The 68,885-nt window shown below is 35.2% G+C and overlaps 2 protein-coding genes across 4 annotated transcripts; one reads left to right on the forward strand and one right to left on the reverse strand.

The window, feature by feature from the left end:
- Positions 1-2,813: 2,813 nt before the first annotated feature.
- Positions 2,814-6,524, forward strand: LOC136811278 (uncharacterized). The gene is made up of 3 exons (XM_067067893.1): positions 2,814-2,988; positions 3,760-3,808; positions 5,299-6,524. Exons 1-3 carry the CDS (start codon positions 2,899-2,901, stop codon positions 5,538-5,540), a joined length of 381 nt encoding a protein of 126 aa, XP_066923994.1. The 5' UTR covers positions 2,814-2,898; the 3' UTR covers positions 5,541-6,524.
- A 13,015-nt stretch (positions 6,525-19,539) lies between these two features.
- LOC136811279 (uncharacterized) lies at positions 19,540-52,423 on the reverse strand. 3 transcript variants are annotated; one of them, XM_067067894.1, is made up of 23 exons: positions 52,234-52,423; positions 51,578-51,823; positions 49,753-49,890; positions 49,370-49,411; positions 48,130-48,840; positions 43,897-44,067; positions 43,395-43,568; positions 38,699-38,805; positions 38,138-38,205; positions 36,852-37,006; positions 35,819-36,100; positions 34,949-35,242; positions 34,158-34,316; positions 33,670-33,798; positions 31,862-32,059; positions 30,828-30,936; positions 30,066-30,234; positions 23,963-24,060; positions 23,405-23,564; positions 22,443-22,509; positions 21,341-21,612; positions 20,365-20,527; positions 19,540-20,039 (listed from the first exon to the last, which is right to left on the reverse strand). In XM_067067894.1, exons 1-23 carry the CDS (start codon positions 52,304-52,306, stop codon positions 19,681-19,683), a joined length of 4,344 nt encoding a protein of 1,447 aa, XP_066923995.1. In that variant the 5' UTR covers positions 52,307-52,423; the 3' UTR covers positions 19,540-19,680. The 3 variants fall into 3 exon arrangements, with proteins under 3 accessions (XP_066923995.1, XP_066923996.1, XP_066923997.1); XM_067067895.1 differs by lacking the exon at positions 35,819-36,100; XM_067067896.1 differs by lacking the exon at positions 52,234-52,423 and having other exon boundaries at positions 51,576-51,606.
- Positions 52,424-68,885: the final 16,462 nt, after the last annotated feature.

The raw sequence follows: 68,885 nt of genomic DNA on the forward strand, positions 1-68,885 counted from the left end.
ACTGTATTTTTTATTCAATCATATTTAAACCAAATCTTTAGACAACTATGAGGCTAGGTATAGGATCGGCAGTGAATGGCAGCAAAAATTACGCTCGGTATCCAACTGTCCAATACAACACCGAATACAATGTGGAGATTCACCAGCGAGACAAAAGTGGAGGTGTTTACAAATATTCCATCCTTCTCAATGGAGAAGAAATTCACTCAATAGATAATACACAAGCTCAACAATTTTATGACATGAAAGTTTACATTTCCGATCCTTGGTTCCCGGCATGCAATGGTTGGATTAAACATGTCAAAATTACTAACTTTTTATAATATTTTATTTATTAAAGATCTTAAGGAACGTTTTTAGTACCTTAAAGATGGATATTTTGAGACGAATTTAATTCTAGCAGATGGTTGAAAAAGTTTTTTCGTAACAAATTTAATTGGTGGTTATAGGGTAATATTTCTTGCTAAAAATCGTTATTCTAAGACAAAAAAGTAAAATCAAATTATGAAAAGAACTTTAAAAATGCACATTTTTTCAGCGTTTTACGGTTAAAATCTCATTGTGAAACAAGACTTCGTTTTAGAGATATGAAGCTTCAAGCACGCCAAGTTGGAGATTAAAAAAAATTGAGATGGAATATTTTCAAAGCAAAAAAGCTAATTAATCAACGTTTGATTGACAGCTCTCTTTTATGCGATTTTGATGAATTTTTTTCAATTTTAATGGTTAAACCTATGCACATCGGGGATGTCCTTAATTTGGACCGAAAACACAAAATACTACTTTGTCACGCCTTTTTATTCATTAAAAATGTTCACAACTCGGATCCCAACCGTGATGAGGATAGGAAAGAGCGATCTCTCAAAGACCTTGTTCACAGTCGTAAATTTTCTTTAAAAGCCTTAACACTAATTGACCACTTATTTTTTTAGAAATACCCAATTAGTAGTAGTTTATAAAAAAAAATATAATAAAACATATTACTTGTTATCCAAATCCTTACTAAGATTAGCGTCACTCTTACGGGATTTTCCCGTCATTTTCCCGGGTTAGGCGGCATCGGATTTAAATGGGCTTTGTTCTAAAGGTACAGAAAATCAGGGAATGTAAGGGAAAGGTAATCTTATGCAAAACAAAAATAACATATTTTCAGCTTTTCGAAATATTCATATTTTGTCATAATATACGAAGCATAACCAGGTAACTTTTAACACGCTCATTTTTAGAAATTTAGGGGGGAAATGTTTGACGTCATAATTGTTTAGGAGGTATTAGTGTTATTTATAGCTTTATTCCTTCAAGAGCAATGTATCAAAATTTGCCAGTTTAACCACAATGATTTATGTATCGACTTTTGTGCTCTTACAAAAATCGTATGTATTATCTAAAACGAAAAGTTTTTCTTTGATTCCATTTATCAAAGTCACACCTTTTAAAGATCAATTTATTTGTTATATAATATCACACTTGAGGGAAAGAACATAATTGAAAAGACATAAAAAACACTTAGTAGAAACCACTCTTATCTGTTTGTTTATTCTCCTCGTGCATAAATTACGAGAAAGAAGAAAAAAATGAATGGGTGACCGGTTAATGATATGTGGCGAAGTAGTGCTATGCAAACCTTCCAACCTAATTTAGATCGCTTCCAAATCATTTGTGGTTGTAAGACTTCGTGGGAGTTGCCCTTTTTTTCAAATATTATGACTTTGATTGTAGAAAATACCGAAATTTTTGTAAGAAAACATTTTTGCACTGATTAATTCCTGATGCTTTTTTTCTTTTCTAGTTGACATTTCTGGCATTACGTTTATTCCGGTTCGTAAAATTTCCTTTTCATTTCAACTTAAACTTTAAAAACACTCTTCAAACAGTTCTTGTAAGATTTTTTTAGGAGTTGAGGGTAAAAAAATAACAGCCTGAAAGTCGATGGAGATTGATATTCCCAGGTATAAAAATGGGCCAAAATATCGTCCCCGTTGAAATAATATTCTCTAAAAAGTCGAGTTTCAGTCATTTATTTTTATCCCCACTGGCTGAAAAAATCTTAACGGGTCTGTGAGAAGGGGGTGTGGTTTCGTAGAGGCCCTGGAATTTTGATGGCACAATTGATGATGTTTGACAACTTCGTGAATTCGAGTAGCACCTTGTATAAGTTTTGGTTCCTTAATAGTTCATTAGGTGTTTATCCAAAAATACCAACTTCCTTGGTAATTAAGATGAAGAGCAATAGAATAGCCTAGAAATCTAAGCTAGTTTGATTCAGTTACTAATTTGTTGGTGTGACTGAAAGCCTTGTAAAAAATGTATGAAAAGTGAGTTCCAAGGCACAAGGAGGAGAGGTAGACCAGCGAAAAGATGGCAAGATGTTATTAGGGAAGACACTGACCATTGGCAGAACAGTACGTTTGCAATATATTGAATTGGCATGAGAAGGTCAACAAGTGGGTGAAACCTCACTCAGAGGTGTGCCAGGGTTTTTCCGAAACTTTCCCCGGACATACCCAGTGGCGTAGACAAAAAGTAGGCAAAATTTGTCTAGAAGCGGAGATTTCTTTAACAATATCATAAATTGCGCCGTGAAACATTTCTAACACTTTTGAGACTGAATTTGGAACTCTCCTGTCTATTATGAAATGTATAGTCATTTATAATGTATAAATAGTGAATGAAGTATTTTTCCTGATTTATATTTTTTTCCCGATACAATTGCAAGATGGTAAGTTGTCAAGGATAAATTGAGCACTCTTCAAATCAATCAACAAATATTTTCCTCATTCCCTCATTTAGTATTAAATTAAATTAATATTACTTTTTTTAGACGAAAAGTTATTATTCAGACAAATCTAAGTACATGGTTCGTTGAATTCTCATTCGACGGATGCAGACTAAATAGCTATGGTTTTGTTTGGAGGAAGGAAATCTCAATATTTTCTATTGGTATTGTTGAGTATTGTACGCATAAATGCTTCAAAATGTTGGCCAAAGGTAAGGAAAGTTTTTTAGAGTTTGAATAAAGACTCTATCTAGCCTTGATTGGATGACGGCGATTAAGTAGCTCGATAGTATATGCATGGTCATTATAATTACATAGTTTCTTTATAATGACTATGGTACATGGGAAATCTCAGTTTTTAGCTTTCGCGCCTGCGGACTGAAAAAAAGATTCTAGTTGTTTTGCGAATATAAAAGATTAGACTAGCAAACTAGTATGTTAATTAATCATGTCAGAGGGCGGGAACATAAAGGCGGCGGGCGTTTGCTAGAATAGGAGCTGCGTAGGAGAGCGAGCAAAAATTGGTGAGAGGTTGCTTTCAGCCCTTGCCGCCGACAAATTTTTCCTACGCTTACCTAACTCCTGCGCTCACTTCTCCCGCGTGATACCGTTCCAGCCCGACTGGCGTGCCAGTCTAATAAAAGATTCATGTGGCAATGTTTATGTTTGAAAAGAGGGTATTGCTAATCCTTTTTTGATGTTTTTTTTTCGTTTTTTATCAAACCCGGGGAGGGGATTCCTTCGATTCCAAAACGTGCAGTGCTTTTTCAAAAATGGAAAAACTTTCGGTTTTCGAGGATCCTGTTCGCACTTCCTCATCTTCTGCCAACCCTAGTACCCCCCTGGGTTATTTATCTGATAAAGATTTGCATATTCACTCAATTCAACTATGTTCGAAATTTGATTTTAGTCCATAATAAAATCCTTTCCTTCAAAAACACAAAGAAAATGGAGTGAAGAAGTTCAATTCTATTTTTTTTCAGATTCCAGAGAACAATCATGGCATACAGCCAACCACTATAGTGAATGAAGGTAAGTATTTTTTATATCAATACGTCCTTTTTCTAACAAAGAATGTTTTTAGAAAAAGTATAAAAGAATACTTTTTCAATGGTACTAAAAACCCTTGTCTAACTCTAGTCTAATTGTCTAATTTTAGCTTTCAGCAAAGATTTATTATACACTGGATATACAGGGTGTCCCTAATAAAAGTATCGAGTTTGAACATGCGATTGAGTAGAAAGTTTTAAGTGTGTATTCACAAAATTGTATTTTAAGCTCTCCCTCTTTTTTCTTTGTCATTACGTAACAATAAAAACATACCCTGCCTGTTTACAAATGCAACGAAATTACGATCATGAGAAAAACGCAACAATTAAAACATGTTTGTAAAGAATCGTATGTAAAACTATGAAAATAATAAAAATGGAATGTATGGAACAATAAAAAAGTAAAACTAGGCAGCGGTAGAAATTGATTAATTTATACGTTGTAACTACCTTTTGTAATGAGCCTATGTGATGGAGAACAACGTTCTTATATTTTAGCGATAACACACACAAACTTTTTTACTCAATTGCATGTTCAAACTCGATACTTTTATTAGGGACACCCTGTACAAGTAACAGATTTTTGCTGATTTCTCGTGTACTAGCTATGTCCGCAGTAATGATAGTATTGCTCACTCTCCTTCCCTCATTAAATGGTTTTTCGAAGCATTTTTATTGCATTTCTTATCGAAAACCACTCATCCAATTCCCAAAGGAGACTTAAAACTTTCCTGTGAGAGTCATATTCTTTCACTTAATTGCTAATTATAAGTCGTTATGACGTTTCAAGCTGTGAGAAAGATACAAAAGACGTCTTGTGTATAAGAAATTTAACGTTGACACCGGAAATTTTCAAACTTCAACCTAAAAAAAACCACCTTGCCACCACGTGCCTCCAAAGGATTTTCATACCACAGTGGAGCCAAGACACTCAATTATTATGTATGTTAATTTCAGCTCTTCTGGGAACAGCCTTGGAAAGATATTTCCAATTCAAAATTTTGTGTCACTATAAGCATTTTGGCTGGATATCTTGTCTAAAGATATTTTTCTCTCATTAGATTTCACAAATGTATCTGGCTTGGAATACTAGCCTTACTTTCAAACTCTTTTTTCTGCAAATGTACAAAAAGAAAGAGCTAGAGAACTTTTTAAAAATAAGGCAGATAAACATTTTTAAAATCAGACATCTTCGAGCCGCCATGACAGTTGTCCTTTGCGGACAAAGCTAGAACATCAATTGTTTTCTGAAACAAAGGACATACAATGATCGCTCTCCATCGTTTTATGAGTCGTTTATCCAGTGTATAATAAATCTTTGCTTTCAGATTTAATAAAAAAACGTTGGAAATTTTGAAATTGTTCAAAAAATGTTGCGTGCATAACTAGTGACACGTCCCTTTAAATCCTATTTTCCTGAATAACTCTCCCCCAGAGGACACTGTTGTAATATTTTTAACATTTTTTTTTCAGCCGAAGATCTACAGCCAAACAATTTACTTCTTTTCATTCCAATTCTATCCAATGAATGGATTGTACAATTACATTTCAAAATTCTTACCGAGCATGCTGGTGGAAGCAATTGGTGTAATATAATACATGTCACAAAGGGTCAAAACAATTTTGTTTACGGAGATCGAACACCAGCCACCTTCTTTAATAAGGTGAAAAAGTTTTTGAAAAAAATCTTTATCAACCCTTCAACGCCAAAATAAAATTTCTGCCTCATTGAAATCTTATTCATTTTCACAATTATCCAAAATCACCTATAATTTTTGTTTGAAGCACTAAATTCTAGGCAGAGAAAAAACCTTCTGCAATGTGCCAAAATTAATTCAAAAATACTTTAAAAAAAACTTTAAATTAATATTTCTTTGATTCCTTCCTTCTTCTCGCCGAATTAGTTCACGCCATTTAACTTATTTGCTTTTTACTTTCAGACGGACTGTATTTTTTATTTAATCATATTTGAAAAATCTTTAGGCAACTTCGCTACTAAGTATAGGATCGGCAGTGAATGGCAGCAAAAATTACGCTCGGTATCTAACAGTCCAATACAACACCGAATACAATGTGGAGATTCACCAGCGATACAAAAGTGGAGGTGTTTACAAATATTCCACTCTTCTCAATGGAGAAGAAATTCACTCAACAGATAATACACAAGCTCAACAATTTTATGACATGAAAGTTTACATTTCCGATCCTTGGCTTCCGGCATGCAATGGTTGGATTAAATATATCAAAATTACTAACTTTTTATAATTTTTTATGGACTTTTAGAATTTTATAGCTAAAAAGGCACATTTATTCAGCGTTTTACGGTGAAAATCTCATTGTGAAACAAGACTTAGTTTTAGCGATATGAAGCTTCAAGTACGCCAATTTGGAGATTAAAAAAAATTGAGATGGAAAACTTTCAAAGCAAAAAAGCTAATTAATTAATGTTTGATTGACAGCTCTCTTTTATGCGATTTTGATGAAATTTTTTAATTTTAATGGTTAAAACTATGCATTTTCAAAGTCTAATACATAGCTCGTTAATGAAAAGCTGGTTGAATATAATTCTTGCAGCATTTTTGTCACTTTTCAGGGTAAAAGTTCCGACAGGGTTCCAAATTTACCAAGCATTCATACCTGACAGGGTCCACTTTTCAAGCTCCAGCGGGACATCCCTACCTCGCCCGCCAGGGGAGCGCACCTCTGACATATGATTTAGTATTTAACGGTATTAGATTAAAACTTTGATATAACGATAACTACTGACGATTATATTACGTAATTATAACAATAATGTCTTCAATTTGTAAAACTATATGAAGACCAAGCCACTTAAAATCAATTGCACATTTTAAACATGCATATTTTTTCTTGTACATATGTTGTGCGCAGTTTTGTAATTTTTGCGCACTTTTGTAATTTCTGCCCTGTTTTGTAATTTTTTTGTGCACTTTTGTAATTTCTGCGCAGTTTTGTATTTTTTCTGCAATTTTGTAAATTTGAGCTGCGCACTTTTGTAATTGCCCCCCTTGCGCACTTTTGCAATTTCAGAAAAAAATCGTACATTTTTATCCAATTTTTTTTTTTTTTTTTTTTTATTTCAATCTCTTTTATCACCAAGAATTGGTATAAATATATGCGTTAAAAATTTGTTCTCTAGATATATCATATAGATTATCTACAAGTTTTCGTTTTTCATAAAAAAAAGAAATGTTAAAAAGGCACTCATGTGGGATTACCGGGTGTCTAAAGGAGAGATTGCGCTGTCAAACGGGGCCTACCCGAAGGTACTGCAGCAATCTTGCCTTCAGGACTACCACGTGGCCCCCATGAGGCCGAACGGCCTAAAAAAAATCTAGAGGAAGCACACTAAAGGAATCCCCGTTGATTTGAGACGCTCGGGGAATTGCTCCAAAAAGAATATTAGAAAAAGGACTAAAGAGAACAAAACAAAACAAAACAAAAACCGCACAGTTCGTAGTTCGAAGTGTAAGATTCTAAGTACGTAGTGATGTCAAACAAGTGATGTCGTATCAACCTTACAAATAAAAACAAAAAAAAAACAAAAAAAAAAAACAAACGATATTCTAGCATAATAATATTTCAACAATAGTAAAAAGAAAAACTCCTAACAGAGACCACCACTAAACCAGGCGCGAAGATTTAGCGGGGAAGCATTTTTTTATAAAGACGGGCGGTTTTGGATTTTTTCAAAAAATAATATAAATTTTTAAATATAGCACACCTTTAAGTACTATAGAGCGAAAACTCAACTTTCCAAAAACTATAAACACTTTATATCCAGTACATTAGAGACCATGCCAAAGTTTAATATTGGGATTTTCAAATTTCCAACATGGGGTCATGTCCCGAAATCACTTTCGATTTTGCACGGGTTTTTTGAGATTCCGGATCAAGAATAAGGAGAAGAAGACAGGTAGAAGGTTGGAGAAAGAAGTTGAAACACATGGAAATCCAATCCATTCCTATCTTGAGAAGAAGGTAAGCATAAATGTCTTTCTGATCTTATGTATATTGTCTAGATATTAATGGTCAAAACTTGGAAAAGCTTGCACTCTTCTCAGTGCCCCATTTTTAGCCTTGATGCCTGATGCTAAAAAGAAAACTAGATCATAGATGTTTTAAATCCCTGTGTACCTTTTCATACGTTGTTCCCTGTGTATCTTTTACGCTCCCTGTGTACCTTTTTGTATGCTCCCTGCGCCCCTTTTTGTACGTTCCTTCTGTGGTCCTTTTTGTACGTTCCCGTAAACTTCTTTAATATTGAATTCAATCAATTGAATAAATTTTCTTCGCTTGCTCAAAATAATGGCTCAGCATATATCCATGGCAAAAATAGCCCTAACCGTCAACCGTTGAGTCTCACCCTTTTAAAGCCTTTTTTTCTCGGGAGATTTCAGCGAAACTGCACATTTGGTATTGATTACTGTAAAGAGATTTTTGAATTGAAGTTTTGAATTTTTCTTTCCTTTCACATTCAGGTGCAAGGATTACAAATTCAACAAAGTTTGATAACCTCTACCAATACAATGTAGTGTAACTTGCTGGCAATGATGTAATGATAATGTTGCTCAATTTTATAAGAACAATGAGGCTCAAAAATGCCAAAAAAATAAGAACAACTTAAGAACAGTTGAGAGGCTGAAGTTAGAGAGTTATAGCAAAAAGAATCATTGGTTTCTAAAATCCTCTAAATAGTAAAGTAAATAGCCAGAACTTGTTTTTTACCTTAGAAAAAATAAGAACAAAATAAGAACAATTCAAAGTCAAAGGGCCAAAAAAATAAGAACAGCCGAGCCTCAGCAAAAATTTACTGGTTCTTATAAAAAAAAAGTGTATTGTTCCAAGATGTGATTTAATGATCAATGATACAAATGTCATAGAGTTTAGTTTATCAAGACTCAAATTTCACAGAAAAAGTTTGCTGGAAAGTGTTGTAAATATTTAGCAATAACTAAATGTGAGAATTTCTATTTGTGAATGGTATATTATGATGGTTTGAAATATTGATGACAAGGAAGTTTTTCATATGAAATTAAGGTGTACAACATATTTCGATACATCCCAAATTCATTGCCATATTTTCATATTGGTCCCTTAGACAGTCTCAAGATATTTTGGCACTTTCTTACTCGGATGAGTCTTAGAATAATCAACTTGTATATCTAATATTTTATTTCCTTAATATTAAGGTAAAAACCAATGTTAGTTAAATAAAGTACATTTATTTTTGTGTTAAAATGATTATCATTTGCATGCAATTTTTTAACAAGTTTATAGACTTAGGGAGTGATCAGAAAGTATCTACTAGGGGGGGGGGGTGGAGGATTCTAGGGGGGGGCTCCAAAATTTTTTCGAGGGTTTAGGGGGGGGTTTCAAATCTTTTGGGCAACTCAAGAGAAAATGAAGGAAGTCTAATTTCATAGTTTTACGTTTCAAGATTTCAAAAAGTTTGTCAAAAAGACAACTCAGAATTTATTTTATTGGATATATGTACATGTCATACTAACATTATTTGGGCATCATTGCCTTGCCCTTTTGGTTTGTAGCATTGAGCTAGATGAGGGAAGTAGATTAGTAGCTTTCGCAGCTCATCAGAGTGGTTTGAAAAAGTACTTTTTAGAAAGAAATTTGTCTTTTAGCTAAAATGGTGGTGAAAAACATTTTCTCCCGTCGGCGCAAACCATGGTTGTGCCTCCTTAGTCTCTACTAATATCTTATAAATTACATACACAGAGCTTTGACAGACCCTGGAAAACCTGAAAAATATAGGTTTATAGGGAAATTTCAAACTCAGAGAATTTTATTTTTCAGACTCCTTTTAACAACAGAATAGCTTGTATTTTAGGGTCTCGAGTACCTGATCTTCAAAATTTTCTCCCTTCGGGGCCAACCATGGTGGCCCCTCAGGATATTTTGAGTAATTGAGATGCCTCTGTAATGTAGGGAGATTGTGTATCAGGGAAAATAAGCCGTAATTTTCTCCCAAAACTTAGGGAAACTCAGAGAAAATAACTCGTTGATTCTTATTTTAACCCTGGACCAGTTTAGGAGATCACACTACCATTTTGATTGACATTTACACCACGGGTTCTTTTCCTTTGTTTACTTCAGAGAAATTCCGTCGTAACCATGGAAATCGACGGAAAAAATCCCGTGGTGCAAACGTCAATCAAAATGGTAAATCTCCTAAAGGACTATACTCAACTTTACAGGGCTAAACTATCTCCCTTACCTAATTTTGACATAAAAAACTGTCATACAAACAAATAATACTCTTTGTACCGCATCTGTAAGAAAATTTTTTTTTGCGTAAAAATTTTTCTAGTAGGGGGGGGGCGAAAGGGGGGGGGGGTGCGAAAAAATATTGGGCCTTATGAGGGGGGTTCGAAATTTTTTTCCAGGCTAGGGGAGGGGGTGCGAAAGTTTTTTGGGATTTTTCAAAATATCCTCCACTCCGCCCCCTAGTAGATACTTTCTGACCACTCCCTTATATCATCTGTGAACATGTCTATGTCTTTGAAATAACGACAATTGTTATGGTTATATTTTGTTTTGCATCGGATATTGCTTAATAAAAGGCTTTAATGAATCTAAGTTACTAAGTTGAGGCTTTATCTGTGGGGTTCGACTGCGACTGCGACTACGACTTACAATCCACGCTCTGGGCTATTGGAGGAAATATTTAACCACATCTTTGTGGCTCTTGTTTTTTCATAGAATTATCTTACTTTTTCAGTACCAAAATTTTATTTTTCGTTTTGAGCCAGAATACTATTCAACATTTTTGAAAAGTTGAAAAGTGAGAAACACATAAAAAAAAGAAATTTTTACTACTGGTTGAAAAATTATGACATTAAACTTTTTTTTCTAAGTTTGAATCCGATTTTCCGACAGGTCCTTTGGCCCTCTAGGCTTCTTGTTTACTTTTATAAGGGGTTTGTCTCGTTTAGTTTTCAAATTGAACAGAAAAAACACACAAACAAAACAAAACCCGAAAGTAATTTTTCATAAAATTCGGCATTGTTTTTTGAGCTTATTACTTATTTTAAAAATTTTTATTTGATCGCCCAGTTCGGGGTGAATTATCTGAAATAAATATGTGCTATGTGGAGATACGATCGTTCTTTTTTATGTTACTTTCAATGAGGTCAATTTGAACAAGTTCTTTATTGAAGTGGTAAACGTTGTTTTTTTATAAGAACATCCAAAAATTTTGAAGCCTTCAGATGATCTTAAACTTTTTGAGTTTTAAGCTTAAAAATTTTCTTAACATGTTCTTATTTTCACCATTTTTTGATAATTTTTGCCCATTTTTCTAAGAACCCAGCTGTTTTAGAGTCGGTAAAGCCTTAAAATGTTCTTAGTTTGTTCTTAACATTTCGGCCATCGAAGTCTTATGTTCTTATAAAGTTTGCTCTTATAAAGAAACGTGTGGTAGAATTACAAATTTTGAGGAATTTCATTTAGATAGGGTTGGCAACACTTTTTTTTAAGAACCAATAAATTTTTAATGAGGCTCGGCTGTTTTTATTTTCTTGCTACTTTGAATTGTTCTTATCTTGCCTGGGGGTGGGGGTACTACCCTTGTCGACTGATGGGGGTGCTGCAAATTTTTTTTCCGTGAACGGACGGAAGTATCTTCGACGGTCAGAAGTATCTTCGACGGTTAGAAGTATCATCTTTTGACGGCCCCTTTTCCCTTTCCTATCTTTCACCTTATCTGTTTTTTCTACTTTCTGAGACTTAGTTTCTCATTTCTGACTGAGTTTTCATACCTGTCAATCATTTGTCCATCAATTTCGACCTGTCTAATTTTCGCACCGAGTGGGATTCGAACCATCACCAAATAAAGACCTTCAGATTCGGAAGCCAGCGCTCTATCCGTTGAGCCATCGCCGCACAGCAAATTCACACAATTCATAACATATTATACCAAACTGGCAAAAGACGGGGGTAATGTTATTATAATATGGGTAAAAGTACCCCTTTTTTTAACTGACTGAAATTCGAGCCGTTACTAGCAACCCTGCGGGACCCAAGGCGCCGAGTATGCACCCGGCACAGTGACAAGCCGTTACTAGCAACCGTGACCCTACCTAATTGATTGGTAATGACCCAATACCCCCTAAACCACGGAATGACGGATAGGAAAAATTAAAAATGATACTTCCGACTGTCAAAAGATGATACTTCTGACCGTCGAAGATACTTCCGTCCGTTCACGGAAAAAAAATTAGCGGGGGTGCTCCGCTGAGGTTCGAAAAAATGACCTTACGTGGGACTCGAAATTTGCGAAAAAAATGACCCTGAATGGGACTGAAATTCCAAAATGTTCTCAAATTTTCTACTTTTCCCCTAAATTTTCCCTACGAGGGATTGATTTTTCTATTTTGGTGTTTTTTGTGACCCTACCTGGGACTCGTGGAGGTTAAAAAAAGGTACCCTGACCAGCGCATCCCCGTAACCCATCTTGCCCTAGTACTCCCCCCCCCCTGGGTCATCTTGTTCTTATTTATAGGACGAAATTGAAGTATTAGAGGATTTACCCAATTTTTACTACTTTACTCCTAAATTGCTTAAAATTCATAGTGATTCTAGAGACTCCACATTATTCTTAAACTGTTTCTATTATTGGCAATTGGCAACCACATTAACGCTCTATATGCATTTTTAATATACCTTTGGAACAATTAAACTAATAAGAAGAAAATTACTAGAATGATTCATACAAAATTGATTATCAGGAAAAATATAACAGAGTGAATTTCTCATGATTGAGCAGATGTTGATGATTGATTGAAACAGTTTTCATTTTAATACAAATTTGGGTTTTCAGAAGTGTAGATTTTTGACATTTTATGGTGCAGTATCATAGTATAGGATAGAAGAGTTGTAAAGTGGAGTACTCGAACACGTACGGGGAACATAAATTTGTTCGAGTTTAAGAAATTTCAAGTTATGGAGTAAGGTTAGGTTTATAAGGTATTATTTAACTGAAGGGTCGAGAAAACTTGTTCGAGTTATAGGTCGGAGTTGCAAAAACTCGATAATCAGCCATACCTGGCACTGCGTACCTATAAAGGTATACCGTGAGCTTGGGTAACTTGCATCAGTGGAGGCTAACATGCATACACGCTTTTTTTTATAAGAATACACTTTATAAGAATGTCCATGATGAAAATGGCCAAAAAACTAAGAATATTCTAAGAATATCACCATCATGGAATTTTGCTATTAAAGCTAAGAAAGCCATTTTAAGAGCATTTTCAATTATAAATTGTCAATTACCCCCAAGTTAGGCTCACTCCTTTTACAAAGGTGCAACTTTATGCTTGAGACGTATGTACTAATAATGTTAAATCTAGTATGAATTATGATCCTAACCTAAGAATGTGCCGTAAGAATATGGATGATTTTCCCAAAAATGTTAAGAATATCCATGATGAAATGGATTTACACCTTTCTTATAAAAAAAAGAAGCGTGTAGCCTTCAAATGAATGACCTGGCTGGTCATCAAAATACAAACTTAAATCAAAACAAAAATGGTAGAGTAGAGCTGCGAGCAGAGCTGCGTAGTTGTATTTTAATGACCAGCCAGGTCATTCATTTGAGGGCTATGCGTGTTAACCTCCACTGATGCAAGTTACCCGATCCCACGGTAAAAGATACAAATTTTCCTTGATCTTGTTTGAAATATTTTTTGGGGTAAGTTTGATGTATACATAACCTTTCATCATTTAAACGTGAAGATTTTAAATTGACATCGTCATAAAATGCAATTTCATACTTTTTTGAGAGCTCTAATACTTTATGCCATATAACGTTAGATGAACGTTGAAACAATGATGTGTGCCAGCTAGTAATGAAAATTTCAAGGTAAAAATTCTCAAACTCCCTTCTTACAGGCCTGGTAGGCCATTCAGTGGAGTTAAAAATAACGAACTTGGGCTAGGGCAAAATGGGTTACGGGGATGCGCCGCTGGTCAGGGAACCTTTTTCAACCTCCACCAGGCCCAGGTAGGGTCACAAAAACACTAAAATAGAAAAATCAGTCCCTCATAGGTGCCTTTTTTTGGAAAATTTGGAATTTCAACTTTTTGAAATTTTACTCCCATTCAGGGTCACTTTTTTCGGAAATTTCGGCAAAATCTTTGAAAAAACGATTCCCACGTAAGGTCTATTTTTCGAACCTCAGCAGAGCACCCCATGTCGGTTGGCAAGGGTAGTACCCCCTCCCCGGGGTAATTTATACCACTCCCCAGCCGAGGGGACCAACATTTTAGTTAGAATTTTTGGGTACTTCCATATTTCCATTGTTTCAGAGAAATTTATCAATCTCATTTTAAAAAGTTCTCTAGCCTTTTCATTTTCTACCTTTGCATAGAAAAAACTTTGAAAGTAAGGCTAGAATACACTATGAGAATATCAAGCTGGATAAATTTGCAAAATCTGATATGAGAAAAACATTAGACAAGAAAAATCTAGCAAAATGCTTTTAGCGACACGAAATTTCTAATTGGAAATATCTTTTCCAAAATTGTTACAAGAAGAGCTAAAAGTATAATTATAATATACATTTTGAGGGTCTTGGTGTCATTGTGGTATGAATTCTTTTGGAGGCACGTGGTTGGTGGCAAGGTGTTTTTTTATGGTTTAAGCTTAAAAATTTCCAGTCTCAACATTCAATTTGTTATACACAAGACATCTTTTACATCTTTCTCACAACTTGAAACGTCATAGGGATATATAATTGGCAATCAAATACACCCCCTTCTCACAGACCCACTAGGGGCTCTTCAGGGAAGAAGACTGAACTATAATATCATTACTGCGGACATAGCTAGAACTAGCCTGGAGATCCATGCTATGATTACTTATTTTATATACTGATGGCGAAATATATAGCATGGTAAGGGATGAGAGTTTGAATTTCCCAGATCCTAATGACGGTTAAAAACACAGCCGCAATCAAATTCTGTTATTTTTTCACTGGTCACGCACTTTCTTAGAGAAAATGCAACTTTCGAAATTTGGTCTTTATTTTAGTAAGTGAGGACAGTACTTAGTTCGAATTTCCCACTGTAAATCTTTTGAGGCAGAAATCTGCCTAACAGGTCATACCCGTCCTGTATACATCACATTATAAAAATACAGGACGGGTCTCCTGTCTAAGCTAGAACATGAAAAATCAGCATATCCAGTGAGTGTATAATAAATTCTTGAGTTAAGGACATAAAGGCTTAAAACTCAAAAAGTCAAGAACATCCGAAAACGTGTATGTACTTCGTTCATACTGTAACTTATTGTACTCTCATTTCTTGTAATAAGAAGAGAAAGAGCTAAACTAGACTAAAAAACAAACACATGCTTAGGTTGAACAAAGCATTTTTGAGATTATAAAAACGTTATCTAAATACCGATGTACTACACTTTCATATCATATGTTGTGCGAGAGAAAAGCGAGAAAAGTCAGGAGGGAGAAAAATTACATAAAAAGTAAAATATCAATGCAGGAATGCAGGTTTTATTGTACTGTTTTTGCATTTTTCATTGGAGAAATTATGTGAAAAGTAATTTAATTACTCGTGGATGAACCTAATTTAAGAAAGGGTTTTAGTTTGAGCACTTGCCTGTTTTTGGCTGGGTAACTAGGTTTTTAGGGTAACTTGTGGCTTGAAAATTTGATTAAATTACTCTTAAAATGTTCTTTTCTCCATTTTGTGACCATTTTTATCCATTTTCCTAAAAAATCGAGTTTTCAAATCAACAAAGCCTTAAACTGTTCTTAACTTGTTGTTAGCATTTCGGCCATCGAAGCCCTATACTGTATTCTTATATAGTTTGTTCTCATAAAAAAACATGGATGATGGATTTGGTGGGATTCTTTCAAACACTGGGAAAATATGAAAATATGGTCGACAATTTTTTTTAGGCACTCTGAGTAAAAATTACCCTTAAATCTCATCGCAGTAGCATCGGGAATTCAGATAAAACCTCACTTCTTTCGGAAATTAAACCGAAAAACTACCCTCCGAAACTATATCAACAGTTCCTGATCACGCCATCACACCAAAAAATATTTCACCTCGCGCTCTAACGCATCGCATCGAAAGAATTATCTTATCAATCACGCCCATCGCGCTTTTTGAAATGAAGTGGTAGTCACGCAATCTTGTAATCACGAAAACCGTTGATGGTTCCTAAGTAGTTTAAACTTTCAAGCCTCCCAGAGAATAAAAACATTTTGTTGCTCCTAACTGAATCATGTGGTTTAACTCCTGTTCTATAAATTTACTATAATGTTTTTTAATGTATTTGAGACCATCGGATATTATATTTCATTTGAACATGAATACTGATAATTTCTCATGTTACAATGTGTTATCTAATTTTTGCAAATGGAAATTCTCTTTTCAAACTTTTACTTTGCTTTTAAAAGAAAAGATACATTTCGTTAGGGGAGTATTAGATTGATGATATTTTTCTATGATTGTAGTCTGTTTGAATATAATCAGCTTTATGAAAATACTGCTTGGCTTGCTAACTTGAAACATTTTTGTCCCGTCGGTATTTACGATACGTTGGGGAAAAGGAAAAACTCGATAAGCCAAATTTATCTGGTTGCTGGTCGTGGTCACCAGTTGGTCGCAGTCGCTGGTTGGTCGACATTTCTGGTCGATGCTCAGAAACTCCCCTAATATCATTATTTTCATTTTACTCTGCGAGGAGGTGTTTCGATAGGCTGTGGACATCTTTGGAAACTTTTAAAAGTTGTGTACTTATGATAAGTGTATAAAGGAAAACTTTGAGTAATGCCCTGTGATTCGCTTACTTTTCAGAAAAATGAATACTCTTTAAACTGAAAAGTGTGGTGAAATCGTGTAAGTTGAACCATAGCATAACCTTGGGACCCCTCCCCACTGGAAATATATATATCTTCCCGGGGAAAATTATCCACCAATTTTTGTCCTTACTGAAAATAATGAAATAAACCAATCCTCACTGTGAAATATTATGCTATTGTTCCAATCCCTACTGAATTTTCTGACTTGAAAACAAAAGAATTACAATCCCCAGCCATAAAGATTATAAGAATATCATTTCCAATCGAGTTTCAATCCGATATTTTTACCCCACTGGCTGAAAAAATCCTACCCGGGTCTGTGAGAAGGAGGTGTGCCGCAATTTTTGCCTTTCTTTGTTAAATGATTAATACCACGCTTTTACTCGAAATTTTTATGTGTTTGTTTCACAACATTTATTTCTGATTGGTTCGAAGTTATTGACACTACTCCACGGTGTGGAGTTATCGGCTGTAAGTTGTAAAGCAAGTAACATAGTCATAACATAGTCGGAATAAAGTCATGGAGCTTTTTCGAGTAATTACATGTTTTGACTGCATTGATATAATTTTGCAGCCCGTGTACTCTTTATTGCTATCCCGTACCCAGAGCAATTTGCACCACCTTTTGATTTCACTGATTGAACTCTTACATCTTATACCTGAAAGCTATCAGAATCAAAAAATGCGAATTATTACAAACTTGGGACACGTTTTCTCTTGTACAATCATTCGTAGTAGCTTTAATGTTTATATTTCATATATATTTAGATACCAAAAACAAGAAAATGGCTGTGCAAATGACTCATGGTGTTATCTTTTTACTAGCAATCTTTACCATACTCAATATTTATATGGTCATGCAACGATACAACAACAATCATCAAAACGAAAACAACTTAGAATCGACAAAACGTTCCATAATCAAAGACTCCACAGATTTGCAACAAAACATTTTACAAATAAACGACATACAAAAGCGCCTTCAGCGCTTAGAAACCAAATCTGATTTTGACAGATCTCTCAAGGAGATTAACAACAAAACAGAGACTTTAATAGAGCGTCTAGTGAAAACTATTTGGCGCCCGACGAATGAAAACAAAAACACAACTTATGGAACACATCGAAATCTTAACATAGATGATGGTGATTTAGAATGGCTAGACAGAGATGGCGCCAAAGATCTTGCCAATTATGGTGACGGGTCTTGTCCAATCAACCGGAACCGGGAAGCATGGCAGAAAATGTTACGGTATTGGATTACACTAGCTAAAAAATACAACATCCGTTATTTCCTAACTGCTGGGTCACTGCTAGGAGCATGGCGCGACGAGGAGGTTATTCCTTATGACCAGGACATGGATATTCGGATTCATATTGATGATTTTGATAAATTCTATCCATTACGTCAACGTAAATTCGTTTGGGAATCCTACGATGATTGGGACATGCATTTTTATTTTGTCAGAGATTGGCGACTCCCGTACGACCTTCGTCGTCGGTATTCGTGTAAAGGAAAACTCGTTCCCGACTATGAAGGACAATGCTCGTTTGTTGATCCTAATGCTCGGTTAATATACAGGAATTGGCATTTGGATTTATACGCTTACACTACTTATACAGATGTCGTAAAGTTTATACCCCATTCTGCTGATTGGGAATATCGGAAAGATGAAATCTTTCCTTTAACCAGATGTAATTTTATGGGAATTGAAACTCGATGTCCACAAAAACCAGTTGCAATATTTAAAAACCTTTATAATGCACCTTTTAAACCATCTAAGATATGTGCTAATAAAACTTTTGTTAAAGTGTGATTTTAAAGGATATTCTAGCATTTAGATTTTTGATAAATTCTTTAATATGACCTTTATTTAATTTAGTAGATATTTGAGTTTTAGGGAAACAACTTTTGAAATTTGAAAAACTTTTTTTGACGTTTATGTTTAGAGATCGATGTCTTTCATTGAATCTTTTCTACTTTTCTTACTTATGATTGGATTGGTACACGGCCTTTAAAGGCATTATCTGATGATTTCTTTTATATCTGGGTTATAGATACCTTTTATGGTCCTAAGAAACACCTCCAAAGTTTTTGACCCAGTTATTTCCCAAAGCTGAGAGATATTCGACTTTAAATTTTCAAGTATTTACTTAAAAACAATAGAAATTCAACGTAAAGACTCATTTTTAGAGATTTCAAACTCAAATATATCAGCTTTGGGAAAAAATTGGGTCAAAAGATTTAGAGGTGTCTCTCTGGACCATAAAAGGTATCTCTAAGCCAAATATAAAAAATCATCTGATAATCCCTTTAACAAAGACAGCTACTAATTGTATTCGGTGAATGCGTGATGAATGAATATGGGATTTGTCGACACAGTGTTTCTTCATACGTAGCATAAAATAGCATCAGTTAATTTTCCTGAGAAAATAGATAAGAAATTGTTTTGACAAATTTCTTTCAAAAAGGTATGAATCTGTGTTGGAAAAACTTTGCTTTGTCAAGATTTTCTTCCTAAACATTTCCCTTTTCTTTGAATAAATTTTCTCATTTAGGCGAGGCCAATTTAATTCGTTGTTTTACGGGCCAAGCTACACAAAAAATAGGGTCGGTCGGTCGGCGAAAAAAAATAAAATTAGATCTTCACCGATAGAAATATCCTAAAAAGGCAACAAAAACTACTACATCTTGACAAAATGAAAAAAAATAAAAAATAAAAAGGCACGAAAAGGTCGAATTCATAGATAAAATGAAAAACTGAAGATAAAATTTTCAAAACCTTGGAAAAACTACCAAAATTTTGAAGATTTGGGAGTCTGTAAAGCAATGAAAATGAAAATGTATTACCAAAATGAATTTTATTTTGATTTAGATTTTGGGACTTTCAGGGTCGGTCGGACCCGTAAACAACTAATCAAATTGGTCTGACCTTAACTCAAAAAAAATTTGCTTATTGGAAAATACAAAGAATTATTTTTGCAATCATCAATATTCTTTACAACCATCGACATCTGTAGTCAAAGTCAACATCGAATCTTGTCGCTCCTCATTAGAGCAACATGGAGGTGCGTTCGAAACTACAAATACTCTACGTTGGAGTGTCGCTGTAACAGATCCCAGCTCTCCATCGCGGTGTTTTAAAATTCTTCTACGGCGTTCATCTTTATGCTCGTATTTGTATATTTTCCTAGCTAGCCAATTAGATTTCGTTTTCATTTTTCTCAGATAATAGTTAACACAAATGCTTTTATTGTTCTGCTCGTATGTGTTCATTGATTGGATGATTCCTTGTTGGAATGACGTCACAAGATTGTTCATTTCTTGATAGCGATGCTTGGTGTCCACTGAAGATGGAAAAAAGTAGAAAATAAACGATGAGAAAAACGAGTTGTTACAAGGTGTCTACAACAATTATATTCAAAAATATTTACGCGACCAAATCATTGTTATGGTTATATGGATGCACTTTTTTTTCCATTTAGTTTTAAAATAGGGATGAAAACAAAGTCATTTTTTTCAATGGAGCTGAAATTGTAGGGTATTTTTTCGTTGGGGACGAAATTTTTTGCCCAAAATTTTCAGTGAGGCTGGGGTCCCACAGGGTCTTAGTCAAATTTATCTGTTAGGCTGCTCATAACACTAGAAGTAATTGCTACATCACTCACTCACCTAATTGAGATATTTTTCTCTTCTTCTTAACGATGACAAAATATTGGAAGAACAAACCGCCCACTGTTGCACAAAGGATTAAACTTCCCATAATACGTAAGGAGGTCTGGTAAACAGTCGTGTTTGAATCAAAAATGGATTTTGGTTGTTGCTGTTCTTGTTTCTAGATGAAACATTCATGAAAAATGAAATAAGAAACCTTAATCTGACTGTAAAACCTTCAAGTGACATTGGAAGGAATAGGATGATCCCGCCAATAGATATCATAGATACCTTATATAAAACACTAAATGGAGCTTCTCTGTATTTCTCAAGCAACAGTAGGTGAAGCAAAATAATGCGCCATTTTTGTAGATCTTTGTAGTAGGTCACAGAAGTTCATAGTTCGGTACCGGCAATTTGTTCAACCAAGGAAAAAAAACTGAATGACGTGAAGCGACGAGGTGAAATATAGGCTTGATCGATCAAATTGCCGACGCCGAACTATGGTCTACTTATCAAAAATGGGGGATTATTTTGATTCAAATAGGAACAGAGTAGCCCTATCTAGTGTTTTATATAAGATATCTGTGATGGAGATGCGTGCGGTATGGGTCATATCCCTGGCCTACCTATCCACAAATTCTGTACTCGAAATAATGTTGAGCGGAGACAACAAAGGCTATAACTTCTGATAGAAATATAATCAAATAGGAGTTTTGTGCTTGTTGAAAAGATATTTAGGATTGGAGCATTGTTATCATTTTAAGGAGTTTATGTTTTCAAATTTCCCGCCCCAGCTGACCCATAACGTTGTTTTAACGTTCAAATAACGTTATTTGGACGTCATGAATGTCAAATGGACGTTGTTTTGACGTTGTGTGCCGTCTGGGGAAGAATATAACTTACTGTTAAGAGATTCTTCATTTAGAGATTCCAGTGCGAAAGCTATAACAGAAAACTGATTTGACCTTGAGGTTGTATGTGATGAATATACCTTGCTTTTAGATGTGTGCTGTGCTACATAGTTCAAAATGTCTTGTTGGTTGGCTGCAATATAGTCACGTGCCTCTGTCGCCATATTGGACATTTGTCCTGCAAATACAAACCCATAGGATCGCGGATAGTAAAGGACATCGGATACTCTGAACAGCGGATGATGAAAGATAGAGTTGTTGTGTCCAGCTGAATATGCGTCCACTAGGATGCCTTCGACTTGATGAGAGAGTAACGCTTGGCGAAGCTCTTCCGCAGAAGTATAATTCCTTTCTAAAGAAGTGAAAATAAAATTTCTATAAATAAAATCATTCATGAAGTAGTATTTATACGGTAGCATACCGAACGTTGATTAGGCTCAAAATTAGTGCCGGTGGCAAACATCGGGTGTTTTTTGGGTGCTTCCATTTAAAACATTACGTCATGTAGACTGGCACGCCAGTTGGGCTGGAACGGTATCACGCGGGAAAAGTGAGCCCAGGAGTTAGGTAAGCGTAGAAAGAAATTTTATCGGTGGCAAGGGCTGAAAGTCATTGTTAATCAACAGCCTCTCACCAACTTTTAATCATTCTCCTACGCAGCTCCTCTTCTAGCAAACGCCCACCACCTATATGTTCCCGCCCTCTGACATGATTAATTAACAGACTAGTTTTCTAGTCTTTACGTCATGAAGATGACGAATTTAACGATTAAATTTTTTTTCTACTGGCTATATTGACCCATAATTGCAAATGCCTGTCTTTATTTGATCTGCAGAGGAATTAAAGAAAATGCTGTAACTTTTGAATTTTAATTCAAGTAGTGGCTCAATGCTTGTTGGAAAGATAGTCAAGAGTGAAATATTATCAAAAATGAGTAAAATAAGAAAATCCATAAATTTTAAGCCTTCGAATGTTCACAACTTAAATCAAATTAAATTTTAAGCCTAAAGATTTTTTTTAAATGCTCTTATTTTCAACATTTTATGAAAATTTTTGTGGGATTTCTTAAGAAATTTAGAGTCCGTGAAGTCTTAAATTGTTCTTATAACTTGTATCTAATATTTTGGCCATTGAAAACCTTATATCCTTATATAGTTGGATATTATATAACACGTATATAACCTGTGTTCATTTTTCCATTCCTTAGCAAACCGATATGTTCTTCAAATGAGCCATTTATTGCACCGAGCTGAAAAAAAAACATTAGATTACAAGCTCTTTTTGACACACTCCACCAAGCTATTCACGATATTCATGACGCAATGTTTTCTACAGTTACACCCCGATTTTTGCCAGTAGTGGTAAATTTAAGCTAAAGAGAACAGATTGCCGTAGAATAAATTTCGTCATGGATATAATGAATAAAGCATCAACCCACTTGAGATTATGATAAGTATACACATTTTCGACCATTGTCCGTTTTACCACCCTAAAACCATCTCAGTCTTTTCACTCCTACAGGTAGTAGAAAAAGGTTTAAAAAAAGGATTGAATCGAGTTTAGTGGGATGATTAAGTAATAAAGTGGAACGCACAATACCGCGCGACAACGGTCGAAAAGGTGTTTTAAGCTTAATTGATATTTAGAGATGGTTTTTGTAGTTTCTCATGTTAAAACTTTAAGACGAACACCGATGACAACAGAATATCACATCGTTTGCACCAAGCAACACCAGAGGAAACATTTCTACCATTTATAAAAAAAAAAAAGAAAAAAGAATCAAAACCAAATGATATCACCGCTAAGGGTAGCGGTGTCGAGGCTAAAAGTTACCTATGTTAGCTAACATTCTGCCTGCGTAGTAATCATTGAGTTCAGAGGAATCGTCACATTATTCCCAAACAAGAAAAATTGGAGCCCTAAGCTTTTTGTCGCTTTAGATTTTTTTGACGTTTATCTAACGCTATATGGACGTTGTGAATATTATATAAACGTTGAAACAACGCTATATGCCAGATGGGAGTAGATCTGATTTTACAACAAGATGTCAAGGCTTGTTTGTATCTGCGAAATACATTACAGTAGCCTCACGAGTTTAGATATCTGTTGGTCATCGAAATATATAATTTCATTCAAATCATCACCTTAGTCCCATAAATTTTGATGTTTGTCGCTTTCTCTTCGGTTGCCGTCAAATTCGCAACGATTGCACCAACCAGAAGTGAGTTCATCACCATGGCAACAACAATATAGAGGACAGCAACCAATCGAGAATGAAAGTGAACTGGCTTGAAATCACCGTATCTGTAAATATAACAAATCTTAAGTTTTATCTTATTTAATCTTCTACATAAAACTACGAAAACTGATCCAGGCTGTTTATTAACTCGAAAAAATAGTGGGATTGGCCTTTAAACATTTTGGTCAATTTTCAGGTTAAGCCTGGGTCTTCTTGGCATATTAGCTCATTTCTGAAGAATTCTTTGACCACCCCTAGTATTATAACATATTCATGCTCATTGGATCAAGGGATATCGTTTGCCGTGAAAAAAAATCAGCTACTTATGAACCTAACCTGATTGTTTATAAAAAAGAAATTAATTATTGCGATCGTTATTTAGCTGGTACCAAGATCTATATGTAGCCAAATGAAAACTCTCATCTCAAGAATTTTTTTTGGTATAAAAATTTAAGAATCTTACCCGTGAGTTCCTTGAGTAATAAAAGCCCAATACCATCCTTCTTGTAGACCTTGGATAATTTTCGAAGAAAAATCACCATCTCGATTTATCTGACCGTCCTGCCAAAAGAACAATGTAAGTTTGAAAACAAGGAGAATTTTGAGTTTGAAAACAATTTTAATATGGGAAGCATCTTTGCGTGGAGGGGGGAGGACTTTTGAGACCCCCTTAAAATACACCCCTTCTCACAGACTCGGTAGGACTTTTTCAGCCAGTGGGGATGAGAATAATGGACTGAAACTCAATGAGGATTGATATTCCCATATTTTTTGTTCTCAAGTCAGAAAATTCAGTGGGGATGCTGGCATCAAGTACCATTTTGAGAATCTTTGAATCCACAACCTTGCGAACCGAAGCCACATGCTCTACCATTGCACCATGGTTCGCTTTATAATGATTCACCATGGTACTTATTCAAGTGGAATAGGCTAGAGAGGATTCCTCCATTCCTAATTTTCAATTTCGCTTTCAAAAGATTCCATGGCATGGAAACACCAAAACGATGAAATATATTTGAAATTTCATTAAATTCGTAAAAAAAAAAAAAATTAATCAAGCTTTTTTGTTTGCCCTTTTATAAAAAGGGACAGAATCCAGTGATATGAATTAGTTGCGTGCTTAACCTTTCAAAGCCGCTAACATTTTTGAAAAAGGCCAAAAAGTTCATCATTTTTTTCTGGAAATTTGTTCTTTCAAAGGTAATTTCTCGACCAGGACAAACGATTCAAGTACCAACTTTGGTATCGTTGGAAAGCTCTCTTTCTCAGTTACAAAAAATAGCAGTTTTTTTTCTCTGAATCTCAAGTGGTCAGGAGTTATGACCAAAAGACTGTGTATCGGTAAAATGACCTTTTCAAAACGTATATATACGTCTTTCGCCTCCTAAGGGTTAAGCAAAGCTAGAAAATAAACTTTTTAATATCATTAATATCAGCCACTCTATCAAAAAGCTATTATTATCTCCCGGGTAATAGAGTTTACGCCGAAATTTATTGAGAATTCTGGTTGTTTCCTCCTTTTTGCAAATTTAAAGTTCGGGCGAAAAAGTCGCTGGGCTATCTGTTTAATGTAATCGAATATTTCAATTTGGGAGGGTTTGGTAGACTTCCAGGCTATATTCTGAGCCTTAATTGGACTATTTTTGAGCTTTTCGATCCTCAGATCCTAAGGTCCTAAAACTCTACCATTTCAATCTAAGTTAGAGTGCCTCCAAATTGTTTATGACAATAAGTTCATGGGAATTTCCCTTTTTCCCCAAATATTATGACCATAATTGTATAAACACGCCAGCTTTTAGAAACAGAAGTGTAACAAGTAAAATAAAACGTTTTATTTAAACGTTCTGATAGAGAGTCGGCTCAATGCATTTTATCAAAAAATTTCAAGAAATCCTATCTATAATATGTCGATTTATATAAATAAAATAAATTTTAAGGCCCCAAAGATATTCATAAAGAAATACAGTTGACACTCTTTAATTCGATCTTCAAGGGGAATAATTGGATTTTCATCGAATAAGGGGGCGTCGTTTATAACAGTTTCTTGTTGACAGGGAGTTAAATTTCATCGAAGGGAGCCTATATAATAGTAGAACCTCGAATTATAGAGCATCAACTGTAATTTTAATAATCTTTCGACCCACAATTTTATTCAAAAGTTTTTTCTTCATCCTTTAACAAATCAACTTTGATCCGTGTGAAAAGTTGACCGTCAGCCCGGCGTAAAACGTTATAACGTAATGAATTCAGTCCGTCAGTTTTTAAATATTCATATGATTTCTCTAAAAAGGAAACTCGATCATCTACGTCTTCCCGCTCAGCTTCTTTATGAGTTAACATAGTATATCGAGCAATATTTGCTGATTGCCGATATATCGTCAGACCTTCCGTTCGAATTCTGTGAGACATGTTATCGTCTTCTCCGCCCCACGTCCAAAAGGCGTTCGAATAACCGTTTAAAAGTTCGAAATGATCTTTACTCATTGAAGCTACTCCCCCAAATATTTTTTTGTACGGCAGCTCGTATGCCATTGTATCAACGGCTACGGATAAATGTGATGGAGATTGACGGCAATTATACGAGATACGGTCATTCTCTGGTACAAGATCTACGTCATGAAATACGTAACAGTTGTACGGGAAGTAACGTAACGCCTCTTTGAATCCAACGTTGAATAATTTGGCACGGTTAAAAGAATGCGTGTCTGACTGTTCGATTACGAATATGCGGTAGTGAATCTGCTGACGACGTAAGATGGCGTGCAACTGACGTAGCAATACGGGGAGATGATGTTCCCGTTTACGGAATGGAATCAAGATTGCCGTATGATGGTCTGTACGGCAATTTGCTGGCATGAACCAGCCTCCTTTTTGAACGAATCTTAATTCGTTTTTATAAATCCAGTCTAGGTTCATGATTTGTCTTCTAACTATTAATTGTCCTTCGAGATTCTTTGGCCGACAATGATCCTGTATATCACGCTTACACCATGTTCTTTTGAAAATAGATAGTCCTTGGTCATTTGAAAATAGTTTTTCATCATTGGACTTTGTTATCCAGTCTTGAAACTGTCTTGGGCAATAAGAATCATCTTTATTATCAACGTCCATCAATTTCTGAGATCGGTCAAATTTTTTCTCATCAGGAAATGAAGTTAAATGTCTTCTGGAAGGCCTATGCGGTAATTTTACGGTCGAGAGCTTTCCAAATTTTATCGAAGACTCCGTTTTTGTTTGTTTTGTTATAATTATCGGTGCTTTTGTAGTCGTAGGTAATAGTAATAGTCTTGAAGTAATAGTCTCTTCCAGTGAATTAAATTTTGTTTTTCGCAGTACCAGTAGTGAAGATATTACAGTTGTGGAATCTCTATGGTTCGTTGTTTTCTTTGTAGTGATGGAGCTTATTGTTGGGGTCAACAAATCATTTACAGAATCACTCTCCTGGTTAATACTGACTGTGTTTAGATCTCGAGTTATAGGTTTGCTTGTTCCTCCCTCATTATAAGTTTCAATATTTTCATCGGTAGAAATTTCCTCACTCGGAGCTGTTGACGGTGGGATTGTCTCGACCGAGTCTTCACTATTCTGACGATTGAAGTCTTTGGAACTGGCATTTAGAAAATCGATGTTTTCCTCGTTAGAGGCTACGTTGCTTGATTTATCTTTTTTCTTAGTAGAATGTTCAGTATTTGATAAAGTGGGTCTTGAATTCGACAAATATTCATCGTCATCAACGCCGTCGTTTTCCTCATTTTCTATGTATTCCTTTTGTTCCGTAGCTTCTGCTCTATTGTCTTTATTCTTCATCGTAGAAGACTTTTCATCTGGAGTTTTTGCTGTTGATGTTGGTACCCCTTTTGTATTACTATCATCAACCCTTCCCTTGCTTTCTGTGTCAATTTTAGCTGGTGTGAGTTCTTTGTTCCCCATAGTTTTAACATGAAGGTTTGTAGAAGTATTTTCTTTTTTTACTAGATTATTCCTCGCAGTATCTGTTGCATCTACTAACTCCGCTGGAGAACCTGTTTCAAGCTCGCCTTTTAAAGCTGGCATCGTATGGTCCTCACTATTTTGATCATTTTCGATTTGCTTATCCTGCTCCTCTTTACCGTAAGGGTCCTCTTTGTTATTTTCATGGTCACGTGGTTCTAAAGTCAATTTCTGATTGGTCTCTTCTGAGGTTATACTTGCCTTAAGTTTGTTGTTCTGTTTCTTTTTCATGTGGTCCCAAAAATGTTCAAATCTAACATTTTTGTTGGAGCGTTTCAAACTGTTTGACGGCTTCATTGAGTTCGTTGAATATTTTAATTGTTCTTTTTTTAAATGATGATTTAGGTCGTTTGTGACGTTGTTTGCTCTTCGATTTTTGGTATATTTCTCGTTGTCATTAAAGTCTATAAACTCGCCATTAGAATCTTCCAGGTCTTTAAGACTGGGTGGTTTCCATAGTGTTTCCATGGTTGTCGGTGTTGTTGCTAGGTAACCAAACATGATGTCATTAAATAACGCACGAAATGTGAACACGCCGTAAAGACAAATGCATAATAAAATTGATCTTTTACGACAAAGCAAATTTTTCATTATTTTTTTGTGTTATAATTTCTGAAACAAAATGATACGAAAATGTCACTTTAACAGGCCCCACGTCAGCGGGGGAGAGGGTGACTGGGCCCTGACCCGACCAGATTTTTTCAAAGCAAAAAGAAAATTTACTAAGCAAGCAAAATTATGTTTAAAAACCTCAAAACAGATCTATTTAGGCGATCTAGAAGGGTCAAAATCCAAATATTTTCGCCCGTGGCCGCCAACCTTTGGCGCGTGCCATCACTTTCAAAGTGGAACCAAAGTGGTATCTCTAAGTCAAATATAAAAAATTATCTGATAATCCTGTGTTACGAGGTCCTTCAGATAAAACCAAGTTCCTTTTCCTACTCATCAACAGCTTTGCATAAGAGTACTGCATTTCAAGCTAAAAAATTTGCTTTTAACATAAATTTCAATTTGCAAATTCCCCATAATTCTTTCTTTTTGCTTCTTTTTCATCTTCTCCAATAAACCATAAATCACTTCAATATTCGAAAAAAGAATCCTTTTGAAACAGTTGCTTAAAAAGATCAGCAGTAGTATGAATTTCACTGTAGAAATAACAATTTTCATTTTGGATTTACTATTTCTATGCTTTCCCCTTCATTGGGTTTTTCTCCAAGTGGAGAAACCATGAGTTCACTTATATTCTGTCTTAGCTTCTAGGCCCGGTGGAACAACCCTCAAAGTGGGGAGACTGAAGGAAAATTCCACGAATATGCCCAGATTTCCCTTTGAATCCTATGAAATAGGCGAATTCTCGGGTGAATTACTACACTTTAATGTACAGTACTACCAACATAAATCACTATGACTTGATTTTTGAGATTTCCAAAGCCAATCTCCAGCTGAAAACTTTACTCCACGTAAAAGACCACACTATTTTCTCTGAATGAACCTTTATATTACACGAAAACACATATATTAACGTTAGTTTAGTTAACACGTCACCCTGGCTATGTTTGTTTGATATTTGAGAAGTAAAACTAACAGAAGACGGAAAGATTTGCGCCTCTTGCAAAAATAACTGTCATCTTATCAGCGAGCTGTAAACATAAACAACATTTACAGCTCGCTGATCTTATCTTTGCTTCTACCCTGTTATCACCCTATGAGTCTGCTGCCACCTCTTCTGCTCTGCATCTTCAAGTGTTTTGTAAGAATATCCACAAATTTTAAGTCTAAAAGAATCTTTCGTAACATGTATTTCAATCAATTTTCCTAAGAAGTCGAGTGTTTTTAAAAGTCTTAACTTGTTCCTAACTTGTTCTCAATATTTTGGCCATCGAAGCCAGTCGTGAGATTACCAAGCATTTACACGTTTTTTTCATAAGAACATCCAAAATATTTGAAGCCTTCTGATGTTCTCAACTTTTTGAGTTTTAAGCCTAAAAATGTTCTCCACGTGTTCTTATTTTCATAATTTTTGAGTATATTGTCCATTTTCCTAAGAAATTGGGTGTTCTAGGGTCTTCAAAACTTTAAAATGTTCTTAAATTGTTCTTAAGTTCTTGTTATTGTTCTTCTTTGACAATCGAAGCCTTATATTCTTATATAGTTTGTTCTTATAAAAAACTTGTAACTGAGTAATTAAAAATATTTTTCCAACATTGACTATTTTATGGAACCGCTCTATATATAATCGTGTACACAAACCCGTGTCAAAAACCCAAAAACCCGATGTCGGACCCCAACCGGACTGGATAAATTCATCCATAATTTTGTCCCCGGTGGGAGAATACCCTACAACTTCAACCCCACTTGGAAGTCGATTTGATTTCATTCCATTTAAAATTCAATGGAAAAAGTTGCACTCCTTAATCTCTTTGCCTAAAACACTATTACTGGCTGGGTTTTCCGAGCTAGGAACAATATAATTTATATCCCCATCAGGGCTTCGATAGAAATTTTCATTTTCACTGTGAGGAAACGTCACACTGGAGCTTTGAGAAAGTGAATGTATAAACCAATGAAGCACTTACCAATAGCCATACGAAGAAACCAGATACCAGCATGATCAAGATATCGAGTATGACCAATGGCCATAAGTTGAGTATAGAAACAATCTTGTTAACGACCACTTCATGAAGGAGCTTGTCACGTGTTATCAAAACAATACCAGGGTGTTCGATCAGTCGAATGAACGGATAGCTGAAAAAAGAAGAGGCCCTGTAACGCAACATTGCCCCCGTGTATCCCAGACTTTACTTACGTTACTGATGGACCCCCACAGAAATACTTGGCGATACAAGTATGCATTAAAAAGTCAATAATATCCAGAGAACGAGGTGGTCTATAATATTTTGTGACTTTGTAACTAAAAATAAGGATTCTATTCAGCGAATACAATAGTAGCCATGGCAATCATCCAAGATCTTAGATAAAGGCCATATTAATCATTACAATCTAATCTAACATTCAACTTTTGTGCTGTATGTGCCGCCATTAACGCCCTTTTAGGGTTTGGGAAAACAGAAAACTAAATTTTAGCCCCACTAAGGGGTTTTTAGCCCGCTAAATTATAGAATTTAGGTCAAATTATGGGTTGTAAAATTCAAAAACATTTCCCCATTTTACCTCCTCTTTTGTTCCATTTAAGATCCGAGGGTCGTTGGAAAGCCGGGCGGCACATACCCGTCAGCTAGCAACCCTACCCCCTCCCCCGGGGCTTTATACATATTGTTTTAATACAGGGTGATATGTATCAAAAGGAACAGGAAAACAGTCTCAACAAAAATGTTTACTTCATAAAAAGTTCTGCATGTGTAGAGGCAGCGATCGGGAAAATAATGTCTGTAAATTGATCGATTTGTTTTACGGTTTCTCCGACTGTTTTCTGCTGTGCAATGACACCTTGAAAGTAAAACATAAAAAAACATGTCAAATGATGTCCGTGCAATTTGATTTAAATGCAAATTCCAATGCAATTCTTTCAGTATTGTGGAAAACTGAAAATTAAGATTTTTCAAAACTACAGTACGTCAATTTTAAATGTAATATTCTCAGCTTTGGTTAGGAATAAATAGGTCATGTTTGAGTTCGCTGGAAAGCTCTTCTTAAGATCTATCTTTTAAGTGTGTCATTGTTTTGAATTAACTCAAAGTTACAGATTACTGAGAGAATCGTTTATAAATGAGAGAAACTCGGCTGGGCACCGCATAGCCCAGGGACCAATTAAAGCTTTTTGCTAGACTGGATGGCACGATTAAGTTGCTAGGTAGTATATTGTAATAAGTTTTTGCTTTTGCAGCTTGAACTTTGCTTGAGCACTTCGCTTGATCTTAAAATTCTTCAGACAGAAAAGTCAATAGATCTTTTCATGAATTACGTCACGAATATCCACTTGCCTTGTATCCAAATAATTACCATGATGATTATATCCCGTGAGACATGAAATGATTTTTTATGAATAGAAAGTACAGTTGACGCTCTCTAACTCAATTTTCAAGGGGAATCTGATTTTCATCGAATAAGGGAGCGTATCGAGTAGTAGAGCGTCGTTTATAAGAGTTTCTTGTTGACAGGGACTTTCAATATTATCGAATAATAGAGCGTATCGAATAGTAGACGTCGAATTAGAGAGCGTCAACTGCAGTTTTAATATAACTCGCTGGGAGTTAATAATTTCAAAACGAGGCAAGTGATGTTCGGGACGTAATTTATGAAAAGCTCTATTGCTTCTCAATGTTTTTTTCAATAAATCGTAATTCCACAATTCCCTGGAATTCAAAAGCAGCCCAGGTAGAAATTATTTGCACTGCATTCCCAAAATCCTTACCTCTTCCATTTTTGTCAAAATCAATCTTGGTAGAAGACATTTCTTTTGGAGATCTTTGACAATCACCACAAATTTCAGGTATAATTTGTTGCAACAACTCATAGAAAATGCCATCCAAGCCTGTCGTTTCTCGTTGATCGGTGTACGGTGGCATCAAGAAGTAACTGGTACTTATTTTCTCTGGACATTTACAAGTTTCTGAAGAATATAAAATATCATGTTCAGTGGCGGCCTGGCAGGGGGTGCAGGGTGTGCAGTGCACAGCCCAGAAAGACCTAAGAGGGGCGCCAAAAAAGCTTTTCAAGGGGGCGCCAAAATTATTTTTGATGTTTGGTTGGGCGACTTTGCGCCCTTTGACACGTTTTTAGCGCCTTCTATAAGTGCAATATAAATTTTTTCGCCTGCGGCGCTGCAAATTTTTTTTCCGTATACGGTCGACAGCATCTTTGATGGTCGGAAGCATCCGAAACTTTATCTCCGTGCGCTTCTCAGAAAAGTCAGAATGAATTCTGCTGACTCAGCCAAAAAATCATAAACAAACATGGTGGACCAAGAAGCCTAGGAATAAAGTTCGGTAAAGTCTGTATAAGGAAGAAAAAGGTAGCTTTTGCTACTTTTGATTAGTTGTTGGTATATTTAGGTAGGTTGAGATGTTTGACTTTTTGAGCTGTGTTGAAATAAATCTTAATATGATCTATATATTTATGCCATGTTTTGTTAACTGATCATTATTTTATACAAAAAGCTCTTATAAACAACACCTAAATAATCTCATTATAGATGTATCTAAAAACGTTATATTATGATAACAAATGTTAAATAAATCATATAATAAGCAATTATCTTCAGAAAATTCGTTTTATTTTACGAATTTTTTCAAAACTACTATCAACATTTTATTGCGAAAAGTTAAAGCAAGAGAAGTGTTGTGTATCCACAAGGGGTTAAAGAGGATGCTCATCCCCAAAATGAGAGGTTGATCGAAACTGATCGCTGTGGTTTTTGTGGTCTTATGCGGACTAACTTTCTCCTTTTTAAAATATGTTATAAGCTGTTTAACCTTTCTTACACAAAATCTTTTTGCCTGCGGCGCCAGCCTTAGAGAGAACCCTTATTCTTGCCAACTTTCGAATTTTTGGGGCCTCTTTCAGCACTTGAACTTTAATGATAAACAAAAGTTTGTCATTTGCCGCTACTGATCATGTTTGGACTTTTCTTTAACATGTCACTGTCTGTGACTGACAACCCCTTCTCACAGACCCGGTAGGATTTTTTCAGCAAGTGGGAGTAAAAATCACAGACTGAAACTCAATGGGGATTGAGAATTCTCTATTTTTCATGGCTGGGGATTTAAATTCCATTGTTTTCAAGTCACAAAATTTAGTGGGATGTAAAAATTAGCACAATACTTTGCAGTGGGATAGGTTCATTTGATTATTTTCAGCGGGGACAAAAATTGAAGTATAATTTTCTACTGGGGACAATATTTTGTCGATTTTTCCAGTGGGAAGGGTTCCCAGTGGGTCCGTGAGAAGGGTTTCTGTGGTGCTGTATGTCCGTTTTTGAAACAGCAGGGCTTTGTTTCGAGTTCATTTTTGAAGAATTTTAGAACTCTAAAGCGATTTTTTATTTCTTTTGATTTTAATCGGCATTTTTAGATTCCGAGGGTTACATGAATAGAAAAACGTAACTTATTTAACAAAAAAAAGTTGAGAAATACAGTAAATATGTTGTACTAAAGGCACAAACTCCTATGACATAGGGTCGTACTCCCTGTTCGGAAATTTTTTTTATGCGTCGAATTTTACCTGCACTGACGATGGCTGCAGGACCAATTCCAACAGTATTGATTGCACGGAGCTCAATTTGATATTTTGTGTTTGGTGCTAGGTTTGTTAGTTTATAAGATGTCGTCAATGGATGTAGTGTTTTCTCGCCTTCAAAAGTTAGAGTAAGGAAATAGTAGAACATCTTAAGTCTAGAATCCACTTAGGTTAGACTTTGCATTTTGGTAATGTGATGCACTGAGGTCCAAAAAGTCTAAAAACAAAACTACAATCCCTACAATACCACTTATGACATCCCAGTCTAGAAGAAAGCATACTCAGATTTTATGTGTGATAAAATTCTTACTGTCCGTCTCCACAGGTTTAATTTCCGGTGGGGAAATTAACTGGGGCTCGCTTGACAACACACAACGTTAATCTAACGTTATTTGGACGTTGTGAACATCAGTTAAACGTTGAGAAAACGTCGTGTGTCAGCTGGGTTGAGAGAATTCGTACTATACCATTACCTTTTGAAATCACCAAATTTTGAGCATCGCTCCATTTTATTTTGTAAGAGACAAGATCTCCATAAAGTTGACTTTCTGGAGGGGGACTCCAGTTGATGTGTAGGTAATTATGACTTCTCGTCTCACTGGATGTAAGATTTTGTGGTACTGCAGTGGGTACTAAACGCAAAGATACAACTTGAATGGTATCACATAAAAGGTTTCAATCGTAGTTTGATATTTGTTTGATTTGTACGTATATTTCCATTGACTGGCTTATGGTCTATCGTCCGTCCACTTTCAACATCTTATCAATAGCGAGTTTATGTATTTTTACTTTTGAGGACATTAAAGTTACTGAAGCGATTTGGAATGACCCGCAGTTTTGACCCGCAAATCGAGGACGGTAAAAGTGCTGATTTACTGTCGTCCTCAGTCAGTCAGGATATATAGATAAATTAGAACCTTACCGTCTCTGTCGCAGAAAAACACACATACATAAACTCGGTAATAATCGATCGTTCACATATTGATTAAGCCCCATCGTTACTAAGACCATGTTTGAAGTATTTGTTTGCCTAAGCTTTAAACGTTTCCCGAAAGGGAGAGAGTTTGAGGATCGCAAGCATATGCCTATGTGCCGCTCGGTTTTCCTATTTTTTCGACACTTAGTGAGACTGAGTTTGGATTTTCTAATTTTTTCAACTCTTAGATGGTCCCAAGATTCTTTACTTTAGTTTTTATTTTCCACACATACCCGTGAGATCTACTCTCATTGTGAAATTTTAAAAACTAACTTGATAAAATGTTACCTGATGAAACTGTCTTGCTCATGATGACGTCACATGGGCCCAGTCCCAAAATATTTTGAGGACAAATTTCAAAGAGATAGGCAGTATTTGGTTCAAGATTATTCACTTCAATGTAATTTTGCAAAGCACCAGTTCTGTGAGTAAATAAATACTTTCTCTTTGCATTGAAAACTTTAACGACATAGCCTTGCGGTTCACCATTCATTTTTTCTCTTTCAACTTGAGTCCACTCGAGAAGAAGTGCAAAGGCGTCTAAGCTTGATGACGTAAGATCAGTTGGAGGTAGTTCAGGAACTGTAAGAAAAAGTATCATTTTATTATTAAGTATATTTTGAGTTCATGAATATTGCCCTTATGTATTACAATGAAGTGAATACATTCGCTCTCATGTTGTCTTCTGACCAGCCACCAGAACCGTTGGTTGGAAAACCAACGGATCCGGCGAGACTCGATTATATTTTGAATTGTGTTGAAATTAAAAACATGTTATTTGATTTTACTCATTACGGTCTGCAAACTATGTTGGAAAATAGTGCTCAACTTTATATCAGTGTGTAGTCTAAGTTAGCTGGAACACTTAACTTACAAATCACATGAGCTAGAAAGGGCATGCCATCAGGAATTGGTGCAAAAAGTGAGCTAGCGGGTACGGGGAGCCAAAGTTTTTGACACCTGTGATATATTATAAAGACCACTCTAGTCTGCATTTTATTCATTTTGTATAGAGCCTGTAATATGATATCGAAAGATCAGTTTTTACATCAGACTTCGTGCAGTAAGCACGTCACATTGTTACAACACCGATTTCTTTAAACTTTTGTCAAAGATCTCTTTTCTTTCTAATCTTTGAAAAAGTAAGAAACAACTTACGCTTTTCAACAGTTGAAACAACAAAGGCTTTTGATGCAATACCGTTCCCATTTCTACTGGTCGCCAAAATACGAACAACATATTTCATTCCTGCCGATAGACCAGTTATATTGGCTGACGTTTCATTTGTACCGTATCTTAAATAGTTTTGGTCAATAGATTTACGGTAGAAAATAATGTAGCCTGTTACATTATAAGTGGAGGTATTTTCCATCTGCCATGTGAGTGCTATTGAACTCTTTTCTGATGATGCCCTGATGTTTTTGGGTGAGGTTATAGGAACTAAAATAGATTGAGTGATTCAATATATATATTTTTTTTGTTAGCATTTCTTTTCAATTCATCCCTCATTTACAACAATGTCTCACAGACCAAGGTCTTGTAAGTACGCCCACTGCCAATACCGTAGGATGGCAAAATTTCTAATTCATGGGGAAATATTCCTGATTTATTTCTAAGATTTTTTCGCTATTTTTTAAGGACATACCGGAAGAATTTAACTACCTAACTCGTTGAATCTCCTTTTTTTCCATTCTCATAGTGTTTGCCTTTCTCCGAAAGGAAAGTTTGAATGGCAAAGTTTAGCCACCTTACAGTAAGTAAGGGTGTCTTAGACAAAGTTCGAAAGTTTAAAAGTATCGCTTAATTCAAACAAAGTGGTTTTTGTGAGTCGATTGCTGTTTTTTTTTGAATTGTGTTAAAGCTACGGACGAGTAGCTAGTCTCCATAACTCGAACACTCATGAGAAACGCAGACTTGTTCGAGTTATGGAAAATCCGAGTCAGATACGTGTTTATAAGGCGTTACTGTCTGAAGGGACTAGAAAGCTTGTTCGAGTCAAGGATAAATACGAGTTACTCATGATATCCACCACTTCAATGTCTTCTGACATTACATCACGAACCCAATAGCTGATTCTGGTTGCAGTGACGTAAAATCCGGCAATACGTCAGTTTCAACCAATTTCGGAAGTCATTGCAATGGTGCATATCATGGATAGATGTTCGAGTTAAAAAGATTCTACTCTACTAACCATCTGGTCCAATCTTATATTGGACAACTTGATTTGGCTTGAGGATCAGCTTATTGATTGCATATTCAACTTCTACGCTGTCTTGAAGTACAATGAATTGAAAAGAGTCAAATGATGTGAATTCTATCGTCAGGTTGACAACTACACTTCCGTTCCTGGTGAAAGAAATGAGAAATAATTCATAATATTCATGACGTAATGGTTTGGTTAGGCAAGATTAAGTTTTGAATTTGGTCAACCCTTGGTAACCCTTTCAAGACGCAAGAAAAAAGTTTTTTAAAAACTTGATAGGGTCGGTTTGAATGAATTTAACACAAATACACAACATAATCGTCAACATTGGGATTACCACTATTGAGTTTAAAGCTCAAGACGCTGAAGAAAAATCTTCCTTGAGCAAAGAAAAGCCCTTAAGGTTTGAATCTACAATCAGCGCCGAAATATATTGCCAATTTTGGATATTTTAATTTTTTTTCAGAATTTAAAGCTCGGGCAAGAATTGCAGTTTCAGTACTTCCACTTGTTACATTGGTTTTTTTTTCGATTTGGGAGGGGTTAAGTGGCTTCCAGGCTATATTCTCAGCCTTATTGGAACATATTTGAGCTTTTAGATCCTGAAATCCTAAGCTCCTAAGTATTAAGTCTTACAGTTTAAACTCTACTTTCCAACCGTACTTTAAAGCACAGTTACTTGCGGTTTTAAAGTTTGAGGAAATTCCCCTTTTGTGCCTAACATCTCGGCACCGATTGTAGTGCTTTCTTTATATTCTTGTTTTACGTAGCATATTTTTTCGACATCTGGTGATTGGCTTTACTTTAAATCTGGCGTCTGTGTGAAAACCAAGCGGGTCACACGTTTTAGATGGGAAGTAAATGGTTTCATTTTTCATCCAAGAGTTTCAACTCTAACCTCTTTGGGTCTTTTAACTTGTGACTACAATCATGGTCGTTATATTTGAGAAAAAAGAGAAATCCACCGGGAAGTTTTGAAACCACAATCGATTTGTAAGTACTCTAAAGCAGGTTGGAAGGGTAGAGATTTAAGACTTAGCACCTTAGGATCTGAGGATCTAAATTTTCAAAAATGGTCCAATAAGGCTCATGATATAGCCTGGGGGTCTATAAACCCGAGCCAAATTGAAATATCCGATTAAATTTGAGAGATGGTCCAAAATCGGCTTTTTCGCCCGAACTCCAAATTTCGAAAAAACGAGGAAATAAGCTTAATTCTCAATAGATTTCGACCATGATTGTACAAGCAAACGTTGAATATTACTTAAACATACTTAGCTGAATGGAGTATCACGTTATAAATTTTGTTTTCTTCAAATACGTCTATGTATGCTGAACGAATCTATAAGAATAATTGAAAAAGGTTTTAATAAAACTAACTGTATTTGTCTCTGTTATGAGAAGGTCAAAAGACCAAGCCTATCAAAAATACCTTTATACTTTTGGCAAATTTTTTGGGGAAGAATTTATACATTTCCATACTTTAGACATTTAGGTATTTTTCAAACCTGTCGCAGACACCCATGTCACAAATTTTTCCCCAAAGCGAGGATAAGAATTGATCGAAATCCAATTAGGGATAAAAATTCTATTGCTTCAACCTTAAAGAATCCACTTGAGGTGCGCAATCTTCGACATAGGAAATTTGAATGTGATTGAAATAAAAGTCAATTTCCTAATTAGACTGAAATTGTATGGTATTTTTTTCCACCAGGGAAGATATTTAGGGCTAATTTTCCAGTGCGGTGGGGTCCCAGCGGATCTGGGACACGGGAGTGCTAAATGTCTTTTTCAAGTTTCTTTTCGACCATTTTATGACGAATGTGATTTTCTACCTGTTCCCTGATTTTGGTTTCAAGTTCCCTGAATGCTTCACTGTATTTGTTTGAATAGTCTTGTTGGTATGGCAACATCAACGAAAAGACCATGTCTGCATAGGTTCCTGAAATGTTATCATCCAAAAGTCAAATATTCAAACTTGTTTTTCTTAAACAACCCCGAGAGAAGTATACATTGCTTTAGGTTGCGTATAGCAAACTTGTCAGCAAAAACACATGGAGCCAGACAAATGGGATTGAAGATAAAACCATCGATGGAGGGGTTACCGAAAACGAGGGCTTGGTTACCACATCTCCCGCTGCAAAATCCTTGACGCGGGCTTTCAAATTCCTTGACACGGGCTTGCAAAATTCCGTAATTTAAACCTTCCAGATTTTGAAAATTTTCCGACCTTCAGAGCTTAAGCGTGTCAGATGAAAATGCCTGCATCTGGGTGCCAGATAATGATAAAACCCTCTGTGGATATCCAGTACAAAACAGATTGCAAAAAGGGGTACCCTTATATATATCACTATATACAGGGTGACCCACGAAAAAGTTCAGACGTTTCTCGACGTCTTGAGGCCGAACAAATGCTTCAAAGTGCTTGGAGTTTAGATATTTAGAAAGTAGATATCCTAACTTAAAATTTGAGCTATCACTTTTTAAATTTGACCGATTTGTTCTCTACTTATGAGCTTTTAAAGTCAAAATTCACTTTTCGGAAAGTGTAAAAAACACGTAAAAAAGGGGTATCAAATTTGGTATTTTTAGACGTTTTAGATATACAGTTTTTGAAAAAAATCTGAAAAATCTACAAAAGCGCCAATTTTTATAAAAACTAGTCTTGTTTTAAACAAAAATAAACCAGCCGAGGCTGGAAGGTCAGCCAATAGAGCTTAGCTAGATAGCTTTAATAAGTGGGTTAACAGATGTAAGAGATGCACTGAAACAGAGTAGACTAAATATGTTGAATAATGTACAAAATGTGAAACATTGATTTAAAATTATGTAAAACAAGCCTGAGAGCTCCTCCAACCCCCCCCCCACGAGAAGCTCAAAGTATACTTCTCTTTAGCATTGTCCATATAGTACGTACGCAAAGATTTTCCAAATATTTGACACCCCCTCCCCCTGGTACGCAGAGAACAATAGAAATGACTTTGTTTAAACAATAGATGTACGCTTTTGCTGAACCCCCTCTCCCCCTTCACTGCGTACGTACTATATGGATGGCCAGTCTGGGTAAATAAATTTTGTAGTTTAGTAACCGTCAAGTTACACAACATGCACACAACCATCTTGAAGACTTTGCTGGTCGCAAATGATAATCGAAAGCAAAACTTAAAATTCACAACTATGCGGGAAGCTCATTTTCCCCCGTTTTGCTTTAAACTCACTTTTGATTGGTCTATGAATTTGGGCGATTGATTTACCGCCTTGGCGGAATAAACACACAACCATAATAAATAAATTCAACAGGGCAGCGGTGTAGCAATTAATTTCAACTGGGAGTCCTCTCTTCTGTGCCAAGCACTGGCAGTGTTTTTTAAACTTTAAAACAATGTTAAATGAAGACCAGATTGATCTGTTTGTTATGGCTGTGCAAGTTGTGACGAGAGTGTGCACAGCATGTTGTGTAACTTGACGGCAGCCCGCTTTCTGCAAGTCTGATAAGAGATATCTATAAACTGTTATCACCATTCATTCCATTCCATGTTCAGTCAAAATGTGCACCAAGGTTAGAAAAGGTTAGAAAAACACAATCTGCATCCGGAACTGCGTGAAAAATAGTTTGATCAATTTCAACAAGAACTGTATATATTAATATTAATATAAATGATCAGATTCCAAAGACCATTTGTCATAATTTTGCAAGTCCAATAATAGGAGATGTGATGTCATCATTTGGTTCCCGTCATCTGATTTACGGTTACGAGCTGGAGAGTCGGAAAGCTTTTCCGCTGCTTTGCTGGATTTCAACTGTTGACCTCTGCACGCTCTGTGTTTAAAAGTTTTCAAATCGAAGTAGAGAGCCGCATGCTAATGGAGAGTAAACCGAAAACACCAATTTATCCACGGTTTCTCAATTTTAAAATTCAGATCAGTCCACACGAATTCCCTTTCAATAAGGTGTATAGCTGCTTCTTAACAGAAAAATATTTTTGACTGACCGGCCGAACGACTCCCACTTTTTAAAGTAGAAATGACCGGAACCAAACAGTTTTTTGCGATTCGCCTTTATCACAAACACGTCCAAGTCCAAAAGAGCACATTGCATCCAGTCTTTATATCAAATTTATACAGTAGCTGTACTTTTGTAAACTTTATCAAATCCCAATAACATTATAACACCATCAATTCCCCTAGAGGCAAACAAGAAAAATATATGTTTTTATTTCAAAAACTATTAAAAAGCAGCAATAAAAAGTATATATCAGAAAATTCAACATAAACAAAAACTTGAGCAAACGGCTTTAAACCTTCAAAGGATATAGAAAAAGAATCCCCTTGATGAAAATCATGTGTTTGATTTGCCGAGTTAAAAAAATAAATGACAGAAATTGAAGCTTGCAACAGATTTACACTGGAAATACTTTGGTACAACACTGACTTATCACATCTGACTATCGCTTGAGCCGCCGCCATCTTGAAACTACATTATGATCTGTAAAAACAACGCACGCTAAAAGTACCCAAAAAGTTAACCCGATTGGAAGAAAGTTTAGAAATCAAAGTGAGATCGGAAAAAATCGGATTTTTTTTTGCCGTCTTATGATGCTGATGGAAGAAAATTTTACCTATTTGAATGCTCAGCTTAGGCTGACCAATTACTTTTAAAGGTGTTTTTATTAATTATTAATGTCATAAAACTCGTTAAATAAGCCAATTTGTAAGTGATTTTCTAATTGATTACATAAATTTAATACCTCTTTTTTACGTGTTTTTACACTTTCCGAAAAATGAATTTTGACTTTAAAAGCTCATAAGTAGAGAACAAGTCGGTCAAATTTAAAAAGTGATAGCTCAAATTTTAAGTTAGGATATCTACTTTCTAAATATCAAAACTCCAAGCACTTTGGGACATTTGTTCGACCTCAAGATGTCGGGAAACGTCTGAACTTTTTCGTGGGTCACCCGGTATATCACTATATATATCACTACTCAATGATGGTTAAAGAGATTTTAAAACGGAAAATTTCATTGAATTGCAGATTGACCCACATCGAGTAGTGCTACAATTAGGGCACCACTTTTCAAAAGACTATATACAACTTGGTCCAGGGTTCATAAATATCAGAGCTTGCAGTGGGGGGCGTACGAGATTTCGGTATTGCGGAAATCGGCTTGTTTTTGTGCGGAATTTCGGTAATCACGTCAAAACACTTCGGTATTTTGGAATCCAAAAAGACTTCGGTTTCGGAAAAATGACTTTTTTTACTGCGGAAATTCGGTCTGAAGAGCTTTAGTTTCGGTTTTTCGGTATCCGATTGTGTGCTTCGGAAATAATACTGAGGTTAAGCATATCACGATGACGGACGAAAAAATACGAAATTTGATTGGTTGAAACTCACTAGCCTGTTTAATTTTCATGGTCGTGATTTTACCAATTTGGGACTTAACCTCACTAATTTCTATCCACAAAAGACGCTTTCTGAATCAATGACGTCAAGCACAAGCGCGCGCTAGATCCTAGCGGCGTTCGCGCGCACATATGATGGGTATAGGTATAGATTGCTCCACAACACAATCTTATTTCATTCGCGGACCTTTTGTAAGCAGTGAAAAATTGAAGCTTTTTCAAAACGGACCAAAGCTGGTACGATGAATGGCACGATGCCTCGAGGGCTTTGTGAGAAGGTCAACATTTTTATAATAAGGCGTTAATATTTTACTGAGAGTCAAATCATCACCTATCATTCGGAACGATGAAAATCCAGTTCTATAACAGGGTTCCCAGCGGTCATGGAAAACCTGGAAAATGGGTTGTTTTTTGAAAAAGTCAGGGAAAACCTGGAAAAGTCAGGGAATTTTCGTAAAATTTCTCAAAAGTCAGGGAAAAGTCAGGGAGCTTTTTTTCCAGAATGCCTTGAATTTGATGGTTTTCAGTCAATCTTTGAATCTCTATTTTTTATTTTTTTTAAAGTCAACACACTATTGTAAAGCTGGCCGGGTTATTTTTGAAATAATTATTTTACTACAACACGAAAAATTTGACGTTTTTGGTCAGGAAAGAATATTCTCTTTCCATTCTAAGTCAGGGAAAACTACTCTTCTCAACACTTTTTTTAGGGAAAAAGGGTGGATTTTAAAGCAAAGGTCAAGGAAAATTTTTCGCGCTTGCTTCGCTCGCATTATCTTTTACAAACTTCCTTTTTTGAGGTAGGGGGTTAAACTGAAATTTGTGTCCTCTGGTCTGTGTCGTACCACCTCTTTGCAGCGTGCGGTGTCCGCGGGGTGTAATAGTTGTACTGTATGTGGCAAAAATATTCTTTTCCCACAGTTTCTTCCTTTTTTTATTCAAGTTTTTCTTTAAGTGAAAATTATCTACAGAAAAAAATTCGGTATCGGAATTAGTGAAATATTTTTGCGGAATATCGGAAATCAGGTCAAAAATACTCGGAATTTCGGAAATCAGAAACCCCGTTCACCCCCCCCCCCCCTTGCAGTAATTTAGCGATGTGGGGTGAATAAAAGCAGATGATAACTCACTTGGACAATTGTGTTGATTACAAGATGATTTATCAATTTGTACATCTTCGTGACCACATCTGTTGATTCCTTCATACATTGCATTGGTGCAGAATCTCTTTCTGATGTAAGAACCATTATTGCAAGGTTTATCACACCCTGACCACGGAGACCACTCACTCCATATCGCATCCACTGAAATTAGAATACTTGTTTTTAATCGCACTAACATAGCTTGCAGGGTTTGTAACACCTTGACTAAATGGAGACCACTCGTCTCATATAGCATCAACTGAAGTGGCTTAGAGCTTGGATGGACCTTAATAGCCCGTATTTTTTAATTATTAAGCATCGTCGAATTGAATTAGAAGGTACGCTAGGCCTGTCAGTTATCCTGGTAGCTGGTACACAACGTTTGATTTCAAAGTTTATGCTCATAACGTCCATCATAAAACGGCAGATGAACATTGAAACAACGTTGTGTGCCAACTGGAATGCTTTTCAAATGACAACTTTTGCTTACCAGGACACAGATGCACGTTACAAAGTTCTGTTTCATTAGTAACACCATAACACGGAAAACCATTGAATTGTGGTCGTGGTTGGTCACACTTTCGTTCTCTGTACCGTAAGCCATTGTTGCATTCTTTGGTACAGTTTGACCATTTTGTCCATTGTCTAAAGCCACCGTGAACTTAAAACAGACGTATTGTAAAATTTGATATTAAGGGGCCTTTTTAAAGCACGCCCGGTATTGGTGCATCGTCATTTATATTTCTTTTTTTCGGTACTGAAAGGTTTTTTCATTGTTTTAAAGATTAATCTATATATTACAAAAGTTTTAACGTCACATTGTTAAAACTGCTGAAATTACTACTTAGCACTATAAAATGTTTTTGCTTAATTTAGAAATCTAAATAATAAAATCAATTGTAAAAGGGGTTACGCACGATACGAAAATCTCGTGTTCGCAAGCGAAAGGTTTTTTACACCATATACCGTAGGATTGCTAAACTTCCTTATTCCCAGCGAAACTTTCCGATTGCTAGTGTACAACGGAAAAGGACCAAAACGCCACAAAAGTAGATTTAACACCGATTTTTGCCGGAGACGCCTAGAAGCAAAAAGATGGGCCAGGTATCTTTTCCCGGGAATGAGAAAGTTAGCCATTTTATGATACAATTTTAAAAACTTATACCCAGCCGTTTGCGTGATGCCGTGATCGGGAAATAATTCGAGGTATGATTTGGGCTATTTTCGTGATACTTGCATGGTGAATAAACCTTTTTTGGTAATTTTCATGATCGTCACGAGAGCAAGGAAAATTTCTATCAATGCATTTTAAACATGTACAAACTCTGGTGACCCAAAAGAAAGTTGATATTCTAATTTCAAAACAAACTGCTTTCTGAAGTTTTCTTAACCCAAATATCTTAAAATTTCGACCTAAAATAAGAACATAATCAGGGGGGCATGCAGTTACTACAAGACATGATGTGTAGTAAGTGCTTTTTCAACACTTTTATTCAGGACCACCACCCTTTGCAATTACTACACCTTGGTAGTAACTGTTTTCAGAAAAGATTTCCAGGTACCACCCTTGTTTTTGAGTGATATCATCAAAAACATGCTCGAAATTACCCTAAATTGCGATTATTTTTCATAACCCAAAGCCATTTTTGTGCTAGATTTTCTTTTAATTTACTTGGTTAACAGCTGTTGAGAACATTTTAATAATAGGTAATTAGGGAAAGCATAATTTCAAAGTTGGGTCTGAGAAAAATTTCAATTTTTTTTTCGTCCATTTACAGTATAACAAAAATATTTTTTTAACAAAGAATTTTTTCACAAAAAAAATTCATTTTTGGTGAAAAATTTCGAAAGTTCTTTAAAAAGAATTAAAATATAAGCACTTACTACACCAAAAGTGCAAGCGTTAGAGTTTGGCACCACCCCCAAACAGCAGTTACTACACTGTGTAGTAACTGTTTTCATAACTTCTGAATACAGTACCACCACGGTAGTAAGTGTCATACTGTCTTGTAGTAACTGCGTGCCCCCCCCCCAAACATAAAGGATTTTTTGGTATAAAAAATATCTTATGATAATTGGTGCAAAGTAACAGAATTTCGTTCTGTCTTTTTCTCTTTTCTTGTTTTTTTTAATCAGGGGGTAATGTATATCTACAAAAATTGATCTTGTTCATCAAAAATTGAGAATATTTTACAATAGAAAACCAAAGGGAAATTTATATTTTCAAAATAGATGAAATATTTTGCATATACTTTCATATAAAATATATTGGAAAAAAGGTTTAATATATAAAATATTGGAGAAAAGGTAAAATATATAAAATATTGAAAAGAAGATAAAAAATTATACATAGCATCCAAAAGTTATATTTTTTGAAATGCATGTCAAAAAGTTAAAAACTTTCAAAACAGGGAAACAATTTCATAATTTCAAACATACACTTTCTTTAATACCGGGTGCGCCACAAAAAAGTTTCTCTCTTTAAAACTAATTTTCTAGAAATCTAAAAATTTTAAAAGAACCATTCTTATTCCATTGGAAAGAAGAAAGATAAACTTAAATTTTGATGGGTCATTTATTAAATTCGATTCATTAGATCAAAAGTTATGCTCAATTGAATAAAAAAGTTACTTTCAGAAAGTGCTCGAAAACGTCGAAAATCAACCTATAATTTGACCAACCGCGAAATTAAATTCCCGCGAAAATTTCTTCCCTTAAGGTAATAAGAACATGATAGAGGCTCAAAAGTGCAAAAAAAAAAAAAATAATTAATAAGAACAGTTGAAATTTTACTAATATAAAAAAAGGTGTAATGCAATGTATACTGTACTGGGAAACATTTTCATAATCTGAAAGAACGTCGAAAGGAAAAAATTCCCCTAGCAGAAGGCATTTTATAATTTTCAAAAGTATGGTGCAAAAGCAAAAAATGTCACATAATTGGCAATCATAATTTCCAAAAAGAAAAAAAGTAAAAGTTATCTTTAAAAGTTCTACTGTGAGATTGGGTAACTTGCATCAGTGGAGGCTAACATGCATAGCCCTCAAATGAAAGACCTGACTGGTCATTAAAATACAAAGTTAAATCAAGACAAAAATGGAAGAGTAGAGCTGCGAGCGGAGCTGCGTAGTTGTATTTTAATGACCAGCCAGGTCTTTCATTTGAGGGCTATGCATGTTAGCCTCCACTGATGCAAGTTACCAAATCTCACGGTATTTCAATGATCTTATTATATACTTAAGTCATAAAAAAAATCAAATAAAAATCTTTTTTCTGGCCGGCCGCATGAAAGCTTTTTTCCTTCACCTGCATTCCGGAAACACTACATTTTTTCATTTTTGCCTGACAGCATTTTTTAAATGCATGTGGGAGAAAATGTCAAGTTCACGACAAAAGTTTTCTACATTTTACACACGGGGAAGAAAATGTTCAAAGTCACAGCAAAAATTTCCACGTTTTAAACGCATGTGGAAGAAAATGTTCAAATTTACAGCAAAAATTTCCACGTTTTAAACGCACATGGAAGAAAATGTCCAAATTCACAACCAAAGGTTTTCCACGTTTAAAATGCATGTGGAAGGAAATGTCCAAATTCACAGCAAAAGTTTGCACGTTTTAAACTCACGTGAAAGAAAATTTCCAAATTCACAACCAAAAGTTTTCCACGTTTTAAACACACATGGGAGAAAATGTCCAAATTCACAGCAAAAATGTCCAAATTCACGACCAAAAGTTTTCCACGTTGCATTTTTCTGTTTTTAAAACACCAAGGGAAATTAAATTCAATCATCAATCAGTAAATTTTGGTCCGGGTTTAAATTTTTACATTAAAGCTAACCAGCTCATATCCAACCACAACCATTTCTTTGACTTTGGGTGTCGCATCATCTACCATCTGGTACTGGTGCATCATAAAAAAGTGAGTTCAAACTTTTTTGATGTTGCAAGTATTTAATTTTTCAAATATAGCATGGTCAGATTTATCCATAAATATTCAGTCACCTGGCTTGTTAGAATTTGTGTAAATATACGGTGGCAAAATTGAAGTTAGTTTTGTTGTGAATGGTTTTCAAGAGATTGCATCACTCTCATGCCAAACCAAACGAAACATCAAATCCAGGAAGGAATAATAAGAAAACTTCACCATCAACCATTTCTTGTAATAATCACACAAAAATCATGATCCAATTCAACTCATTAAAGCATAAAAACCAAAGAAAAATGGCAAAAGAACAGTAGCAACAGTAGTTTATTTTTGCCGCCATCTTTGTTTTGACTGTTAGAAAGCAGTATAGTCCGATCAACAATACGCTTCCGAACCGGGCGACGTTTCCTGATCGAGAAGGATACTTATATTTTCCTGCGACGTTTCTCGAAGAAATGACGTCTTCATCGTCGTATAAAAAACACCCTACTGTTTTTCACGCCGGAGCTCAATTTAAAAAGAGATTTGGAAAAAATCCATTACGTAATGCTTCCAACAGACAGTCGGGTGTAACTGACAATTCTCCATGTTCGGACTTAAGACAGTTGCACACGACGACGAAATTCTGAATGGAAACGAGGCTAAAAAAGCTGAAAAATCGATTTTATCACCCCGCATATCAGCTTTTTTTCCCGCGCTTTTGCCAAAAGATTCGCACTCGCTCGCTGCGCTCGCTCGTGCGTAATTATTATATTTTCTTTTGAGAAAAAGATTACTTTGCTAACATAAAGTCTTACTTGGACATTGCGCGACACCGCACTGTTCAGTTTCAAGGCTATCACCATAGCAATAATCAAAACATTCTCGGCTTCTTTGTTTGGTACCGTTACAAGTTGCCGAGCATGATGACCAAAGGCTCCATTGTCCAAAGCCGTTGGGCGGTTGAGGCGTGGGCGTGGTTGATGATGTGTTTTGAGCTGATTGGTGTATAGTGGATGAGCTGGGAGAGATTGTGGATTGAGAGTCTTTTGGTGTTGAAGTTGATTTGATATGGATATTCGAGCTGGTTTTCATAAGGTGAACTAATGGTAAAATCTCAGTTGAATATCCGTCCTTACTTGTGGATGATTGGGACAATGGAGTTGTTGTTGTGAATATTTGTGAATCTTTAACTGTTTGTATTTCAGTTTTGGCGATTAATGTTTCTGGTGTTTCTATTGTGGAAACTTCTGTACTTGATACAGGAATGGTGCTTGCAGAGCTCGATGATATAGTGGTACTTGATGCAGTAGTAATTGTGGTAGTTGATGCAGGGATGTTAGTTGTAGAACTTGATACAATCGAAGTACTCGATACAGGGGTGGTTGTTGTTGAAATGGTAGTTGAAGTAGGAATGAGGACTATTTGAGTTGAGGATGTAGGGATGACTACGATCGAGGATGACGTGATCAATACTGTTGTGGTTGGTACTGGAGAGCTTGATTCTGGTAAATCAGAAGTGGTCGGTACTATTATAGAAAGAAATCGATTGGAATTATTTTCAGGTGTTTTCAAGAATGTAAAAGAATAGACGCATTTTCAATGAATTTAATCAGGCTATCAGTGACTCTGGTTACAATGTTGATTCTACATTGATTTGAAAACATATGTGTACCAGATTTTAATAACCTTGGATATCATTAACCTTTATATATCCCTGGACCAAGCAATATCCGCCATCTTTGATTGGAGTTTTCTTGGAATTGGTACCCGAGAAGAAGTCATTGCCATGTTAAAAATTAACGTCTTACGCCGCTACATCATCAAAAGAATTGGAGGAAAACTAGACCTAGCGCTCTCGATGCATTTACACCGCTATCGATTAGTGCCGCCATTAGGGTACCACTTTTCAAAAAACTCCGATCAAAGATTTTGCTTTGCCAGGATTGGGAAACTTGGTCCAGGGTATATAAAGGTCAGTGTTGCATATATACAGTCGTGTAATATTGCAAGTCATGGATATAAATGAATAGCAGGATAGGACTAAAAAATACTTACTGAGTTGTATTGACGTTGTTTGCGGTGGAACGTAGTCAACATCTGGAATAATGATGCGAAATCAACTAAATAATACTGTAGCTCTAAGAGACATCCTAATATTTGACTCAGCTAAACTAACGGTCTTAGCACATGAGCAACTTTTTATACAAACCGAAAGGTTTAGGAAAATGAAAAGATTCGAAAAAGATGTTCAGAAATTTCAGGCGCCATCTTTTTGTTTTGATTTCCCTGAAATCTTTTTGGTCAAGATGAGCCCAAGAAATAAAAAATATTGAAAGCCTATATATAAATATCAAGATGACTCATCGGCTCTCTGGTCGGCAAAGCAATCCTTTGGGTAGAATGGTAAATTTGATAAATTTGATAAATTTGTAATGTACCTATTCTGAAGATTTTGTGGCTTAAACAAGCATTTTGTGAAAAGGCAGCTTCATCGTTTGAACCAGAGCAAAGGTTCATGTTCGAGCTTCCAGGGTCGTAAACTAAATAATTACCACTTCTAAAATTTTTACATTTACCTAGAAAAAATTCAAAAGTGAATTCTATTAATAATTTGTGGGGTGAGGAGGGTTTGTAGGGGTTCGAAATACCGTTTTCCCGTCAAAGTTTTTGGCTGAATCCCGGAATCCCGAAAGTTGAAAAAAATGATAACACCGTCACACCGGTTTGTAGAGGTTAAAATACCGGCATAATGGCAAAAAATAGACTAAATACCGTCACCGTCTGATTTTAAAATACCGTTTTCCCGTCTTTTTTTCGTCAAATCCCGTAATGCCGTAATAAAAAAGGGCCAATCCCGTCATACCGTAAAGGTAGAAACCCCCTTTTTGTTCTCGATATTTCAAGAATCCCTAATCATTATTTTAGTGAAAAGGAAATTGGTAATCTCACCCGCAATGAATTTAGCCCATGAGGTCACTTAAGAGCCCATATCGCCCATTTTCTTATCACGCCCGAAGGAAAACTTCAGTTCAAAGAGGCATTTTTTTAGTTGGAATGTTTTCGCACAAAAATTATTTGAAAATTTGCATTTAGGGATTGATGGCACTTGATGTGTTAAAAGAATATTGGTATTTAGATCAAGGGCGCGGATTAGCATGAAGTTGTTTTAATCTCAGATTTCAGGGAATTTGCATTGATTTCATAATTGGAATAGGCAGATAAATCATAGCAAATTCCTGAGAATATGTAGATTAGCGTTGAGAAAATTTCTTCAAATGAATCCGGGAAATTAGATTATGAGGTGGGCAAATTCAAGATTATTCGTTTCTTGAATTAGCGCATTCCGCTGCTGTTACCTGGGACGAAAAAAAAACCCAGGGTCGGATACAGGAGGTAGGCTATCTTATCCATGGAGAGTAATTAGTTTCCATATAAGGTAATACGATAATAAAGTGCACTCTCCTCCATTGGTTATTCACAACTAATCAAGTAGCCAACGCGGGAAAAATAAATCCCATTCTCACAGATATGGTGGGATTTCTGTTAGACGGTGAGGGTAAAAGTAAGGGACCAAAACTCGATAAGGATTGATGTACCCATGTTTTTTATTGCTGGAGATTTCAGTTCTTTGGTTTTTAAGTCAGAAAATCCAGTTGGGGATAGGAAAATAGCACAATATTTTGCATTGAGGATTTTTTTATCTGATTATTTTCAGTGGGGACAAAAATCAGAGTATTATTCTTCACTGGGGACGTTATTTTGGCCATTTGGAAGGGGTCCCAGTTGGTCTGTGAAAAGGGGGTGTAAAAATGAGTGTGACAATTCATTGACATGAAAGGCATACATTCGAACAAAAAGGCCTTTGCTCAAATTTTGTTAGAATAGCCGAGAGAATAGCTATATAAGTGTAATACAACTATATGAGCGAAAATAAGACTGGGACGGTTTTAGGGTGGCAAAACGGACAAAGAAATGCATGGGCCCCGTCAACGGGGGGCCGGGGGGGGGTCATACTTTTTTAAGAGTTACTATTTTAAACTGGTTTGAGACCAAATCAAACGACAAAAACTATTATTTTCGCCAATCAGATATCGTTTTAAGGTGTTTTGAGGGTGTAAAAAGTGAAAATATTTCTTTGTCGCCCAACCATGTTGGCCCCCTCCCTCAAAATGGCTCACCAGGGCCCATGAAATGCCTGTGCGGCAATTTGCGGCTACGGTCGAAAAGGTGTATAAGGTAGTTTGGGAAGAAAAAAATTCACACTTGAACCAAGATTATCCAATGCTAATTCTACGCTTGTTGTTTTGATTCCACAATACGTTATACCATTGACGTGTATCAAGAGCCTTGATTCTCTTGCTTCTTTTGTTGTAGTAATGTGTGGCACCAATGATGTAAAAGTTAGTTTGGTCTTCCCTAATTGCCACCCTTCTTCGATTGTTAGATAATAATTTTTCCTTTTGAATGTATCTTCTATATACAAAGGCTTTTGTGACCATGTGTCAGGTCCTGTAAAGAAATGACGCAAAAATTGGACTTTAGACTCTCTGTCTATTTTAAACTCAAAATGGAAATCTTTTTTTTTTTCGGATTTCAGAAAAGTTTAAATTAAAAGAATAATTCTAATAATTCAATGTTTTCCTTCGACGGGGACTAATCTGTTCTCTTACTCCAAAATAGGCAAGGAAATTATCAAAATATAAATACTGCATTGTTAAAATACGACCCAATACCAAGCTATAATGGTTTGTTGTTTTGGAGTTGAAATGGCTGTATTTATAGATATTACTGATGTTGAATAGATGTTTTGGGTCCTGGTAGCTATCTATTTTCGTAAGCCCTGGAAGATGTTAATATCTTTAAAGAAAAAACATTTGAGACTGAAAAAAATACAAAGAGAAAAAAGCAATACGTATTACCATTTTGTCTTGATGGTTCAATATGGGTCAACCAAATCATCCCAAAAACCAAGATTGAAGCTGGCCTTTTCATATTTTTTTTTAACTTTATTTTTTTTCTGTAAAAATGAAACGAAGACTGATGACCAGCCAGGAAACTTCCAAACCAGTAATTACTTGCTTGACTTATCTCCGATCTCTCTTCGATAGTAGACTGGCACGCCAGTCGGGCTGGAACGGTATCACGCGGGAAAAGTGAGAACAGGAGTTAGGTAAGCGTAGGAAGAAATTTTGTCGGCGGCGAGGGCTGAAAGCCCGACTGGAGCGAAACCCCAGGAAGGAAAAAACGGCTAAGCTGAAGCCCCAATCTTACAACGCCAGATTTCGGCGTTGTAGAAATGAATGAACTTTGAGAAATTCGTGAAATGAGAAATGAAAACTTCCGTCAAAGTCGCAGATCGTGTTGTTTTGATTTTTGAGGAGGGAGTGATTGGAAAAAATAATGGCTGACTTCTAGTGGAAATTTTTATTTGAAAAGATTTTGTTTTGTTTCTTGTTTCTTATTGATGAGTCTCTTCTTTGTGTATATGTGGCTTTTCTTCATGGTTCTCTGCATGCAAAATTCTTTGGCTCATTTTTGATTGTTTTTTGTTTTGATTTGAGAGGCAAGAGAAGATGGAAAATCTTGTAACATCAGTTATCAGAACTTGTTGACTTGTTATCTTTTCCTATTCATAACTCATTCAATTTTAGGAATGGAGTATTCAGATTGCAAACACTATGGACGCTGTGAGTTTTTTTTTCATTTCAGCTTTCTTTTTCCTAGGTTTGCAGGTGGTAATCAAAGGGATAACCCAGGTACAGTAGCTAACAATTATTTACTGACATTCAAACACATAAGACGTTTTAATTTTCCAGGACTCACGAGTCAAAGGTTCTTTATCAAAAATATATGGTTGTTAGACTACCAGAGACTACTACACGACACTGACACAATGTCGTGTGTATTGGAAGTGCTACAAACTTTTGTGAATATCTACCTGGTTATCCCTTTGTTTTGAGTTTAATACGTACTGTATCTATCCCTATGATAAAATTACACAGTTTTGAGTAGAAATAAAGTTATGGTAAAGCGGCACTGACAAATTTCTCCAAAAAATATTTTCTTTCAAATTATGAAATATTAAAAGTCTTCTTACATCTAAAAATGATTAAATTTGTTCGCCATGCTTATGTTTTACTCAATTCTAGTATTTTTTCCAAAACTTATATATACTTACGTAGAGGGAAATTTAGCAGAATTTATGGAGAAAATTGAGAATTCTCAGTTTGGCAACAAAAATTTCTTACTGTACACATAGTACCTACTATTACTTTAAACATTTACATATTTTTAAATTGCCAGATTAGTGTGGCAAGAAAACTCATTTTTTTCATTCAGCCATAAATCTTCAAGTGTGAAGTTAATAGACCTTTTTTCAAAGAGGCCACTCTGTTGAATAAATTATGTAGTCCAGCAGAAAAACAATGATAAAACCAGTAATTATGCATGGCTCTATCATTGTTTTTATGGCTGGAGTACATAATTATTCAACAGGACGTCCTCTTTGAAAAAAGGTCTATTCTATAGTACACATACTTACAATAAAATTTACAGAAAAATGGGTGATAAGTATATGTCACATGTTCAACAACCCATTTTTTCCACAGCTTACTTGTTTAACAAATTCTTGTCAAATTGAATGTCGAACAAGTGGGTTGTGGAACAAATGGGTGCCAAAATGATCGACAACCCAGTTGATTGACAATCCACTTGTTTGACAATCTATATAGTTGTTCAACAGACCAGTTGTTTGAGAGAAGAGTGTAGAACAAGTGGTCGTCGAACAACCATGCAGTCGAGCAAATGGGTGTCGAACTAATAACTGTCAAACAACCGGTCTAACAAATGTACCGTCGGACAAGTATACTGTCGAACAAGTGGGATTTCCCCAAAAATTATAGTTGTACGTAGATGAAAATTTGTCAGAATTTATATTACGGTGAAAATTCAGAATTCTCAGTTTGACAACAAAAATTTCTCAAATAGGTAACTTTAATTTAAATAATTATATTAAATTGTAAAATTAGTGTGGCAAGAAAACTCCCAAAAAATTTAGCCATAAATCTTAAATTAAAGTGTAAGGTTAATTTTTCAGCATTTTTGGTGTGACAAGAAAATTCTTCAGCACATAGCCACAGTCTATAGAAAAAGGTCAGAATTTACAATAATTCTCTTCTCATGACAAAAATACTGCATTTTTCTAAAATCATGAATACGTGTACCCAAAAACTTTTCTGTCACCATATAAACTCTGGATTTTCTATCAGAGCTATCTTATCACAGCACTAAATTCTGCAAATTTCAATTTTTCACAAATTAAATTTGTACATGACACTTATAATAATAATTATGCACCAATGTGTCATTGTTTTGAGGTTGGAGTTTTAGTTATTCAACATATGACATCTTAACTATTAAAAGTAAGTACTTTTCTGTAAGTTTTCCATTTAATTTTCTATGTGTACGTGTAATTTTCCTGTGCTTGGCTTGTACGTTACATGCTGACAGTCAGGACAGATTGTTTTTTGTAGCAGTGAGTCTGTTGAAGAGGGTCGGACTGTCAGACAGCAGCCTGGCAGTAATGACATTGAGAGTGATGAGAGGGATAATCTTTGGAGTTTTTTTTAAACTAACCAGGAAACGCTGTTTATTCTCACGATAACCTAAAAATAGTTTTCAAACCGTACCAAAAATATTTTTGGTACGGCTTGAAAACCTGTGTTAGGTTATCGTGAGATATTAAAAGTGTCAGAATTATTGATTATTATGATATGTTATTATTCTTAAAATAGTGTCAAAATTTTTTCAAAAAGTTTTGTTGGGTACTTTTGAGCAGAATTCCTGCCTGGTTAGTGTTACTGTTGTATTCATAGAAAAGAGTGTTGGAGGGGTTCACTTAGCCACAATGAGACTAGAGTAATCAAGTTCCTTAACAAGTAGTCTGTAATTACTAAAATAAAAAGCAAAAAGTAGTGGAACCAAATTAGACTGTTAGAAAAAATATTTCTTACCTTGAATGAAAGAGGCTAGCAAAAAGCCCCAAAAGCACGTAACATATACCACCAACCTGCATAAGGAAAACTGAATAATCCTTGTACACTTTTGATGATTGTAGAAAACTGAAGCTAAATTGCAAATACTTACCTTTCTAAGAATGTATGAATAACAAAAGCAACTAAAGATGTAATATTGTAAAAGTTTCAAAACTTGAAAGGTGGCTCCTCCACCACCCAAAATTCAAAACAAAGTGGTCTGTCGGCTTTTCTCCCTCCAAAATTTAGGAAAGCACTCCTCCGTTCTCACAACCTCCAAAATGAAGCCGTGGCAGAATGTTCTAGTCTGTATATCATCAGCAGCCTCTCACCAACTTTTGCTCGTTCTCCTACGCAGCTCCTATTCCAGCAAACGCCCGCCGCCTTTATATTCCCGCCCTCTGACATGATTAATTTACAGACTAGTTTGCTAGTCTATTCGATAGGAGACTGTTCATCTAATGTTTCCAGACCATCTAAAAAGAACGACAAATAACTATTAAAAATGGACAAAAAGAACGACAAACCCTAACCCTAACCCTAACTATCAAAGAACGACATATTTCGCCGTTCCAAACCCTCGACCTTGGTCAGTGAGTACCACTCCTACATATTCATTACTATTTTTACTTTACACTGTTTAATGACTAGCGGGTTAAAGAACGATAAATTACGCATGCGTATAAGTCTCTATTTGGGTGAGCTGGAAATATTAGATGAACTAACTCACAGATAATAACCCAAGTGTATGTGTTGCGTTGTGAGGAAAAGTTGTGTTAAATTGAGCTTAAAAAAACATTTGAAAAAGAAAAATATATATCTTTATTTCCTGTTAAAAAAAAATTCAATAACTTTTCAATTCTTAATTTTTTATTGTTTGAGTTGAGTTTGATTTGAGATCAATTGAAGTTTGTGAAATTTTCATCAAAAATTAATTTCGCGACAAAAAAAGTGAAAACATTTTAATTGATCACAGGGGAGGTATTTTTCACGATATCTTTCAATTTGAAAATCTGTTTTCATCTGGAGAGGGTCAAGTCAAAAATAAACAGCTTGAAACACTCTCAGCCCCGGGGATGAACAATTCTATCGAAAACTCGACGGGATAGAAATTTCTTTCTCAAGTCGAAAGATTCAGTTGGATGGTTTTAAGTAAAACTATTTCTCCTGAATTTCAATGGGGATAAAATCACAGTCAATTTTACAGTAGGCAGCGGTCCAAGTGGGTCTGAGCCACGTGACACGGGGATATCTTGAAATTGGTTACTCAATTATTTATGGTCTACCACTTGTCTCGATATACATGATTTTTTTAAAAGAACATCAAAAATTTTGAAGCCTCCGGATGTTCTTAACTGTTTGTGTTTTTAGCCTAAAGATGTTGCTAATATGTTTTTAATTTCACCATTTTAGAGTAATTTGTCCATTTTCCTTAAAAACGGGTGTCTCGGAGTCCAAAGATCCATAAAGTTTTGGCAATTGAAACGTTATGTTCTTATATAGTTTGTTCTTATATAAAAAACGTATAAGTAATTTCATTATTTGCGATACACCTTTTCGACCACAGTCGCGCGGTCAGGGTAATATTCGTTTAAACTCGATCCAAAAGACCGGGATGGTTTTAGGGTGGTAAAACAGGAAAAAACGCCCGCACGGCGATTGGCAGTTACGGTCGAAAAGATGTATTGGACTTTGAGTTAAAGATAGTTTATGTCTCAGATTCTGATTCATTCAGATTCCTAACTAACCTACTAAGGCTAAAATCTATTCATGAGTAGAATCACCTGAGTCAAATTAAATTGGCACGATCAACTTCACGAGACACAAAAAAAGATATGATATGGAATTCAAATCCAGCGAGTCAAGACACCCCCTTCTCAACAAAGAATTTGCCAAAATTCTCAATAAAAATTATACTTCAATCCCCCCTAAAAATTATCAAATAAACCAATCCTCACTACAAATTATTATTCTTTTCTTCCCATCCCCACTGAATTTTCAGACTTGAAAAAATTTAAATCCCCGGCCAAAAAAATATGAAAATATCAATCCCCATCGAGTTTCAGTCCGTTATAATTTTTCCCCGCTGGCTGAAAAAATCATACCGAGTCTGTGAGAAGGAGGTGTGCCAAGGATACATTCAATCATAACAATCAAAAACACATTTTCTAATTAAGTCCCAAAAGTTGCACATCCTAGCAAAACTAATGATTTTTTCCACCCTGAAAAGCAAACGGAATGAATAAAAAAGCGTAAAATAGCAGGTGGAAAAAATATATATAGGCTGTTGAAATATTTCAACTAAATAATATACCACAAAATATAACAGCCTTTTAATTCTCACACTCAACAAAAAAAACATAATTTCAAATTATATCATATATTATTCAAGACGGAGAAATATATTGACTGAAAAGTGTTTTTTAGATCCGATATCCCGTAATTCGATATAAAATATCTTGTGAATTGTTGATTATTAACTCGAATATTCTAGCTTTCTTCACGAGTTTTTGATATCATGAAAATTTACTTCAATTATATATCAAAATATAAAAATTAACAAGGATATCAAACTACCCTTTATTGATAATCCCCAGCTGGCACACAACGTTGCTTCAACATTCATTTAATGTTCATAACGTCCATATAACGTTAGAGGAACGTTGAAACAACGTTGTGTGTAAGCTGGGCGTGGTGTTTCTTCTTACGAATCAGAAGATCCTGAAAATAATCGGGGGAGGTTACTTAGGTAATGGAGCAGGGTAGGGGCCTTTAAAAACTTACTTATGGTAGTAAAAAAAAACCTTATTCGGAAAAGCGAAATAATCCCAAAAAAATTCTGATTGTTGTCTCTAAAAGGTTTAGAGAAGAAGTCCCAATGAGTGATGATTGTTTTTTACCAAACATTTTCCGATTATTGGAAATTGGGCGGCACTTACTCGTCACCCGGAAAACCTAATAACCTAGGGAATCCAGACTAGGGTGTTGAATTTCTTGTCAGATATAAAAAATCTCTTATATTTNAAAAATCAATTTAGAGCCTTGTAGGATACTTCATTCCAGACCAAGACGCTCATTTTAGATAAGGCAAAGTATGTTACTTTCAATGAAAGATTTTGAAAATCCTTAGATGCTCTATTCTAGTGGAAAATCTTATTTTCGTGTTCTTAAGAGCCTAAACCTTCCAAATAGTTAAATTTGAACTACTTAATATCAAATAAATATACTACAATCCTCAGTTTAAAAAGGCTTGAACTCAAAGAAAAATTAGGAATAAGTGATCCCAAACTGCTCCCAGCTGGAAGATTTTTTATTTAGGAATAGAAAATACATAAATGCTCCATCCTGCCAAATTTCAGTTCTAAAGCCCCATTAGATCAAAAGTTATTGCTCATGGAATCCATAAGCCATTTTCATTATGGAATCGTTTAATCCTAACGTGCTCCTAACTTTAAGAGGTTATAAGTACTGGTTTAGTTTCTCAAGAAGGCTCGGGAAAAATGGAATGGAATCTTCAATCCTTTGCCGATCCCCTGATATCATATTAAGAAAAGGTGCATTTTGTATTTGTTTTAAAACATGTTTAAAAAAACTTCACGTTTTTGCCAAAAGTGTTAAAAACACCGACTTATCTATTTTTTTCCCCACTGAAAATAACCAAATAAACCAATCCTCACTGCAAAATCTTATGCTATTTTTCCCATCCCCACTGAATTTTCTGACTGGAAAACAATAGAATTTGCAAAAAAAATATGGAAATATCAATCCCCATCGAGTTTCAGTCCGTTATACTTTTTCCCCACTGGCTGAAAAAATCCTACCGAGTCTGTGAGAAGGAGGTGTGTCAAGGATACATTCACTCATAACAATCAAAAACAAATTTTCTAATTAAGTCACAAGAGTTGCACATCCTAGCAAAACTAATGATATTTTGCACCCTGAAAAGCAAATGGAATGAATAAAAAAGCGTAAAATAGCAGGTGGAAAAAATATGATATAGGATGTTGAAATATTTCAACTAAATAATATACCACAAAATATAACAGCCTTTTAATTCTCACACTCAACAAAAAAACATAATTTCAAATTATATCATATATTATTCAAGACGGAGAAATATATTGACTGAAAAGTGTTTTTAAGATCCGATATCCCGTAATTCGATATAAAATATCTTGTGAATTGTTGATTATTAACTCGAATATTCTAGCTTTCTTCACGAGTTTTTGATATCATGAAAATTTACTTCAATTATATATCAAAATATAAAAATTAACAAGGATATCAAACTACCCTTTATTGATAATCCCCAGCTGGCACACAACGTTGCTTCAACATTCATTTAATGTTCATAACGTCCATATAACGTTAGAGGAACGTTGAAACAACGTTGTGTGTAAGCTGGGCGTGGTGTTTCTTCTTACGAATCAGAAGATCCTGAAAATAATCGGGGGAGGTTACTTAGGTAATGGAGCAGGGTAGGGGCCTTTAAAAACTTACTTATGGTAGTAAAAAAAAACCTTATTCGGAAAAGCGAAATAATCCCAAAAAAATTCTGATTGTTGTCTCTAAAAGGTTTAGAGAAGAAGTCCCAATGAGTGATGATTGTTTTTTACCAAACATTTTCCGATTATTGGAAATTGGGCGGCACTTACTCGTCACCCGGAAAACCTAATAACCTAGGGAATCCAGACTAGGGTGTTGAATTTCTTGTCAGATATAAAAAATCTCTTATATTTCAACACCTGTACATTTTGGTATTAGTTACACCTTAGGTGTATCAATCAAGGAAAATGAAAATAACATCCTTTTGCAATGAAATGATGTTTACAGCAGAACTTAAAATAGAATTGTATTCTGTGTAGGGCACCTGAAATTTTTGGGACAGGTCGACAGAATCGAGAATGGAATCATTTATATGCATTCAACGATCAGATTTCAATTGTTCCATTGATTCGATTATCATTTTAATCGGCTTAGGATTGCCTTGCATTTTCAATTTGCTCAAGACCTTAACACTACCCCTTATCTTGATATTAATCGAATGTGCATTTCATAAAGCAGCGACAAACAAACATCATCAAGGCAATCTTTTGTTGCGTCTTCGTAACCCAGCCTTGACTCGGATAGGCATATAAAGGCTCCCTGAACAGCCCTCCCGTACTCTTTATGATTAATCACTTGTATTCAGTACCGTGAAAAGCACGTGCCAAAATCATATTCCGACTAGTCTAGCAAGCTAGACGACTAATTTATACATAGTAGAAATAAAGCAAAAAGTAATGAATGGAACAATTTTAGTCGTCTAGAAACCTTTGTGCACTAACTCCAAACAAAAGAAAAGTGTCAATATTGCAATTATAATTTTTTCCTGCTCAAAATAATTCTTGAGAAAAAGAATATGTGTGGATTTGTGTATTGAAAGTTTTTCATTTGAGTTGATTTCGTTTTGAGAGTTTGTTGTTGCTTGATAAATTGTTTTCTCGCTACGCAAGTTTCTGCGTAGCTAGCCCCTGTATCTATAAGGCTGGAACACCGGATTCTTCCAGTCGTTTATACAAACTAAATCCCGTATTATTATTATTATTAGTATTGGTATTATTAGTATTACACGCATTATAAACGACTCCAGTCTATATTCCGACCTGTGCTGATCAATTCTATTTAGCACGCAATCGACGCGGAGAAAAGTAACCATGACAACAATCCAAGATCTTAGATTGACACATGCGCGATATAATTTCTATAATTAGTCGTCAGAGGCTGACATGTTTTTTGAGAACTCAACCTCTGATATTCAAGGTATGTATTCGGTACTTTTTAAGCCCGATTAACACCAATAAAATAACAGTAGGGACTCCATCACTAAAGCCCGCACACGGAGCACAAATTTGTTCGAGTTGATTAAATTTCGAGTTATGGAGTAAGGTTTGTAAGACATTGTTTAAAGAGTCTTTCGAGTTAAGACTTTACTGTACCTTATTCTAAACCAATCAGAGCACACAAAGTGTTTGTACATCTGGAAATGAAAGAATCTAAAATTCCATTTCTCCACGAATGGAAATTTCTTATTCAAATTTCCCATCAATTTTTTTCCCTATTTAATTGTTCCCGACATTTTTATTGAAAATTGTTATTTTTTTGTCAAAACTTTTCAATGAAAATGTACATTTTTTTTGTAGATGTTTTTCTTATTGAAACTAGCAGACGATAAAAAGAATACGCCGGTTTGTCTCTTCGATTCAACCCAAACGTTTATAGAAAACTTACATCCATGCGAAATATTTTCTTTTTTGATATTCTATTTCTATCACTGGGGCTATGGCTATTATTTTAAAATTTAGATAAGTATTCAAAAAAATTGAGAAAAAATAAAAAAACTATTATCTTTCTTATAAAAGCCCCCCCCCCCCAGCGTAACTTCCAATCACGCAATCACGCAAATTTTTTCCCAAATTCACGCATTACACGCAATATTTTTTCCCAGATCACGCATTCATGCAATTTTTTGAAAAATCTAATGCGCTCACGTAACTGAAAAAGACTATACACGCATTCACGCAAACCGCTGGACCCGGGAGGGGGGGGGGTTCTAGGGCAAGATGGGTTACGGGGATCGGGGATGCTCCGTCAGGTTACCTTTTTTAACCTCCACGAGTCCCAGGTAGGGTTGCAAAAACACCAAAATAGAAAAATCAGTCCCTCGTAGGGTGCCTATTTTGGAAAATTTGGGAAAAAAGTAGAAAATTTGAGAACATTTTGAAATTTTAGTCCCATTCCCAGGGTCCATTTTTCGAACCTCAGCGGAGCACCCCCGTCGGTCGACAAGAGTAGTGCCCCCCCCCTTGGCCGCTGGAGGTCCCTTATAAAAATATATTATATTACAAGATTAAATAACTGCAGCCTAAAAAATGTGTAGTGCTAGTGTTAGTATGGTGTTATTGCTTCACATATTCGCTTAGTAGGGTGAAATGTATGTGCAATCATGGACAGAAATAAGCTATGTAGACTCCCATTCGGGAATTCCCCCTAAAAGTACCAAAAACTTGTTTATTATTTGACAAACCTTCTCAAACATGTTCCATTGAAAAAAAATTGAAGAAGAAGACTCATTGAACCTTCGAAATCTAGGAAAAAAAACCTGAAGACTTTCACTATTACGCAGTACTTGTGCCTGATATTGGGTGATGCCCCGGGGCATCATTGACCTTGATGGGCGACGGATACGTATCAATTGAGTTTGAAAAATGGACCCTGTCAGATATGTCCGAATATTTTGTAGATTTAAAAAACCTGTCAAAAAGGAAAATCGAATTTTTTTCCCATTTGCACCTTGAAAGTGGCCAAAATGACTAAAATATTAGACGAAAAATCTTTCTAATTTCCATCCTGAAAATTGTCAACGATTACCAAAAATCGACCCTGTCAGAAACACATCTTGAAAATTCGTAAATTTGGGACCTTGTAAGTTATTTTCAGGGCCTAGACCCTGACCAGCGGCACGTCCCCGTACCCAATTTTGCCCAATGTATAATCCGTTCTCTAACCTAAGAATACTGTAAGAATATTTTGGAGCGATTTTCCCCTGAAAGTTAAGAATATCCATCATTAAATGAAAAAAAAACACTATTCTTATAAAAAAGCGTATAATCTCATTGATACGACAATTGTAATTTATCATTTTGACCTTACAATAGATGTAATTAATAATTTTTTTGTGAAAATATAAAGCATCGGTCGGTAATTTTCTAATTGTATCAGTTTCCGGCATCTCTGAAAATTCTCAAGGCTAAAATTGTTTTTCCTTTACTTGGCAACACTAATTTAAATTATTAAACAAAATTAAAGAAATTATATCCTATGTCGCCAAAAAGGATACGAGTTATTTTTGCTGTTTTCACTGACTTTTGCGCTAATTCAATTAGGCGCTAACAAAACAATTTCTAGAAATTAAAAACAACAGTATACTTTTTTTTCATAAGAACAAAAACTATATAAGAACATAAAGCTTTGATGGCCAAAATGTTAAGAACAAGTTAAGAACATTTAAGGCTGTCCGGGCTCTAAAACTTCCAGGCAAAAATACTCACGAAACGGTGAAAATAAAAGCATGAACATTTTTAAAGGCTTAAAACTCAAAAAGTTAAGAACATATCCGAAGGGTTCAAAACTTTTAGATGTTCTCATAAAACAAACGTATAGTAATAGAATAATATAATAACGGAGCTTGACAGAGACTCCAAGTCAATTCGTAGTTTCAAAATTTGAGATACACCACTGTTTTACAGCCCTACTGAATCTTTTACCCACAGTGGGATAAAAATTTCTAATTCTGTCAAAGAGATTAAAATTCAAAGATTGTTCCCAGCTTTGGAATGGCTATGGGGCAGAAGAAATGAATTATAAGCCCTTCGGGCTTATACTTCGTTGGGCAAGTGTACCACCCGGTTTTTGACACATGGGTGTTTGTCTTGAGTCAAAATGAGCTCTTATATATTTAGCCTAAAACTATTGTTCCTTAGTTATACAATCAAGATTTGACCTTTAATTGCACTCTAGGTCATTAAGAATTGGTGTTGCATGCGATTTTTCTCGTGACAAAATTCTCGTGATGAATCAGTCAATTAATTGTAATTAACTTTTAATCACCTTGTTACGTATGTTCGAATACGGTCCTTGCGGTTATCAGTTAGAAAAGTTCCCATTGATATATGTAGATATGCAGGATTTTTGATAATTATGTAGACGTGCATTGTATTTTCGCTTGAAGGGGTATCATTTAGAAAGACATATTCTTTATTTTGGCTTTTTTACGTGCATGAAAATTTAGTCTAATAAGACCTCTCTCGGCCTCAACATTGCATCTAATTGTTTGATAGAATGTTTAAACTTGCGCAATTGTGAGAATATATTGCTAAAATGAATAAAACTACACGTTTTTTTTATAAGAGCAAACTATATAAGAACATAAAGCTTCGATGGCCAAAGTACTGAGAACAAGTCAAAAACATTCAAAGGCTTTGTAGAATCTAAAACACCCAATTTTTGATAGGAAAACGGACAAAAATATTCACAAAATGGTGAATGAAAATAAGAACATGTTAAGAATCCATTTTGAGACTTAAAAACTCAAAAAGCTAAGAACATCCTAAGGTTTCAAAAACTTTGGATGCCCTTATAAAAAACGTGTTTGCGTTAGGTTGTTGATTAAGAACAGGTGTAATCAAAAAGTATTATCTCGTTGGAAAGATTGATTTGAGTGGATTGATATAAGATTTTAATTGATTTAAAAATTAATTACTAATATATAAATTTTTCAAATACATCGCTAAAAATAGCTCGTTAGAAAAGTTTTCGAAAATGTATGCTAAAGCTGAAAAAGGGGAGCCCGAAATTCAGGGAACCATGACTCAAGTGCTCGCAAGGCGATGTACACGTTTTTTTATAATAACATCCAAAAAAATTTGAAACCTTAGGATGTTCTTAAGTTTTAAGCCTAAAAATGTTCTTTACATGTTCTTATTTTCGCCATTTTTTTAGTATTTTTGTCCACTTTCTTATAAAATTCGGTGTTCTAGAGTCTGCAAAGCCTTAAAGTGTTCTTAACTTGTTTTTAACATTTTGGCCATCGAAGCCTTATGTTTTTATAAAGCTTGTTCTTATGAAAAAATGCTTCAATTTTCCTTTAGAAATAAGTTTAGATTTTCAATCGTCTTAATTTCAATTGTATCAAAAACCAATTATCCCGTATTTAGAACAGCTATTTGTTGTTTTTTTACGCGTTCCATGTCAATTAGTCCTAAATGATCTTTTCCCATAATTTTCATAATTAAACGGCGTGGGCTGGTTTGGTGAAGGAAAATCAACAAGTATAGCACGCGAGCTAAGTCACGACTTCACTAGGAAGCATAATAAAAAGATATAAATTGGATAATGAAATTAGGTATCGACGAGCCTGTGTGCATTTATCCAATTAAATGTATAATTTTGCAATTTCAAATCTTCAAATGAGCCCACGTGCTTTTTAACCAAGAGATGTTTTCGAAATTAATCATAGTCCTGCATCAACTTAAATTGACAAATTTTCCAAATTAATCGGTTTTATATTCCAAAAACTGATGTTCTAAAAGTGTGAATTTCTGCATAATGGTGTTTCAATAATTCGAACCCTCTCGGGGAAAACAAATTTAACGTTCGAGTTATGGAGTAAAGTTTGTAAGGCATTGCAACTGAAAATGACGAGAAACCTTGTTTGAGGACCTTTGAGTTAAGGAGATATTCGAGTTAGAGGTTCGGGCTCTATTGAATACGCAGACCTCTAGAAAGAAGTACACTGTTAAAATTCCATGACGAAATCACTGACTAATTGTTTTGGGCCGTATTTAGTGCCCCTGATTAGATAAAAAGTAATAAGGAAAAATAATGCAATTTTCTCAACCTATCAAGACAGGAGGAATTCGCATACTTATAACACTCGGGAAAATCGCGTTCACTTTTTTTTTCAAAATCCAAAAAAAAAATTAAAATAAAAAAAAATCAAACAAATCAGAGCCAAAATCAGAAAAATCAAAGAACCAAAAACGAAATCATAAAAAAGTCAAGGTCAAAATCAAAAAAATCAAAAGCAAAATCAGTAAGATCAAATAAAACGTGTACGTTTTTTTCGGAATGGTCTACCCTATGGAAGAAAGCTCAGACTTGACCCCCGAGAATTCCCCACGATGCTTTGTGCGGAAAAAATTTCACCGTGAAATGTGGGTAATTTTTGGAGGTCAAATCTGAGTTTTCAGGTTAAGTCGATATCGTCTTTATACATACAATGACATACAATTAATGAAAATTTTTGCTACTGCTCAAGAACATATAAGCTTCTTCAGAAAAAGAAAAAAAAATTTGTCCCATCTTCAGCCTTTTTTTTGGATTCATTTTCATTTTCCAATATCCCATTTAAAGATTTTTTAATGAAAGAAAATAAAGATTACATGCTATAAATGGGGAGAATTTTTCACACTTTGTTTGTTTGGTATGTGTTATTTATAGTTTTAATTATCCCTTCCTTAATTTATCCCCTCATAATATATTTTGGATATTATTTTAAAGAAAAATCAATTAATATTGAATTAAATGGTCGTAATAAATTATTACTGGGATATTATGATTATAAAGATTTTCACAAAAGTGTTATTATTTTTGGAGATGGCCCTTTTCTCTATTTTATCCCTGTCTCACTGCCTCGGTGAAAGAACAACTTACGAACATAAGGCTAGCCGGGGCCCATTTCTTAAACTTATTTGTACTAGGGCAGGGTTAACTGGGTGAAATAAGAGATTTCCAATCCTGGATCTTGAAAATATGATATTTAGAAAATAAAGAAAAGTCATATTTTCATATTTACAAATGTACATGGAAATATCATTTTTTCAAGATATTTCTAGGATTGGAAATCTATTATTTCGCCCAGTGTAGGGCACCTAAAATAATAGAGCTTTTTCTATAAATTCCTAACTTTTATTTAGTTTCAAAATAAAAAGAAGTTTGACTCCTAAAAATTTTCACACTTTGAGCATGATGAAATTTCTGACAGTAAGTTGTCACAAAAATTGACACTTTTCCAATACAAATTTATTTTTTATATCAAATATATCGTATAAACCGCAATTTATTGAATTATTAGTTTAAAATAAGCATTTTAGACTTAGAAAACTTTTTTTTTAAGCCTTTGTTAGAATACAATAGGTATTTACAAGAGCAAAGGAAGTTTTCCGTTTTTTGCTCACTTTGGGCATGATGAGTGACGTCATCAAAAAAGTTTTTTGTACAAAGTTACCTTAAATGACAAGGATTTTATGTCCCAAATTTCATCCAAAAAGACCAATTAGATCAAAAGTTAAGGGGTGGTACAGGAACAGCCCCCCTAGTTTTGAACCACCCCTAAAAGCCTAGTATGAATAGAGTTAAGGAATACGTGTCTTTTGATATATGATTCATGATACAACAAGGGAGGAATAATAACGAGTGCGGAAAATTGATCGGGATTGATCTTATTTCTGGATGATTCTCCTTGGGATTAGTTATGATGATAGCGTGCAAAAATGGAATTGGCGTGTCTTATTTTCCGAAAATGAAATATTGCTATTTTCCTATTTCTCTCCCAAAATAATTATAATGTTTTTCAAAGATGCAAGCACGCACCTTTATGAAGAGTAAACAAAATTTCTAAGTCACGCGAATGAAACATCAAACGCTAGAGTAATATGGTACCCGCGTCGATGAAGAAATTTTTTCTTACACTCTAAAGCTTTGAAGGCAGTAGCGTTGAAAATAAAAAGAACAAAAATATCAATCACTTTACACCCCAATTCAATCAGACTTGTCGTTAAGCACCGATATGTGTTTGTTAGTTTTCCGAAAGTGAGTTGTTAGAAATGACCCCACAGTGGTCTCCACATGACCAATTTTAATTCTCAAGAAAATAAATCTCGAAAACTTAACCTCAAGGTTAAATAAATAACGGTCATTTGGAACAAATCATTCTTTTATTTTCTTGGATTTACTTTGAAATTAATGATGGCGTGTTTTATTTTCGGGAAATGAAATATTGCTGTTTTCCTATTAGCGTCCCACAATAATTATAATGTTTTTCAAGTTGCAGACACGCACTGTCACGAAGAGTAAACATAATTTCTTTGTTACGCGAAAATAATCAAGCATTGGAACGCCCCAACTTTCATACCTAGATCCTAATAGATTTCTATGACGTGAGATTGGAGGATTTCGCGATCTAAATCCGACGCTACGAAGTACAGGTCAAATTTCACGGGACAGAGGATACCCGGGTTTTTATTGAGTGGTCTAGGAGGCATAGTTAGAACCTTCTTACGCTTTAGTTTACACGCGTTTTTTATAAGAATACACTTTATAAGAATACACTTTTGTCCATGATATGAAAATGGCCAAAAAACTAAGAATATGCTAAGAATATCACCATCATGGAATTTGGCTACTGAAGCTAAGAATGCCATTTTACATGCATTTTAAGAGCATTTTCAATTATAAACTATAAATTATCCTCCAGTATGGCTCACTCCTTTTACAAAAGTGCCATTTTATGCTTGAGACGTATGTACTAAATGTTAAATCTAGCATGAATTAGGACCCTAACGTAAGAATATACTGTAAGAATATTTTAGGATGATTTTCCCAAAGAAGTTAAGAATATCCATGATGAAATGGATTTACACTATTCTTATAAAAAAAGCGTGTATACTGCTTGTCAGCTTAAGAGGTACTGACACACAGTTTTTTGGATCGAATGCATTAATCTAGAGTGAACCACTGAGAACAAAGCCAGCGCACTTTCACCTCATTCTCCGTGTATAGTGGAATCAATACCTAGAACAGTTTCCGACAGGCCTCTTGAGTTTCTTTTTACCCAATACTCCTCACGTTTTTCACAAAGGATGGGTTGGCCTTGGTGAAGGTACTTTCACTTGCCAAGTGAATCACAGCACTGATTGGGAATCGAATCCCAACTCCTT

This window comes from Clytia hemisphaerica, unplaced genomic scaffold, assembly GCF_902728285.1.
Source record: "Clytia hemisphaerica strain Z4C2 unplaced genomic scaffold, Clytia hemisphaerica genome assembly, whole genome shotgun sequence".
NCBI classification, from domain to species: Eukaryota; Metazoa; Cnidaria; class Hydrozoa; order Leptothecata; family Clytiidae; genus Clytia; species Clytia hemisphaerica.

Excerpts from the sequence above, each read along its gene's own strand:
- LOC136811278 (XM_067067893.1), top strand. The coding sequence starts at position 2,899 with ATGGTTTTGTTTGGAGGAAGGAAATCTCAATATTTTCTATTGGTATTG. Across the intron at positions 2,989-3,759 it reads CTTCAAAATGTTGGCCAAAG|ATTCCAGAGAACAATCATGG; the intron begins GTAAGGAAAGTT and ends ATTTTTTTTCAG. Across the intron at positions 3,809-5,298 it reads AACCACTATAGTGAATGAAG|CCGAAGATCTACAGCCAAAC; the intron begins GTAAGTATTTTT and ends TTTTTTTTTCAG.
- LOC136811279 (XM_067067894.1), bottom strand. The coding sequence starts at position 52,306 with ATGAAAAGGCCAGCTTCAATCTTGGTTTTTGGGATGATTTGGTTGACC. Across the intron at positions 51,824-52,233 it reads TGAACCATCAAGACAAAATG|GACCTGACACATGGTCACAA; the intron begins GTAATACGTATT and ends ATTTCTTTACAG. Across the intron at positions 30,235-30,827 it reads CATGCAGAACTTTTTATGAA|CTATCCGTTCATTCGACTGA; the intron begins GTAAACATTTTT and ends TTCTTTTTTCAG.